Source organism: Dipteris shenzhenensis, chromosome 5 (genome assembly GCF_047967505.1).
Source record: "Dipteris shenzhenensis isolate YYH24624 ecotype China chromosome 5, Dip_SZ_1.0, whole genome shotgun sequence".
NCBI lineage: Eukaryota > Viridiplantae > Streptophyta > Polypodiopsida > Gleicheniales > Dipteridaceae > Dipteris > Dipteris shenzhenensis.
This window is the reverse complement of record NC_141600.1, coordinates 40,991,170-41,063,258: the sequence shown is the minus strand read 5'-3', so window position 1 is coordinate 41,063,258 and position 72,089 is coordinate 40,991,170. Positions and strand designations below refer to the sequence as shown.

The 72,089-nt window shown below is 42.9% G+C and overlaps 2 protein-coding genes across 2 annotated transcripts; one reads left to right on the top strand and one right to left on the bottom strand.

Moving 5' to 3' along the window:
* Positions 1-31,075: 31,075 nt before the first annotated feature.
* LOC147902029 (phospholipase A2 homolog 3-like) lies at positions 31,076-32,337 on the bottom strand. The gene is made up of 4 exons (XM_087375241.1): positions 32,240-32,337; positions 31,757-31,796; positions 31,557-31,588; positions 31,076-31,444 (listed from the first exon to the last, which is right to left on the bottom strand). The coding sequence occupies exons 1-4, from the start codon at positions 32,319-32,321 to the stop codon at positions 31,281-31,283; spliced, it is 318 nt and encodes a 105-aa protein (XP_087231367.1). The 5' UTR covers positions 32,322-32,337; the 3' UTR covers positions 31,076-31,280.
* A 19,656-nt stretch (positions 32,338-51,993) lies between these two features.
* On the top strand, positions 51,994-56,548 carry LOC147902028 (protein trichome birefringence-like 23). The gene is made up of 3 exons (XM_087375240.1): positions 51,994-52,501; positions 52,614-52,891; positions 55,385-56,548. Exons 1-3 carry the CDS (start codon positions 52,225-52,227, stop codon positions 56,153-56,155), a joined length of 1,326 nt encoding a protein of 441 aa, XP_087231366.1. The 5' UTR covers positions 51,994-52,224; the 3' UTR covers positions 56,156-56,548.
* The last annotated feature ends 15,541 nt before the right edge of the window (positions 56,549-72,089 follow it).

Genomic DNA, 72,089 nt, shown 5'->3' with positions numbered 1-72,089 from the left:
TTAGCATAGGGCCTCCAATGACACTTGGATGCAATTCATACCTCTTTTTTTTTTTTAATAGAGAAAGGATGCAATTCATACCTTCTGTGAGACACACGTCTTCAAGGTCTACCTTAGTAAAACCAAGGTCATGATCTTTAATACACCCCAAGAAGCCATGCAAAGAGAGCATTTCACGTTGACTCCCCAACTAGCAGGATCTCTTACTCAACTATTGCAACTTCCCAGACTCCTACCCCGTATGCAAAGACATATCAAAGGATGAAGACCATTTCAAATTTGGGCAACATTCAAAACTACCATTGAGTGTGTTAGCAAGATTATCTATGTACCTACACATGATAATGTGGTAGATATTTTCACCATGGCTTTGCCTTGTGAAAAGTTTGGAGGATTTTACATTCTTTTAAAGTTACTTCCTTTTGGTGATTGATGTCACATTCTCACCTTGTACTTGATCTCATTCCTTGAGGTTATAGAACAAGCAGTTCCGTGTCTCAGCACACAAACTTTGCATTGAGAGTGGGGTGGGACATACCTAGAGTGGTCACATCTATACTTTATGTGATCAGTAGGAGATTAAGATGGAGGAGCACTTCGCTTTCCACTGCTTTGCATACTAGGAGATCCGAGGCCGTTATCACTATTTCTTTAGGGATGGTTTCGGACCCCTATCCAATTTTTTGTCCTCCCCAGATTAGAGATGCCTGACTGCAACTTCATTCATGAGGTGTCCAACATAGGGAGCATTTGCTCAGGTTACATTGGCAAGCTGATATATACCTAGATGAATCCAAGAATATTCCCAAACTCATTCTCTAAAAACACAACATAGTGCAGTTTCACTCTCATGATAGTCATAAGGTTGAAAACCATAAACTCCATCATGCAAGGACTAGCTACTATGACATCCCAACTGACGTCATCACCGCCCAACAATGGGTGTAGATCGTAGTATAAAAATATGCTCTCACACATACAAATCCACACATCCACACATACTTGAGCATTCATTTATACAAAGTCTTCATACTGAGTTTCTGTCAGCACTCCAGAGGTGAAGGGTAGACTCAACCATGACAAATGCTAGCACTGAAGGAGATGGCTTATCAAAAAGTAGTCTAAAATCTCTTCATTCAAGCTACAACTGCTTGTGAAATCTAAACGATTTCATTTTAGTCTCTCCCAAACAGGCATCTAAACCTGAAGGTGTACAACCAAACTCGACTTAGAGCATGATCACCGAGTTTTTTGTTATCATGCAACAAAGGCCAGCAAGCCCCAGGGAGACGGTGGATCTAAGGACTAGAGCAAGAGACACCAGATTAGCTAGTGGGTTGAGCATAGATAAGCTTGGGGAAGCTTCCCTCCATGGCAGCAGATCAGGGGCGTCAACCGAGGGGGGTGACAATGGGACTTGTCCGACGCACGGCCATAGCTAGAAGACCACAGTGGGCCATGCAAACTGACCTTCGTTGGTGTTCTATCACAAGCTTTATGCTATTGCAGCCTTGTACATCATGGGGCTCCCTCTTAGGCTTAACTGCTCTGCCAACTTCCAAATGATCATTAGAGTGATGCCACATCACAACCTCCATCTCTCCATGGGATTAGAGATTGTTTTTATGTATGGTTGTTTATACGATTATGGCTATGTTGCATTTGTCTTGGGTATTGATGCCCTCATAGAGGCTCCACCTTTTAGCTCATTGTATCAAGTTATTTTAGTCTCATAGACTCTTCAGTCTTTTGAGGACTTTTAATAAAGTTTCTTTCTTTCTTTCTGTCTCTCCCTCCCCCCTATCCCCTACAACCCCCCCAATGTGTGTGTAAATAGAAGCATCATATACAGAAGACAATGTGGAAATAGAAGAAATGCAAGCATTTAGAACATAATACAAGGGTTTGATAGGACTCACTCTTTTTCTTTAAGGTCCTCTGTAAGGGTTTGAGATTGTTTTTGTAAGTTCTCTATTTCTTTTTTGCAATTCGCTTGCTCCAAGCATCTCTCATTTAGTTCTAGCTCCTCTCTTAGTCTTTTCACCCTTACAATGCTTTATGCACCAAAAATTATCATCTCATTTTGAAATTTATCATCCAATGTGCACAACTACATAAATTTGTTTAGGACAAGAAGAAGCATCAATTAAAATACCTATATAACATGAATGTACACAATGAAAACATCATGAAAAGTCATCAAAGTCCTTTGCAGCATATAAATATCAACCTATGGTAATGGTTATCATTTCTTGTAGCTCAAGATAGCTCTCCTTAAGTAAACATCCCAAACCCAATAAGCTAGAGACAAGGAGCTTTCATGACAAACATATTCCATGCTAGATCCACATATTATTGCATGGAATCACCAACAAAACTTCAACATATTGCCAAGAAAGCAAGCAACAACCCAATGAAAATTCAATAGTGTGGCCCATGAAGTCAATGAGTGGAAAACATGAATGTTGAGTTGCTATTAAGATGGCCACAAGCAATGAAATAGATTACCTACCTACTATTTGAATTAATCTCTATGAATCACATGCCCAATAACCACATGCCACCAAGGGAATGTTCATATATGCCTACAATAGCTCAAAAAAATGACAAAAATAGGGATTTACTTTTATCTTTTTTTTAATGTCTTATCTGAAGCAAACCCAAATAATGCACATCATCTAACCAAAGATAATTTGCCACTCTTGAAAGAGAATTTCAAGTGTTGATGGCAGTTCATTGTTTAGATTTGTATTAAGCAAGGACATCATAAAGAAAGATTCGTCATAGGTCACCCACTAGCACAAATGTGTTGACCAGTCAATGAATAGTGAGGTTCTAAAAGAGGATGTGCACAAATAGCAAGGATATGAAAGAGGATGTGCATAAACATCAAAGACAAGTGAAAAATGCATATAGACGAACAAAATTTCCCCCATTTGCAAGTCCATCCATTTAAATGGATCTTTGGACCATCCCAATGGAGTCATTAGCTGCAAACTTAAGTTAAAGGGGGATTTTTGAGTAGCGACAGCCATCAAAAACAGCCACATGGCATGAAAACTTAATTTACTCATGTGAAATGACATAATAAGAAAAACAATGCATGTTGGCAAGTAAAAGATAGAATTAGAATCTTTATTGACTAAACCTTTTGAACACAGGCAAGAAATCACTTTGTAAACAAATCTCTTTTAGTTGCTCATAGAATTTTATGCATTTCCACCAATAATACAATAATGTTTATTTCCACTCACAAGGAAAAGGATTCAAAGCTACTAGGTGCTTTGAGAAGGTGTAATAGATTGCAAAAATCAACAAGTTTGTAAGTAAAAGGCTTAAAGTTCCCTTGTGGTATCTTTTAGAAGTTAATTGAGATATGTAGAAGATCTACGCTTAGATATCAACGAGACCTTGGAGGTTCAAAATGAGAGCAATGTTGTGACATGAAAAATAGTCTTCTATTAGCCAATTGTTGCAAAACAAGTCTTAACCAAGCACTAACAATTACTCTATAGCTTTTAAGACAAGGAACCCTACAATGACATACATCTTGGAAAATCTTACAAAGCTTGTACCTAGCCTGAAAGATGTTTATCTAGGTGCAATGGGTGTTAACTAGGGTAATTAACCCTCAAGGCTTAAGGGACGAAATAATTGATGGCAACATGTAGTCTATTGATATATAAGTGGCTTTGGAGTTATAACTTAGACTTCAATATAACACCCTCAAGAGATGTCATGGTTGTGAAGGACACAATGGCTTCATGCTACCTGCTCTAGTCTAGAAGTAGTTCTTGGCGCAAGTTCCATAGTACACTCATGACAAATAAGGCAATGGCTTGGGAGCAAGCTGCCACCACTTTATAAGAAGAAGAAATTATGGAATTAGATCTTGGAATGCAAACCAATGTACTCGATCAAACATTGAATTCTAACAACCAAATCAAAACCAATTATGGCTCGATGTCAAGGTAAGTGTTCTTATTATCAGTTGAAGGTCATTTTGAATATGAGTGCAAAAGAAAATTGGCTGATTAAAAAAAACCAAAGTTAGGTCATGTCTTTGGCTACAAAACTGCTAGTAGTCAAGAAAAGGCATGAATGCATAGAGTGCAAGAAGCACAAGAGAAGTGTAGTGCTACAAACATAAAACTTGTGCATATTTTAATTTTGGATTCAGGCACTAGTCAGCATATGACCTATCAAACTCAAGAAAATGTGATTATTGCAAAAAGCCTAGATACCACATCAATGAGTACAAGAAAAGGTTGGAAAAAGAAAGGAAAAAGAAGGAAGATCAAATGATAGTGTCAAATTCCAATACATCAAATGCAAACAAAAGGTAGTGCTTTAGCAAACCTTATTACTAAAGATTGGTCCTTTTTGGTTTGAAGTTATGATGCCCGATGTGATTCATATGTGGTGCATGAATTTACAAGAGATTTTCAATAATTGAAAGGTCTATTGCAATAGGCAGCAAGATATGGTAGTAGATTAGCAGGCGTGTTATATGATAGGTTGTACATTTTAGCTTTGTGACTAGAGATGAGACAAATAGCTAAGTATGCTATGGCAACATGGGGCTAGTAGATAGATGGATAGCTAAGTATGCTATGGCAGCACGGGGCTAGATAGATGGAGAGCAATAAATGCCAACTTAATACATGAAGGACATAAATTCTCTATCAACTTGAGACTTTTCTAGTTCAAGTTGAATTTAAAGTTTAGAGCCGTGAAGCAAAAAATTCGTGCATATCGATGTCATTCCTTATGTTGAAATCTATAATGGTGTGGCATTCCCATCCTGGGTTGACCAACTATAACTCTGTGATATGATGGTGTGTCTCAATCAACATTCCTGTAAATACATCCTGCCTTCCCAAAACATTCCCAACCCCTGACAGCTACAAACCATAGAAGTAAATATTGCCATACATTTTTGTCATATGATGACAAGATTGTTGCCTTCACCTAGCTGGTATATTTCTATGGCATATGATGAAGTTTCTGATGATTGTCGGTCAAAATTTGCATCACACCTTCCCAAACGTTCCCAACTGGTTGACAGCCATGATAAGGTTAGGAGATGCAATCACAAACTTTGAATTAGATCAAGATTCCCTAAAATAGATGTGATTTGATCTTTTAGTGCATTTCAAGAAGAATCAATACACTGGAACAAAAACAGCCATTTGAACAGGGAGAAGGCACTTACAGAAGCTAAGTATCTCTGTTCCATTACTTTTGCTCACCTCTTATGATTCGCAAGTTGCTTTTGTTTCTCCTCAACGTAAGATTCGACAATTGCAATTCCATTGCTTTGAGCATTGCTTGCTTCTTGTCGTGCTCCTTCAAAATAACAAGACAGCAATTTCAACAATAAGTTATATCCTTGTATTATTATGGCCAAGTCTCTGTTTTGCATCAAAATTGTTTTTCCTCGCTATTGATCTAACAGCCATATGCACATCCCTTAAGAATAGCTTTGGTCATTCTATCTTGGTCACCATTATGGGCACTTTCAATTTTAGTACAATGAAAAAACAAGGTCGATGATCCACTGGAGTTGTTATAAGATCAGTGAAAGGTGTATGGATCAAGGTACATGGACGAAGGTATTGTTTGTTAGCACTGTCTTCCAGGTAGCACTATCATCACACTTTTCTTAAACTAGATCCGGGCAGGTAGCTGTATTGACTAGAGAATATATTTTATTTTATTTTATTTTCCAAGAAAGAGACTTCTATTAAGTAAGAGAAAAAACCTGCAAGAGCAAGCTCAAGGTGGAATATATCATGAAATCATGAGGATAAATAAAACCCCCTCAGAGTGAGGTGGAAAACAACCAAGGCTGAGGCTAAAAGTGCCACCTCAACCCTGTAGTAGTCTCAGAGAAGAAAGGAGAATCCTTCCATTCCCTAAAGAAAGAAGCCCTCCTAGCTGAGGCTACATAGGAGTCTCCCTGCATACTCATCCATACAGCCATCAAACTATGTACGCTTTCTATCTAGATACTAGCCAATGTGTGCGAGGGATGAACCTGAGTACCCTCCAAAGCCTCTGTGCATCTGGCTCTCCAGATATGCCAGGATGCTATGCTCGCTAGAATCTCCCAAGAAGTATCCACAGAGGCATGTATAGCTGTACAAGGAAGGTGTCGTACCACATCCAACGAACACGACTCAATATGATGACGTCGAGTCAAAATGGCCCGAGAGGAGTCAAATCTCTCATAGAATACCTGAGGCCCTACAAGAGAAAGCCAAGCCACTGAGCCCCATGTCATAAAGAATGGGGAGTGGGCAAAGTGACTAAAAATCCTAGCTAACCCCATCCAAATCATCCTCGCTTGTCTACAATCCCATAAGCAATGTTGAATAGTCTCCAAAGCAGAGAGGCAACGAGGGCAAGTAGGGTCCGGCTCCGAACCTAGATCTCCAAAGGCTCATTGCAATCCCACCACGGATAGAGAGCCAAAAGAAGATAGTGATCTTTCTATTCTTGTGGGATTTCCAGAGTCTCCTCTAGAAGCACCTCTGCAGATCCGCAGTGATATCAAATGTCTCCCAATGAGGGAGTCTGGAAGGTCTCCAACCTCTACTATTGAGCTGAAATCTCCTAGCATTACTGACCATGTAACAAAAGAAGGCGATGCTCTTCTCTTGATGCCCTGCGTCAATCCACTCCCACTCTCCGGGGTCCCACTGCAAATACCTGATGGGAACAATAGAGGAGCAACACCAATTAGCTTATCTCATAATTAACATGGCCTTGATGGCTGAGATTATAGAGACATTCAAGGAGACAACAAACTTGGAGGAGGCACTAGCAAATCCAAAATGGAAGGCGGCTATGCCGTCAGAACATGACAGCATAATGAAGAACAACACTTGGGAGCTTGTAAGTCGACCTGCAAAGAGAAAGTTAGTTGGTACAAAGTGGGTATGGAAAGCCAAATATAAAGCTGATGGTAGTCTAGAAAAGTATAAAGCTCATCTTCTTGCACAAGGCTTCTCATAGGTGGAAGGTTTTGATGTAAGTGAAACTTTTGCACCTACATCCATAATGACTACTATCCATACGGTACTTGTTGATGCTCATAACAGATGGGTAGTTTTTCAAATGGATGTTAAATCTGCATTCTTGAATGGTCATCTCAAGGAGGAGGTGTATGTAGCTTAGCCACTAGGTTTTGAGTTTCCCTAGTCAAAGAATAAAGTGTGTAGCTTAAAGAAGGCATTGTACGGGTTGAAACAGGCCCCACAAGCATGGTATTAAAGGATAGGTAATTTTTCCTAAGCTATGGTTTTCTGAGAAGTGCTTCTGATGCTAATCTCTATGTAATGAAGCAAGATGGAAAACAAGTGGTTATAGTCTTTTATGTGGATGGTCTTGTCATCACACAGGTAACCATGAGAAGATGATTTAGCAAACATGCTAGCTATTGAGCTCTGAATTTGAAACGACAGATTTGGGGCTCCTACACTATTGTTTTGGGATTGAGATTTGGCAAGAGCCGGGTAAAATCTTCATCTCTCAAAAAAAGTATGCTTGAGAGACTTTGAAGGCATTCAGCATGACTGAGTGCAAGTATGTGGTCACACCCATGGAGGTGAATGCAAGGCTTTCTACAGAGGATGCCTCACCATTGGTTGACATCAAGAAGTACAAAAGGCTGGTGGAAAGTTTGATTTTCCTTTGCAATACCAGGCCTGACATCAATGTTGTAGTTGGTGTCTTAAGCATCCCCAAGAGAACCATTGGGAATGTAGGCATGTGAGTTATTACATACCTCAAAGGAGCCCTTGACTCTGGCATCACTTATAGATTGGGAGATTCCTTAATAAGCTACTGCAACTCGGATTGGGCAGGTGACGTTGACTCCAAAAAGTCAGTTTTTGGATATTGCTTCTTACTTGGATCTGGGATTTGTTCTTGGGTAAGTAAGAAGCAACCCATAGTGGATCTCTCTTCTATAGAAGCAAAGTACAAGGCAGCTTGTTTCATAGCATGCAAGGGAGATGTGAGGTAGTTTGGCTTCGAACGATCTTGGCAAACATAGGAGTTCCAATGAGAGAGCCTACATCACTAAGGTGCGACAAACAAAGTTGCATGGCCATCTCTAAGAACCTTGTGTTTCATGCTTGGACAAAGCACATCGAGATTCAATACCACTATGTAGGGAGCGGATCCATCGTTGATCTGGAGTACTATTGCACTGAGAAGAACTGTGTTAATCTGGAGTACTACTGCATTGAGATTAACTATGCTAACACTTCACCAAAGCTCTGAGGAAGGAACATCTTATTCAACATCTTCATGAGCTTGGCATTGGGCCAAGAACCTAGTTTCACCTTCGGGTGGACATTGTGTTGGTATGTTTGCAATTCCCACCTCTCATATGTAGCCACCAATGTTCCATAGTGCCCTTTTGTAAGGCCCCCATTATGAGGAGAAGCCATGGTGTGAGCACTGGACATTTCGTTTTGACACTAGATGATGTCTCATGTTGATGGTTAGGAGATGGTAGAAGGAACAACATACTCCTTGCGGGTTTGGGGGGTGGGGGGTCTAGGGGCAACACCCCTAGCGATGGGGTTTGAGGTCTATCGGTAGGCATTAGCTCGTGTATGCCCTCCATTGCATGCGCATGAGCATTCATGTGTGAATTTGCTTACGCACGCATGGTCAATGGTGGTTGATGGTCAATGGTCTTTGGTCATTGGTGAAATTCAAGCAAGCATGTGCCATTGTCCTCACACTTAGTTGTGCAATTTGCTAAGTCAATATGCATGTGCCACCGCTAGCCCACCAGTGTGGTGGAATCGGTCTATTGTGAAGGGCTATATAAGGAGGCCACTTCTCAAGCCTCAACATTGAATGCTAATACCCCTACCTTAAGTTGTTCTCCATCCGGAGTTTATCTAGATCGCCATTGAAGCTCTACTGGAGAGTGCATAGGTGGATAGCACCATCAATTATATCTTATTTGGTGATATAGAATTTTTATTCTGCTCTATTGTGTCTATTCATTGGTTATTGTACTATTATTGTTGTCAAATGATCTCTCTCATGCATCATATTTCTATAGATTTGTAGGATGTTGAAGTATTTTGGGAGGAAAAATAAGATGCATCATTGGTCCAATGTGGCCAATACCTGTCATAGCCCCTTTTGTAATTTCCTACCTCACTCAAGTGGTAGGCTTCTTTCCTTATTTTGTATCTTTTCTTAAACACAAATTTTTTTCCCATGAAAAAGAAAAAGGTTTCAGGTACTATGTCTATACCCATTCATAATAGACAAGGACATGGCAAAGCCATCAATGATGTTATGGATGCTTTGGATCTGAGTTAAATTTTACCTTTGATAGAATAGATGGTGGAAAATGACTATGATGAGATCTGCAACAAAGAGGTATATTCTTCAAGGAATACCCACTCATGAAGACAACATAATTAGGGCATTATTCATGCAATCAACATTTTATGGCATAATAGATTCAGGCATTTAAATTAAAATAGCCTTGATTCGAGGAAGCTGAACAATGTAGTCACTAAACTACAAACATTATTATCAAGCCTACGAGACATGCTATATGAGCAAACATCTCAATTAGTTCATAAAGATAATTGGGTTACCAATTCTGATATTGGAAAGGAGGCTCACTTTTTTGCATGAGATTGGATATTCCCATGAGGGGATATTGGAAGGAGGCACACTTTTTGTCTCAATGTATCAGATGTTTTTGTCATGACATGGCATTTGAGTGTATGACAAGGGCATGTGAAATTATGCCAAGGGGAAACATTCCCCTCCCTACTTCATGGGTGCTTCCCTCTTCACATTAAATGCATCTTTCTATCTTGAATCCTTCTCATTTGTGTCCTCTCCCTAGTATGCATTCAATTCCTTTGACTAATTATTAATGGATTGGTTTTTAGTTTTTGTAAAGCTACTTTTTAGGATTAAAAGAAAAGATTTCAAAAAGGAAGCTCTTGTAACTTCCCACTCTTTGAAAAATAGGTATGAAATTGTTATAGCCTCACAATGATTTCATACTTCTACCATATATACCATTCTTTCAAAAAATGGCTTGATTACTTGACATTATTTGCCAATGGTGGGGGTTATGGTGGTTTTGCCACTATGATATTAATCCCCTCACTATTTGACATTGTTTTTAATGTAAGCTACTTGACGTTGTTTTTAGTTAAGCTACTTAACATCATTCCTATCTGGGATTATAGTGGCAAAATCTCCTTGCTTTATTGTGATAGGGTTCTTATGAATGGTACTCATTTAACTATCAAATGTCTAAGAGGCCAGGCCCCATATGATGGATAGTGGTGATGTATAATGACCTCACAAGAGGTTGCTAGATGGGGCCACTAAGTGTTGATGCCGTCCCCATTGGGTAACATTTGCTCACATGTACACCACCATGTCTACTACAACCTGTGCCTATGAGCTCATCTTGAGCATCTTCTCATGTTTATAGTTGCCATGTTTTCTCACATATTCGATAGGAGGTGTGGGGGGTACCCCAAGGAACTGCCAAACCATCTTTTGTGGAGGGTGTTCCAGATAGTGACATTGTGGGGGGGATGCATATGGGGACTATCCCCTAACTTCCAGACTGGCCTGTAAAGGTGGTCTGCGATTGATTATAGGGGTAGGCTCTAAGGGAGTGCATGGGGTCTATCCCCTCCCTAATTAATGAGCCTTTCCCCCTTACATTGATTGCTCCCCCTTTTTGCTCCCTCCTCTTCTCCATTTTCATGGCTATCCTTTCTCACTTGTCACACCTCTTGTCTCCTCTCTTTTTAAGCCTCTTCTCTCTCCCTTGTCACCTTCATGCTAATTTCTCTTGCTCCTCTGCCCACATTTTGAATTGGATTACTTTCTATTATCCCCTAAATAGATAGATCCCCCTAGTCCACCCAATTGAAAAGGGAGGAGGGGACGAGTGTAAAAGCAAGGGGAGAGGTAAAATGGAGAGTGATTAATGAAGACATCCCTCTATGAGAGGTGGCCCCCCCTCCCTCTTATTTATGAGGGTAGAAATTTAAAACCATACATATATTATTATATGTATATATAGACATTTTAACAACTACACTTACATTGAGAAATAAGAAATCCCATAACTAATCCACAAATATACAATTCCTAAGCAAATGTAATTGTAAAGCCATTCATCTTGTCTTGTAATAATAATAATAGAAACAACCACTATGTTGGTGGCAATTAATATCCTAGTGCACAACCAAAATCCGAGCTGCAACCAACCATAGCTATTATACTAGAAGCTATTATACTAGAATGAATCTCATTGCTGCAAAGTGTTATCCTAAAACAGATACATTGCCCAAGTAAACTCTTGAGAAAATTAATAATTCAATAGGTTACATACATATTACATAGATTGCATCTCAAAGACTCCTTTCCTTCAGATAGCATCTCAAAAACTCTTTTCCTTTAGGGGTTGGTTTAACATTGCTTTGAGAAGGTTGCCTTTTTGATTACAGGATCAACCCTCCTTGCTCCTTTCCTTTATCCTTTCCTGAAGGGGGCTGGTTCCTTCCTTCAGGGGCCCGGTCCCTCCCTTCATGTCACTTCCCCTTTCCTTGCTTTGATCTTCTTGGTTGGTTGTAGGCTTGGCCCTTTTTGCTCCTTTCCTAAAGGGGCTAGTTCCACCCTTCATGCTCCTTTTCCTCACAGTCAGTTAGCCTTCTTCAACTCAAGCTCCTTGTCTTTTGCATTTTTTTCCCAAATGGAAAATTGAGCTGCAACATCTACTTTCTCATCGTAGATAGTTGTATACCAGGCATGCACATTTGATATGTCCATGACCTAGTCAATGTCAAATGACATTCTCTACATAACAATCTTTCATGAACAAACACCCCAAAGCAAAAAACGTGTACAGGGTGGTAGCAAGCAGGCCATCAGATCATGTAATCATCTATGATGGGAGTATGGCAGACCATGCATTTCAGACCTTGTTGTTGCATAACAAGATAGGCATCCGATTTAATTCTTGCAGCCATCAATACAATAGTCTTTCTTTGTACATGATGCAGTTGACTCTTGATTGCTTTCTCCCTCATCCTAAGGCTGTGGATGTTCTCCTTCATCTCCTCCACTCTTGGCTCACTATGTGCAACAGCTTCATTTGATTCCCTCAACATCTCTTCTCATATCTTGAAGTTGCCTAAATTGCTCAAAAACATCCACATGGGAACTTTCGAAACCCACTACAAGCTCATGCACAACCCTATCATAATCTTGTTGCTTGGTCTTGTAGCTTACTATTGGAACTTCCACTAGTGCTTCTAGATAACGATCCCCACTATGGCTGCTGCAACTTACTCCATCGTGGCTATTCTCTGCATCCTTCTTGGCTTGGAGAGCTGCCTCATTGTCTTCTCCACCCCGGCTACCATCCTTCTTGGCCTTGAAGCTCTCTCGCAGCTCTTGTACCATCGCTATGGTTTCTACATCCTCCCTTTTCAGCTCCTTCATCATCTGGTATTTTTCAATGTTCAATGTGTTCTGCATGTTGTAGAACCATTTGTAAAGAGCCTTCTTTCCAGCTCTTTGATCTTCAAGCTCCTTTTGCATCATTGTTAGCCCTTGTTTGTCATGATGCCCCATCACTTCTAGCTTCTTCAAGCCTATCTCGGAGCTGCTTAATGTGCTTCTCTGCTTCTTCTCTTCTATGCCTTTCCATGTCAACCATTTTTATAGTAGCCTTAGCTTGCTCTCATGCCTAAATGACCCTCGCTTCTACCTCATCTACCTTGGCTTATGCGCCCTCCCTGAGAATTTTCTCAAGTTGTGCTACCTTTGCTGCATTGGTGGCTTTCTCTTGTTGAAAGTCACAAGTTCTGAGACATCTTCTTATCGTATTGCTAAAAAATCCCTTTGAGGGTAGATGTCATCAGGTGCATTGCAACTCCAATGGACTAAGATGATAATTTTGTTTTGCCATCCATGCAATTATTTAGGTGGGATATCATGCTCTTAGAGATCGCCCTTGAGAAGAGACATCACGTCCTTTCATTTGCTCTACTAATACTTGAACTTGCCAGAACTTCACGATTCCTCTCGTATTAGGAAAGAATTGCATTGTCTTCTTTAGCACATCTTGGAGGTCTATTGGAAAGCTAGAAAGCTTGACTCCACCATTTTTACTAACATGAGTGTTAGGGTATACATCTGGAATATCCTACCTCTTCCTTTGCTTCTCGAAGAAGTGTGCTTGCGAATTGCCCCCAAGAATTCCTAGCACATTTTCAATCATGCTTTCTGTGATGGTAATCTTTTGACCTTAACATACTATTTGTCCCTCCTTTATATTCACCTCCTATACCAACTTGGTGAAGCTGCTGAGAGCATCCAAATTCAGCTTTTGAAGAGCAAGTGAGGAGCTCCTAGATGTCACAATTTTAAGATCAGGGGAGGAGAGGCAATTGCACTACTGTGCTATAGAGGGGGAGGAGAGGTTCTTGCATTACTGCGCTATAGAGGGGGAGGAAAGATTGTGTGAGGATCTCTCAAATTGTGCAAGGGGGGAGGAAAGATCATGGAGGAGCTTTCAAACTATGTAGACACATTTTGGAGCTTGTTGTGTCCAGGGGAATCTATTATGAGAGGAGATATAAGTTTTAGGAAGAGTGCAAGGGAGAAAGAAATGGTCGAGAGGGAAAGAAGATGAAACAGTGAAAGAAATGCTTTATTTTAGAGAGCTTGTCTATCTTCTTCTTGCCTTTTGATTTCTCTCTATTCTTCATCTGTTTTTCCTTTTTCTTTGAGTGATCTTCTTCTTTGTTCTCTTCATCTAATGTATCATCACTATCCTCATCTTTTGCATCAGTGCCTTACAAAGTTTGTGTCAAAGTAGGAATACCTTTTCTGCTTTGTTTTTTAGACCTTGACTTTGTTCCTAGTCTTCTTTCTGCTCTTTGTGCTGTGTCAACCATGTTGTTGAAGTCTTTTGCTCCTCCAAGCTAGTCTCTAACAACTATTACTATCCTCAACTCCTTGTTTAGTCCTTTACAGAAATAATCTCCCAAGTGCTCATCAGTGGGTTGTTGATTGGCTATCAATCTTCTATTCAGATTTTTGAACATTTGAGCATAGTCTTCATTTAAGAGATGCTTTTGCTTCATATTCAGAAGCTTCTTAAGTATGTCTTTTAGAGTTTTTTCTTTATGAAAATGGATTAAAATGTAGTTTTCAATGCATCATAAGTTGCAAAATGAGCTACACCATATTGCATAAGCCAAGTCATTGCCTTACCCAAGTTGCTGCAAACTGTTCTTTCTTGGTGATGTCCAGAAGTTGCCCGAATCCGCTTGCAACCCACCTTATTTCAACTTGTTCAACATGGCTATTTGGATCTTGCCCTTTCTTGCCTGTGAATTTGGCTGACTTTACCAAGGGATTCTGCATTCTTGGCTAGCCTTGTAGTTATCTTTGAGCTTGATCTTGGAATTTCTTTTTTGGAGGTGGAGGCAATGGATTGAAGTCGAGTTTTGTTTGAGCTTGAACAAATAGGCGTGTTGTAAAATTTTTTGCAATACTCCTTTTGAGCAATTCTTCAGTAGGTGATTGCACCATCAATTTGCTAAGTTCAATTTGAACCTTGCTTATTTCAATGCTATGCACAGAATTATTGGAAGAGCTTGCTCCATTGGGTGTATAGTCGGGGTTGTTAAAAATGCGATCTTGATCTTCTGTTTGTGTGCTCACTTCCAATGTCGTCTTGATATTCTGTTTGTGTGCCCGCTTCCAATCTAGCATGGTTTCTTATAAAATAGGCATAGCCAATTCGGCGAGGTGACGATTTCTCCTTAAAGTTAATATTCTTTCAATAGAATGTGAATTATTTTAAAAGAGCATGATTGAATGACAATTAATATATTGCATGCTTGAACGTGTTTTTCAAAGAATATGTGTTGTCTTTTATAAAATGTGTATTGCAATATGTTTCTATTGTATAATCAAATTAGTTTTTTTCAATTTTGTTTTTGGCAACTTCAAAAGCATGGTGCGTGGCAAGATTTGGTCATACGTGACAGAGATACAAAAAGTACATGCCTCGGTTTCTTTCTTGCAATGTAAATATTGTGGACACAAGTTCACAAGTGATTCTACTCGCATCAAGCAATATTTTCTCGGAATAGGTAGTGACGTTGGAGCTTGCACATGCACTCCATCTAATGTTCTTCCGTTATGCAAATCGTACTTAGAGAAAGTGAAGAAAGTGGTTAATTTGACCCTAATAAGAAATTGTGCAAATTAACAAGATGTGAGCACTGAGGTTGATGAGACGGTTGAAGGAGAAGCACCAATAAATGCGACGAGTGTATCCATACATGAAGGTGATGTAGAGATGCTAGCAAGTGCGTCGCGGGTGAGTTTTGATGCGACTAATGTCTGTTAGGTAAAGAAGAGAAAAAAGGGAGAACAATCTTCTATGGAGGATGGATTTCTTCGACAACAAGTGCATGAAGAGCACTTAAGATGGACATAAGCATTTGTTAAAAATGGTATACCATTTTATGTCATGAGAGATGACATGTTTTGTAATGCCTTGAAATCATGTGCTAGACCAAGATTTATTTTGCCAGATTATAATAAAATGCACATGGATCATCTTGATAGAGTCAAACAAACTGTGGCAGATTGCTTGAAAAAGAAGATATTGGACTTTATTCCTACATATGGGTGCACTCTTGCATTTGATGGATGGACTAGCAAGTAGGCCAGACCCTTGATAAATGTAATGTGCATTACTCCCAAGGGAACTATGTTTTTGGAGAGTATTGATACATCTTTAAAAGAAAAAACTTCGGCATATATTGTAAAAATATATGAAAGAGCAATTCGCAAAGTTGGTGGCAGTGAGAATGTTACTGCATTAGTAATAGATAATGCATCGAATTACAAGACCGCAGGTGAGATGGTCATGGCAAAGTATCCCACTCTAACATGGGTGCCATGTGGTGCTCATACTCTCAACTTATTGTTGAAGGATATTGGACAATTGCCATTTGTGCAACTAGTATTGCCAGATGCTAACGCCATAGTGAGTTTTATAAAGAGTCATCAATACTTGCATGCAGTATTTAGAGAGCACTCTGTGAAGCAACTTAGGCAATTTTGTCAAACTAGATTTGCCACTTCATTTCTAGTTCTTGCTAGATTGTTGGAAGTGCGTCAAGCTTTAGTCGAGACTATTGCTGATAGACGATGGGTGAATTGGCTAGAGAAAAAGACACAGTATGTAATACTAGGCTCTAAATGTGTGCATCTTGTACAATCATCTCTATTCTGGAAGAATGTGGAAAGAATAAAAGAAGGTGTAGAACCATTTGTAACAGTATTGAGGATGGTTGATGCTGATGCCTTTCTTATGGGTGCTGATGCCTTTGTTATGGGTAAAGTATATTGGAAGATGTCAAAAGCAATATGACAAGTTAAAGAATTTGTGTGCTTTGCCCCTAGGGAGAAGCAACAAGTGGTATATTTGGCCGATGAGGGATGGAAGCAAATGCACACCCCTTTGCATGGAGCTATGTTTGCAGTACATCCACAATATGAAATGCATGCTCAATCACAGAATCCTAAAGTCATAAGTAACTTTCAAGAGGTTTGTAAAAACTTACTTCTGGGAGATCAAGGAAAACTGGCCTACCAGCAATGAGTGAGGTATACGAATCGCGAAGGCTCTTTTGGAGATCCTTGGAATCTTGATGCTATTAAGACGACTATTGCACCTACTTGGTGGAAGGAATATGGTGGAGAGACATTGGAGTTGCAACATGTTGCAACTCGTGTGCTCTCTGTTGCTACATCATCGAGTGCATGTGAGAGAAATTGGAGTGCATAGGATTTTATTCATTCTAAGAGACGCAATCGCTTAAAGCCATCAAGAGCTGTAGATTTGGTATTTTACTTTGGAAATCTACGATTATTAAAAGGATTTAATGTTGTGGCGGCTAGGGCAGCAAGTGAAGCCATTGTAATGAGAATTGATGGACAACGATTGACTATAGAATTAGTTGCTGAGGGTGCATTCAGCAAAGAGGAAGATGAGCTTGAGCTACTCACTAATGACAACAGCGAAGTCAAAGAGATAGACGATATTGTACCTGTGTTGAATGCAATATAGAGTGATATAAGAATATGATAGATGATAGAAGCAGTGGATGAAGCTCTAATTATATTGGAGATAATGTTGTATGCAAGGGGATGGATGGGAGAATATGTCAAGCGATGGAAGGGTGCATATGCTCGTATCCATCTCGTCTCCTTTTATACTTGAAAGCTAGAACCTTGTGGGCTACAAGCAATGTGTTGTAATTATTGAGATTGTGGATGATTTTGGTATACTTAATAGTTAGAGACAACCTTGTGACTTGCAAATACTTTCAAGGCAACATCAAAAAGTTGGAAATAATAATTGAATATGCACAATCGAAGTTTATACTTTCAAGTCTCAAGGGTTGATCTAGCTATTATGTGCACTAATTCACATCGATATATTTTAATATTTATGCATTAACTTTACAAGTCCACCTGATCCATAGAAAACCACTTAAATCACTTATACCACTTTGTTCACTTAGACTTTAATCACTTAGTCCACTTGAATCACTTAAGTCACTTAAATCACCTAGTCCACTTAGATCACTTATACCATTGAAATCACTTAGTCCACATAAATCATTTATACCACTTTATTCACTTACATCACTTAAATCACTTAGTCCACTTAAATCACTTAAGTCACTTAAATCACCTAGTCTACTTAGATCATCTTTTTCCAACCATCTATCATAGTTTGAGGCATCTTTGTGGACATGGAATATTAATTCTAGTCCAAATCCCGTAATATCGATGCTGTGGCCAAAGCTAGCTTGAGGGTGTCCGAGGATTTCTAACGCTCCTCGGTCCATTGAAGACTCTATCAGTAGCTTATACAATGGTGTTTGCATAGAATAGGATGAATCTTCAATAGTAACCTGTATGGATTGTAAAATGTTGCACCTCTTTGGTGTTCATGGGTGGGGCTAGCTCCAAAATGAGATTGATCTTATTGTAATTTGTGGAGATCCTGTTCTTGGACACTATGTGACCAAGAATCACTTTTGTGTTTGACCCAACATTGACACTTGAGAGGATTTATAATTATCCTATACAATCTACACCTCTCAAAGATTAAGTTTAGGAAATCAAGATGATCATCCCATTTGGAATTTATGCACAAGTCATCTAATAGAACTTCCACAAAGTCTCTCAAGTACTCCTTGAAAGCAATGAGCATTCATCAGCTGCCATTGGAATGTGGCAGGCATGTTGGTGAGCCCAAATAGCATCACCTTGGATGCAAACACACCCCATTTGGATGCAAAAGTGGTTTTGTGCTTATCTTCATGGCCGATGGATACCTGATTGTACCCTAAGAACCCATCCAAGAAGCTATAAGCCTCTTTCCTTGAATAACACTTATTTCATTAATTTTGGACTTGTTGATGTACAAATTTATTTTTACAGATGCTTTTGGACTAGTTTTTGGATAAAATTTAAGAAAAAACCCACTCTTCAAACAAAGATGAAAACATTAAAAAAAGTAAAATTTTAGAGTTTTTTAAAGGAAATCAAATCAAAATTATAAAATTTAACGTGACACAGTTTACATAAAAAACACTAGTAAACTCTTATTAATAGTTACATAAAAAGACTTAAATTTCTCTTAATTAATTAATTAATTAATTTTAATTAATAAAAATAATTTAAATGCATGAATAAATTATTTAATTAATAATTTTAATGCATGAATAATGTATGTATGTAAGACCCATGCATGGCATTAATTTACTATAAGAGTCCTCTAATGTATGTATATATGTATGTATGTATGGCCCATTTATGACATTAATATACCATAACAGTCCTCTAAAATCTTCAAGATATCAGAACGGTATCAATAAACACCTTTGAGAGTTTAAAAACTCTAAAATCTCATAGCTATGGTGTTAGACACGATGCTGCATATGCATGCATGGAATGTACATGTCCTTGGTTCATCGATGGAAGGCCATTGATACATATGGTGGGACCGGTGCAATGCACTTGTCCACATGGCATAAGCATGCCCGCAAGGCCTTTATTTGACTCGTGTCCGTGTGGGATTCACACTGAGACTATTGACGTAGGGGAGGGAGGGGGAAAGAGAGAAAGGGAGGGAGGTAAGAAAGAGAGGAAAAGTAAGGGGAAAGGGGAGGGGAGGGAGAAAGGAAGGGGAAGGGAAGAGAGAGAGAGAGAGAGAGAGAGAGAGAGAGAGAGAGAGAGAGAGAGAGAGAGAGAGAGAGAGAGCAAGGGGGCGGAAGGGGAGGGGAGGGGAGTTGAGGGGAAGGGAAGGGCGAGTGAGGAAGGGGGAAGGGGAAAGGAGGGGGAGGAAGGGGAGGGGAGGGGAGGGGAGGGGAGGGGAATGGGGATGGGGATGGGGAGGGGAGGGAAAGGGAGAGGGGTGAGGAAGGGAAGGGGAGGGGAAGGTGGATGGAGAGAGGAGGGGAAGGGGGAAGAGGGAAGGGGAGGGGAGGGGAGGGGATGGAAGGGGTAAGGGGAGGGTAGGGGGAAGGGGAGGGGAGGGGATGGAAGGGGTAAGAGGTGGGTAGGGGGAAGGGGAGGCGACTCCCTAATGCATGCTTTGATGGCTACAGCCACCAACAAGCCCCAAATGCATGCTCTTGAAAGAGGAGGAGAGGGGTGAGGAAAGGAAGGAGAGGGAAGGGGGCTCACAAATAGATGCTCTCAAAGTGATGGTTGCCAGAGCATGTGTTTGTGAGGCCCCTCCCCCTCTTCGTCCCTTCCTCACCCCTCCCCTCCCCTTCCCCCTTCCCTCCTCTCCAGTTTTCCTTTCCTTCTATTGTTTCTTTAGGCACTCAGAGGTTGCGGATGCAAGAGCATGGATTAGGGAGAGGGCCCCTCCCCACTCCTCCTTCCTCACCCCTCCCCTTCCCCTCTCCGCCGGCCCCCTGCCCGCGGCCCCTCCCCCTCTTCCCTCTTCCTCTCCCTCCCCTTCCCCATCCCCCTCCCCCGTCCCCTTCCCCTCCCCCTTCCCTCCCCTCCCTTTCCCCTTCCCATCCCCGTTCCCCTCCCCTTCCCTTCCTCACCCCTCTCCCTTTCCCTCCCCTCCCTCTCCCCATTCCCCTCCCCTCCCCTCCCCTTCATCCCTTCCCCCTTTCTCACCCCTCTCCCTTTACCTCCCCTTCCCTCCCCTCCTCTTCCTCCCTTCCCCTCCTCTCCCCTTCCCCCTTCCTTACCCTACCCTTCCCTTCCCTTCCCCTTCACGTCTCCTCCCTTTCCTCCTTCCTCCCCCCTCCCCCCCCCCTCTCTCTCTCTCCCTCCCTCCTCTTCCCTTCTCTTTCTCCTTCCCTTCCCTTCCCTTCTCCCTCTCCTTCCCTTCCCCCTTCCTTTTCCTCTCTTTCTTACCTCCCTCCCTTTCTCTCTTTCCCCCTCCCTCCCCTCCATCAATAGTCATCGTAGCGTGAATCCCACACCAACACGGTTCAACTAAAAGCCCTTACAGGCATGCCCATGCCACATGGATAAGTGCAATGTACAGGTCCCACCACATGTATCAATGAATGAACCAAGGACATGTACATTCCATGCATGCATGTGTAGCATGATGTGTGACTCCATATCTACCAGATTTTAGAGTTTTTAAACTCTCAAAAGGTGTTTGTTAATTCTGTTATGATATCTTGAAGATCTTAGAGGACTCTTATGGTAAATTAATGTCATGCATGGGCCATAAATACATACATACATACATGCATGCATACATCCATACATACATACATACATACATGCATGCATGAATGCATGCATGCATACATATAATTTTTTAATTCATTTAAATTACTTTTATTAATTTAAATGTAATTAAATAATTATTTTTTAATTACATTATTAATTTAAATTTTATTAAGTGCAACATTATAGAGAGAGATTCTGAAATTTATTATGTGGAAATGACAATGCCAAAAAGTAAACTTTTGATTCTCAAACAACATTTTCATAAAGTAAACTTTCCATTTGGGAAGGAGTTTTAAGATAAGTCCAAATGTAAACATATGATTCCAAAATTAATGAAATAAGTGTTGAATGGCAATGGGTAGTGATCGCACCTTATGGTAGCATTGAACCTTTTCAGGTCTACGCATACTCGAATTTTTTCGTTTTTCTTTAGGACTATCACAATGGGTGACACCCAGTCTATATGCTCTATCTCATAGATGAATCCAATGGACTTATGAGTTTTTGTATTTCCTCCCTCACTATGAGCGCATATTTGGCATTCATAGGATAGGGATGTTGCCATTGTGCCTAATATTGTCTACCATGGGTATAGTGTGTTGCACAACTTTGGAAGGCACACCCTTCATGTTTGTATACTTATAGGCCATGCAATCCTTGTACTCTTAAAGGAGAGAAATTAAGGCTTCCTTCTCAGTGGGGGTGAGGTTGTCTGCTATATATACTAGTTGTGGCCCCTCCCCTTCTAGTGTGAGGTTCACTTCCATAACTTTGGACGTGCTTTAGTATCCTTGGAAGAAACCTTCTTCTTGGGTTCTCTTGGCCTTCTGGCATAGGATTTTATGATCGTCTATCATGTCATTGAAAAGAAAGTGTAAGAATGAGAAAAATCTTCTTATACCTTTTAAAACTTTCAATTCGTACACTTTAAAACTCTTTGTATTCTTTTGCATTCTATTGAAAGAATATTACATATTCATTCAAAGAAAGTGTGAGAATACAAACACAAAATAAAATCATATTTCTCACATGAGATCTAGGGAACTCAATGAGGAGATCCTAGAATTCCCACATACAAAAATTCTCACAAGAGATCGAAGGAACTCAAAAAGGAGATCTTAGAACTCCCACAGAAAATTTTCATAATTTCATAGACACAAAGACAAGCCCATTTCTCACAAGAGATCTAAGGAACTCAACAAGGAGATCCTAGAACTCCCACATACAAAAATCCTCACAAGAGATCTAAGGAACTCGATAAGGAGATCCTAGAACTCCCACAAACAAATTTCAAAGACACAAAAACAAGCCCATTTATCACAAGAGATCTAAGGAACTCACCAAGGAGATCCTAGAACTCCCACGTACAAAAATCTATTCAATGAGATCTAAGAAACTCAACAAGGAGATCTTAGAACTCCCACAAACAAATATTCACATGAGATCTAAGAACTCAATAAGGAGATCTTAGAACTCCCACAAATAAATTTCATAGACACAAAAACAAGCATATTTCTCACAAGAGATCTAAGGAACTCAACAAGAAGATCCTCAACTCTCACAAATAAATTTATCTCACAAGAGATCTAAGGAACTCAACAAGGTGATCCTAGAACTCCCACAAACAAATTTCTAACACATAAATATCTACAATATTTTTATCACAAGACATTAAAGGAACTCAATAAAGAGAACCTAGAACTCCCACAAACAAAAGAACAAAGACCAAAACCAAATCCTCACGAGATCTTAGGAACTCAAAATGAGATCCTAAAGCTCCCTAACAAAAAATCCATCTTATTTCAGACCTTCTAGATTGCTTTCACAACCTTGACGACCTTTCTTCTTCTTTTCCTTTTTTGATATCTTATGCTCTCGGCTGGGGAACCAAGCGTGAGATAAGAGACATAGGCAAACATTGAGGTTATATGCAAAAATGTAGGAACGTATTCATCCTAATACAAGTATATTCATATGAATACTTTATTCGTATGAATACCTATTCATACAAATATGTGGGGATGATGTGGTGATTTATATAAAAAACGTGATGTGTCACCATTTTTTAAACTGATTTTTTCTTCCATTCGAATCATTTGAGTGATTTTCTCGATTTTTTCGAATCACCAATTTGAATTTTTCTACTTAGCTCGAAGCCATACAAGTCTCCTTCATCCTAGAGGTTATGCAACACTGGGTCTTCTTGGAACATCTTCTGCATCAGATCTAGAGCTTCTGACTGCTCCAAGTTAAGGTGTTCCTCTTCCTCCACCCTTTCCCGAACATTGAGCGATTTCGCCCCTCGGTGGCCCATAAGGTGGGCTGGATGAATAGTATCTAACCCCCTACTAGCCTTTATTCGATGCTCGAACTTATCTTAGCAATCCCATACCAAGTTCTAGGCATCCTTTACGTATTGCTTTTCTAAGACCGGGCCGGGATAGGTCTCCTTATAGGTGGGTGTAGGTGCCAGGCCTTGGGCCTGCACTGGTTTGTTCACCTCTGAGATTATGGGTACCTCAGGGTCACCCTGGGTGGAAGACTATTCAAAAGCAGAGGAGGTGGCAAGAGTAGCTATCTACTCATTAGAACCATCTTGGATGAGCACTTGGTTAGAGCTGTCACCTACTCAAATGGCCTTCTTGGATTGGGTTAGAGGATGTGGGGGAATCTCTGGGCTAGGAAACGGGATCCCTTTGTGAAGATAGTGGGAGAGAAGGAAGGAGTCTCACTTGCAGCTTTCTCACATACACAATGTGGGAATACACACAAAGGTGGAGGCTGAAAATAGTTTTCCTCTTCTTAGTTATGAAAGCCAAAAAGAACTCTAGTACAAAGAAATAGAAGAATCCCATATGTGGGTCTCAAACCAAACTCAGCTAATTAAGGTGGCATACTAACTGAGCCACAAACTACAGTACATAAGGATAGCTGTCATCCAGCTATTATTCATGGGTGGTGTACCAACCGCATCTGCAGCTTACAAGTTGCTACATAAATGCACAACAGTCACCCTGGCATATCACGAGTGGAGCTCGATATCTCAACACTCCCCCTCGAGCTCAATCCCAATTCCTGCAGTTTCCTTGCCTGTTTTCCAAATTGACAGGCTTCACGTATCTTATGCATTTCTGTAACCTTGAATTTAGGCAATCTTTCAATAATATTTTGGGCGTGCATTGATTTAAGTCATTGTACATTAACATGACCAATGCGTTTATGCTAGATATTAATATCTGCAAATACACCTGTGCAAACATTGCTGCACTCAATTCAGGCATGTCTGCATCCAACATAAACATCGTGCCCTTCTTCTTTCCTTTTGCTATCAAGCAACTGTTATTTTTCATATCCTCAACAAAGCATCCATGAGGATTAAATCTGACCTGCAAGCCCTGCTAATTCATTTGACCAACAGAAACCAAGTTCTTGGTGATATTCGGGACATGAAATACATCAGACAGGTATTTCTTTTTCCCATCCTGCATAGACAAAGGAATTTTACCAATCTGCACAATAGGATGTGCAGTATCATCACCAGTCTCCACAAATCCTGGTCTTTCCATTTTCCTTGCATCCTGCATTCATTCTGCATGACCTATCATGTGGTTTGATGCACCTGAGTCCACATACCACACATCATTTCTTTCTTTTGCACTTGTCACAGAATTGGTCATGTGCTGCACCATAAATAGATGCTCATTTCTATCATCACCCTGTCTACTAGAAGATGCATAATTGCCTTGCTGCAATTTTCCATTCATAATGTCATTCTGCTTTTTGTAGCAGTCTTTAGCCATATGACCCATTTTACCACAATAGTAGCATTCAACATTGCTGTTTGCATTTTGGCCTCTCTGAAACTAGATCATCATCTTCCACTGGTGACCCAATGGAAGCAAGTGCATCTGCAATTTTCTTCACTTTCATGTGGTAGTCATTGATGCTCATATTTTCTCTCTGCACATTGTGCAACTCCTACTTGAGCTGCATTTTCCTAGCTTGCATATTTGTGCTGTACATTTTTGCCAAAGTATCCCATGCCTCCTTTGGCGTACTTGCATCTTGAATATGCACAATCATAGAATCCGAAATACTGATAGACAGCCAGTACATAACTTTTCTGGCTCTCTCATGCCATCCTTTAAATGCCTGCATTTCCTGTTGATTGGGAACATTAGGAAGAACTGGTTCTTCTTCATTTCCTGTAATGAACTCCCAATAGCCTTTTCCCATAAGGAAATTCATCATTCTGAACTTCCATGCCTGGAAGTTGTTCTTGTCAAGCTTTTCAGTGACAATCTGTGAAAGAGAAGCAGACGCCATTACTGAACACTACAAAATATTCTGTCACTGCAAAAAACACAGCTTCTGCCTCACATGGGCAAATCTGCAAAACTGACGAAAGTGGTATTTGACCACACAGTCACTTCCTAGTGATGATTTTGCATCAACAGGTAATAAGGATGATTTTGTAACTCCCAGTATCTCTGTGCACAGGCATACGATGCAATTTCTGTGGCAACTTTTCACCGAGCTGTAGAGCAATGGTCGCATAGCAAAAACAGGGCCTTTTTCTCAATGCTTCAGAGAACTTCTGCATCCAAAACGGGCCCCCAAATGACCCGCAGCATATATTGCCCTCTCACTACACCATGAAGGGCATCTCAATCTGAGACAATGCACTCTTGCACTTTCCGGCTGTGCTACCTGTAGAGATTTGCTCCCAAACTCGAAAAAGGAAAGCAACACTGGTCCTCTTACCAGGACACCATGAACTTGGTTTGCTTTCTTAAGCTCCTTACCACGAACCAGGCTCTGATACCATGTGAAGATAGTGGGAGAGAAGGAAGGAGTCTCACTTGCGGCTTTCTCACATACACAATGTGGGAATACACACAAAGGTGGAGGCTGAAAATAGTTTTCCTCTTCTTAGTTGTGAAAGCCAAAAACTCTAGTACAAAGAAATAGAAGAAACCTATATGTGGGTCTCAAACCAAACTCAACTAACTAAGGTGGCATACTAACTGAGCCACAAACTAGAGTACATAAGGATAGCTGTCATCCAGCTATTATTCATGGGCAGTGTACCAACCGCATCTGCAGCTAACAAGTCGGTGACATAAATGCACAACGGTCACCCTGGCATATCACGAGTGGAGCTCGATATCTCAACACCCTTACCCTTCTTTTTGAGCTTCCTCATTGCCTTGCCCAATGCCTTGGCTTGCATCCTCGTAATGACTTGTAGTGGCACTACGGCCACATGGCCCTGTTCGATGCTAAGCAAATTGAGGTTGGTGCTCTTTGGCAGAATGGTTGGGGTGGTCGGTCTCCTCGTAGGACAGGATGCTCCATTCCGCATCCTACACACAAAGGGGTGGAGTTGGTCATGGTTGGGGCGGTGGGAGTACAATCCCTGTATGGACAGTCCTTCAAGAAGTGTGGGCCCTAGCATTTGAAATAGGACACCGGAGGGTTTGTACCTCGATAGGGGCATTCACTTGCTCTATGGAGACACTGGCAGGTGTAATATTGGAGCAAGGGTCTCCGAGCAATTGAGTTACGATCTCTCGCCCTTGCGTTTATGGGGCCAGTCTGGAATACAGGAACCTGTTGATCCTCTAGCGAGAGGTAGTGGATTAGGGTACCACTTCCCTCCTCGTTGGGGTAGTAATCATGAGGTCCATGATCACGATCCATTTCCTCCCAGTCGTTGGGCAATTCTTCAACCAACACTTGTTTGCAATTGGAACTCCTTTTGCAAGTTTTGATGCCTTTGCCTTTTCAGACTTCAAAGTCCTTCCTAGTAAACATCTAAAAAACCAGTCGAACATCTCATGCAATGCCTACGAGTGACACTACCTTTGAGTTCCTTTTGCAGGAAGATTCTGTGTTGCCCCATACATTTTCTTATCCTCCTTAAGTTTGACATGTCCTCCATGGAATCCCATCTTTGATAGCAACTTCTCAGCTTCTGCAATGCACCGTGTGGATACTTCTTGCGGAATTAAATTCCAAGCATAAACAAGATGCCAATACAACAACTTATCAAGTATGCATAGTTTCGTGTGTGAAGTACATATGTGTATTCTCTCAAGTGGGATGGGCAACACGGGATCCCACTTTGGATCCTTCTTGTTGTGATTGGGAGCTTGCGTTTGGCTCCAAGGTAGAAATTTGCCATTCTCCCATTGTAAGCCAGCCTTTTGCTTACATTGCGAACACATGCAATAAAGGCATGTGTTCATTGCATTTGCCCCTGTATCACAACCATGCAAGCATTTGAGGGTTTTCAAATCACTAGCAAGATGCCATTCAACTTGAAAGGTTCCATGGCCATCGACTGTCAATGTTTGCCCTTCCTCTTATCTTTGGATCGTTGATGGGATTCCTGTTCTACTATCTAGAACCCACTTCAATGTCTCATGGTACTCTTTCGGAGTTTCAATTGCTACAAGCCACCATATATCTTTCTCTGATTGCACTGAGAAATCTTGCTCTACTTCTTCGTTCCCTTGAACAAAGACTAAGGCTTTATTCATAATGCAGATGCTGACTCTCTCTAACTTGTGTTCTTTCACCAGTTGAGCTTCATCCATTTTGATGACAAATATGAGCTTTCCATTGCAATCTGTACAACAAAAGAGAGAAATCGTTAGGATAAATATGATATAGGAAATGAACTAAGTAAAGTGCAATACCATAATGGATTTCCTCTTACCATCTTCTCTCATGCCATAGAATTTGTAGTTTCTCAACATCTAAGTAGACATTGTTGAAAGCATTCATCTCAAAGGTTTGCAAGCTAGATCTCTTTTTACTCTTCCAAGTCATTGTGCCCCTTACGCAATGGTACCCTCCAAGCATTTCTCTTGCACATTGGTTTGTTTTTTGCCGTGCACATCTCACAGACCAAGGTGTGGGTAGGGGCACTGTAGACTTTATACTTTCCCAAAATAGCAGACTTGAAAATTTTGAAAACAGATGTATAAGCTTTACGACTTACGCCGGCAATATCACAAGCTGCAAGCATCTCGTTTGCATCCATAATATCCTTGAAGTCCATCACCTCTTTAGTAACTTGCACACATAGGCGCTTGTGTCTTGGGTCCCTTAGTATCCCAATGACATCGCTTGACTTGAATAAACTAGCTAGAGCATATGAACAATCAATATCATCCCCGTCTATTCTTCTCATTACATCTTCCATGAAGTTCCTAAAGAAGAAAACAATAAAAACTTAGTCACAAATAGTGTAGCACAAAAGAGTGTAATTTCATTGGAACATTTGATAACCAACCTTGTAGCCCGAACTCTCCTCTTTCTAGCACCACCAGTGGGTGCCAATGCACCCATGTTATGTAAGTACCCTTTTTTCCTCTCCTTTAATCCCAAAGGTGTTTCTTTCATCTTTTGCACTCGTTCTTATGCCTTCTCTTGTTCCTTCTCTCGGCTCGTCGAACTTGATTGTATATATCTTTCGAAGACTTTTTTGGACTCAGCTAGCTTACAGAGTGACTCTTCTAATTTATGTCACTCCAAGTTCAATGCATTTTGCTCCAAGTCCAATGCTTTGGCTTTATCATGAAGATCCTGGTTCTTCCTTTGAAGATCCTACATAGAGTTATGCATTGCAACATTGGTGCTATTTCCTAAATGTGCTAGCATCTCTGCTTGGGCTTTATGCATCTCGCTTGCTTGCATAGCCATTGACTGAGCATTGTATAACCGATTGTGATAACCAAGCAACCCTGCATGTCCATTTCCAAAAAACTGAACTAGCTCATGCATTATATGGAAAGGAGAGCTCTTTTGGTTGGCAGGATCTAAAGGATACAAGGATTCTTCTACCTAAAAGGTCAAGATGCTTCTTTCCTTGCGAACGAAGACTGTGGATTTTGAAAGCTCCCCTCAATCCTAGACTACGTGTGCTTGCATATTTAGCCTCCGACAATAAGTGAACTTGGTACTTGTTGGAGACATCCTCGAATGGTGCCATGACTAAAGGAGTGTAGAGAAGGAGAAGGTGTGGAGATGCAGGCTTGAAGGAGCAGCACGCAGGAAGAGGGAAGGCAAGGAGGAGGGATGGGGGAGGGCGGACCAGTAGTTGAAGAGGAGGAAAGGGGGGCAGACTAGCAGGTGTGGAGGGTGAGGAGGAGTAGGCGTGGAGGAGGAGGGAGGGAGGAGGGAGGGGGGAGGAGGGAGGAGGAGCAGCAATGGAGGAGGAGGGAGAGGGAGTGGGAGGGGAGAAGGAGCAGGCGTGGAGGAGGGAGGGAGGGGGAGGGCAGAAGAAGCAGGCGTGGAGGGAGGGAGGGAGGGGGGGGAGAGAGAGGGAGGGGGAGGAGGGAGTGAGGAGGGAGAGTGACGCAAGGGGAGGGAGGAGGGGAGGGAGGAGGGGAGGGAGGGAGGGAGGAGAGAGAAGGAGGGAGGAAATTCAAAATTCAAATTTTGAATATTGAATTTTCTGGTTTCCACCTAGGAGTAAGAGTTGTGTAAGAGGTATAAGAGGTGGGGTCACTTTTGGGCTTAACCCACCTAGGTGAGGGTGGGTTAGGACTTTTCGGGACCTACCTTGGCCCTTTCATTAAGACTAATCCATTTCTTAATCCATTCCTTATGAGGCCCTTTTGAGACCCCAATTCTCCCCTAATGAGACTAGTCACTGCAGCGTTCATCAGTTGCGGAGCCAGTTCACATTCGGCTTGTTGAATGGGAAAAGTATGCTAGAACTTGTGGTTGGTAGTTGCAAGGTAGTTGCCTTCCGTTTGCTTCATGAGTGGAATTGATTTGTGAGGAGGAGGATTAGTAATTTCCAGTCACTCCAAAGACAAATTTGTTACAAAAATTAATGCTGCGGAGAGGATTATGATGTGACTTTTGATGAACTTGTAACAGGTTGTTTGCAACAATGATTCGGTGCTTGATCATAAGTTGCAATTTGATCTTCTTCTCTACCTCCACCCTCTTCTGTTGGGGAGATCGACTCATTGAGCATCCTTTCGAGCATCTGCAGCACGAAACACTACAGCAGGGAGATGGTGCATCATTGCTGGGCTCAGAAGAACCACATGAATTCACAACTGGTTGACCGCCATCTCTCAAGCTGCTGTTTTTGCCATCTCCGACTGCAATGGCAAAAATCGTCCCAGTAACATGGACAAACCTGTTGTGGAATTGGTATCCCCTTCCTCCTCCTCCTCCTCTTCAAACACTGGTCCTCTCAAAACACCCCTCCTCACAAAGCTTCCTCTCACTCGCCACCAATTCTCCTTTTGATATCTGTACACTCACTTTTACTGGTGCTGCTTGGCCCCCTCCTCAGCATCCTCAGCCCTCTCATTCCTATTCGTAGCCTCGGCCTTTCTGCCTCCCCTTCCATATCCTCTCTAGCCATTTGCATTCGGAATGATAGTGTATACTTCCTAGGGTATAGCATCTTCGTGAACGTGCCATGTACTTCGAACTAGCACACAGTTTCCAAATATGCCACCTCCCGGAAGCTGCCTCAAACATATGTGAAAGTATTATGCCGCTGCTCAATTCTCATCGACCACCATCTGCAAAACAAATACCGACAACTCACCATGCGCGCTTGCAAGGAAGCCATTTCCAGTATTGTGGATTGCTTCCCAAGTTGATTTGTAAAGCTCGTGCCGACAACATGTAGCACTCGGCCCCAGTGGCATAATCAAGCCGATACCACTGTGCGGACAATGTAAGAAATTCATTCAGTAGAGTCTGATCTCACTGATTAAGACCCTTCCGATTGTCAGCGCTTGATGCTCGCTTCCAGTGCCCCATCAGAGAAAGGGCGGCCAGAAGAAAAGATGGTTTACAACAAAACAACATAAAAGGGCAGCCAAAAGAACAAGTCTGGTCCTAAACTATCTAGGCTTAACTATTTCACAGAGCAAGAAGATAAGTTGGTACGGCGGATTGGCCACCATAGTACCTTTTGCCAAATAGACAATCTCTGGCTCAAGATTCGCTTATGCACTCAACGTGTGCCTTTATTTGAGCCCTGGTCTGTTCGCATATCCAAAATTTTGGCAGAGAAGAAACACAAACGAAAACTTGACTTTCTCCACATAATTGAATTGGGCTCGTTATGAATGTCTACGGGAAGTTTTGCCACATGCACAACCAATGTCTATGAACAATGTCACAAAGAAAGCAATCTTGCATGACTTTATCAGACAGAAAATAGAACAATTAAGAATGCTTTGCCTCGTAGTGCTAGAACCTTGAAATTCTTTATATAGGTTTCTATAAAAAGTCGAATGCTTTTGACCTTGAAAAGCTTGCTTCAAAATCAAGTCTCAAAAGCTTCTTTTTATTTGCGGTTGAGATTAATTCACATCAACGTCTATATTTACGACAAGTGGCTCAAGGAGAGTTGAAAAACCCAGGCTGCCTGCCGTAACAAGGTGAGCTGGTTAAAGGTGTCCGACGAACAAGGCAAGCTTCATGACGGCCTCTATGGTGCACTCTACAGAGTTCACATGACAAGTATTGCCCAAAAATTGAGGATTCCCCGATGATCTGTACGCTACCACACAGTCCAATAGATTCCTATTGCATGTCTCATTGAGATAATTGCCTGACGAATCAGTTCAGCTGTATTAGTTTCTCAAGCCATCATTCATTTCTCGCAATACGAATCCCATAAAAACAGTACGCGTATATGCCCTGGAAATGGTTGCGTAGCTTACTTAGATCATCGCCAATGCAGTCGTCGTGCGTCCTGCAACATGCATTTGTCACAAGGGGCCTGTCCTATGCAGCCTGTGTAGCCAATCCCGCAGAATTTGCCGTACCGCAAAAGGGGTGCCACTACAGAGAGAACTGCCCTCATAAGTCATTGATAGAAAAGACTTCGGATGTAGAGTCGACGGGTGAACATTGTTCTTACCTGAACAGAACTCCGATTCGCAGGTGCTGCTGCAAGGCAACTGCGCAAATCAAGACAGAATGTTGTAGCGTAGAGCTGGGCTAAAAGACCAAAACAAAAGACTGAATACAGTGATCAGAAGGCGTTGTGACGCATCTTTGATTTGTTCGTGGGCAGGACATCAGATTTGCATCAGAGTTATTTTTTAACGCCTGTTAGATTCATGGGCATCGACATCTTTACGACTGGTGCACACATTATCTCTACACCTATGCAACGATCAAGATTTTCCAACCGCTGACTCAACATCGGAACGCAAAATATCTCATTAGATGCAAGAAGACATGCTAAAGAGTGTATAGCAGTTTACAGACGTGAGAATTCCACAGCATAATAGTTACGCTTTTCTCTCTGATCTCTCTCTCTCTCTCTCTCTCACACACACACACACACATAAATAGATTACAATCGCACACCTAAAAGTGAAGAGAGAAAGAGAGAGACCAAGTCGGAAGTGTTGACGATGAGGGCGTCGCAGGAGTGAAGCAGTGAAATACATGTTAGAAGCAGCGGTAGAACCGAACATCCCATATCGTTAGATGAATCTACGGGGCGTAAGAGAGCACCAAGTCGACGAGGGCGTCGCAGGAGCGAAGCAGTTGAGATGAGCCAGAAACTCGAAATTGATTCACGTCTGTGAAGGAGAAGACGTAGGAAAATTTTAAAGCGATGTCACGGCAACAAAGATCAACATTTTCCATTTTTTTTATTTCGCAAGAAGAAAAGGTAAATCTAATCAACAAGACCTTTGCTAGACCTTAATATGAATTCATTTATATAGGACAATATAGACCTAACCCAAAGATAGCCACCATTGATGTTCAAACCATTGCACAACTGTAAGCGATTATTAAAAGGACTGAGGTTGATGGTTTCAATTCCACCACAACCTACAATTTTATGAGATCCAAAAGAGAGAGTGGGCCAAGCCAAGTATGAGTTTCTAGGTAACACCCTCATGTGCTATACCAACCCTTGTTAATGATAGAGTGGTCCTTAAAAAAAGTTATTGGGCACATACTATTAATATCATGATGGCTCTTCTTGGTTTGATTGGTTTAGTAAGAGGCTCCCTTTTGGCTTGGCCTCGTCTTTATCTAGACAAATTCTTCGAGTTGTCAAACCAACCTTAACTTGTCCTTAAAGTGCTTTATGAGCACAAAACGTAAATCCTTCAAGGAAACTAAAATGAGGACCTTGTGATCTTGCAATAATAACTTATAGTACATATTTCTCTAGTCTAGATTTTCTTGGCAATATTAGCTTAGATTTTGTTTTATGAAGCAACTAGTCTAGGGTCATATTGCACAACGATATATAACTAAAGTGGTGATAGCCTATCAAGTCAGGTTGGTAGAATGAATTGAAGTTAATTTGGAACCCAAAGAGGATTTGGATGACTCCAAACTAAAAAGGTACCCTAAAACTAATTTTTTCCCGCCTCCCATAAAATCCCTGCTTCCTCCTCGTTTTCAAATCTTCCTCCTTCTCCATCACTCTCGACCTCCTCTTCCTCTCCTTTCCCTCGTATCCCTCCTCCTTCTCCATCCCCCTTTCACCCTCGGGGGATTAATCTCATAAAATTTTAGTATACCATGTGCATTCAAAAGGAGGGGTATTTTAATTTAACTTTTAGAAAAAATTTAACAGGTTTACAGTAATAGGAGGGGTTTTTTAATTTAACTTTTGAAAAAAATCCGCTAGGTCATAAGTAAAGAGGGGTGGTTTTATTGGGTAGAAAATTCTAGTTGAGGGATTTTTTAAATACCCCTTGAACGCACATGATATATAGGGTTTCTTAGTAGTGCACCCCTCGAGCTTTCACCTCTCTCTCTCTCTCTCTCTCTCTCTCTCTCTCATACATGCATATGTCGTTCCTCTCCCTCCCTCATCTCCTCTTCCCTCCTCTCTCTCCCTCCCACCTCTCTCTCTATCTCTCTCTCACCTCTCTGGCTCTCTCTGTCCTCTCCTCTCCTCTCTCTCTCCATCCCTCCTCTCTCTCTCTCTCTCTCTCTCTCTCTCTCTCTCTCTCTCTCTCTCTCTCTCTCTCTCTCTCTCACACACACACACACACACGCACACGCGTGTGCACGAATGCATGCACACACACACACACATGGTGTTTTCGATTGTCAGGAGGTAGAGATTAGGAGGTGGAGGGTCCAAGGCAGTGGAGAGGGAGAGGAGGGTAAGGGGAGCATGTAATGGTCAGGAGGTAGAGATAGAGGAGATCGATGATGGAGGTAGGGAGGTGGGGAAGGGGAGGAAGGGGGGAGGTGGTGGAGGGGGGGAGCATGGGAAGGGAAGGAGGGAGAAACTAGGAGGTAGAGGGGAGAAGAAGTGGAGAGCCAAAGGAGGGGGAGGGGGGGAGGTTGAGGTTAGGAGGTGTCCCCTCCCAACGTATTGTGTACACAATAGGTTGGGGGGCAGAGAGAGAGAGACAGATAATACTCCCCCCCTCCCCCCAACTTATCAAATATGCAATAGGTTGGATAGAGAGAGAAAGAGAGAGGGAGAGAGAGAGAGAGAGAGAGAGAGAGAGAATACCCCCTCCCCTGCCCGCAAGCCGTTGCACTTGCAATAGGTTGGGGATTGGGGGGGGGGCAACCTGTTGCAAGCGTAACAAGTCCGAGGGGAGGGAGAGAGAGAGAGAGAGAGAGAGAGAGAGAGAGAGAGAGAGAGAGAGAGAGAGAGAGAGTACCCCCTCCCCCGCAAGATGTTGCACGTGCAACAACTTGGGGATGGGGGGGGGGGGGGGGGGCAACCTATTGCAAGTGCAATGAGTTGCGGGGGGAGGGGGGGCAAAAATGCAAAATGAGGATTAGAACCCATGATCTCTTTGTTGGCATAATCCATCTGTACCACTAGGCTATTAAATATTAATTGTAAGAAAATGGGGAAACATTAAATTTAAAGGCTACTAGCACAACATGTTTTTTTTGGGGGGGGAAGCCGGGGGCGCACCCCTCTAGTCGCCTCCTCGAACCATGCCTGCCCCTAGCCTCCTCCTCTGGCCTAGCCTCTTCCACCCTCCCTAGCCTCTCTCAGCCTCACTTATGCCGGTCTTTGCCCACGCCAATTCCTCCATTCGATGTGGCTTTGCCCACCTCCCCCTTCCACCCGGCCTAGCCTCCTCCTGCCTCCCATCCTCACCTGCCTGATGTCTTCCTGCCCCAACCTTGACTTCCATCCATCCCAATAAATAAATTAATGTTTATAATTTAAAGAGTAATTAAATTAATTTTTAAAAAATAATTCTATTTATATTTACTTTCATTTTTAAATTTATTTAGAAATATATTAATTTGAATTATATTTAAAAGTATATTTTTAATTTGAATTATATTTAAAAAATAATTAAATTTATTTTCTAGAAAATATCAATTGATTTTTAATTTAAAATATTATAATTTAGTTTTATTTTTCTTTAGAAAAATATTTTTATTTTTATCAAAGTCACAACAACGTCAAGAAACTTGAATTAATTTGCAAGTTTTGAAACCTTTAAAGATATTGAATGTTTGAAAAAATATAAATTATAGTAAATTATAACTTAAGTTAATTTAAAATTATTAGTATAACATTTATTTTCATTAAAATATTTTTAAAAACTCAAAGAAAAGAGAATAAATGTTTTTTCTTCAAAAAATTAAAGAGTATTAGTGAATCATAAACTAAAATGTACGTAGATTTCCAAAATTAATTTGAAAATTAGTGAATGAATTTGTAAGCTTGGTAGGAAATTTGCATTGATGTGCTTTTATCCTACGTGTGTATCTCTGATGGGTGTGATACTTTGAAGAGGCCTTAAAGTTTCTTAGTTTGAGGCCTCTATAATGTATCATACCCCCATCAGATATCATTTGCATAGTATTTCCTTGTTTCACACACGCATCATGCATGAGTGTAGAAACATTTGCATCGATGTGCTTCTAGCCTATGTGCTTGTATCCAATGGTTATGATACTTTGTTTATGAAATAAATAGATGTAAATGCTTTACAAAGTACCATACCATTGAATATCATTTTAATGGTCAGGAATGGTTATTATTGAATCCTTGTTTCTTACCATGCATCATACTTAGGTGTTGAAAAATATCCTGTATTGTGCTTGCAGGATATATGTTGGGCTCCGATGGGTATGATACTTTGTAAAAGCTTTAAAATCACTTAGTTGAAGGCCTCTGTAAAGTATCATGCCCATAATATACCATGTGCATGGTTTGAAGTGCATATTTCCTTATTTCTTATCATACATCATGCATGAGTGTTGAAAACTATGCATCGGTGTGCTTTTGGCCTATATGCTTGTCCCTAACAGGTATGATACTTTGCACATGTCTTAAAACCAAGGATGATTTTTTCGTGTTAGTTTCATTAATAGGTGAAAGTTTTATATGGCTTGTGAAATTTTATATGCTCTTATAAAAATACAAGCTCAGTTTATTTGCCATAATTTAAAACTATTGTTTAAAAGAGAGATTTAGCCTTTAATATTATAAAATTATAAATAAATTTCATCAAAATCGCCAAAGTTTCATATAATCAATATATATATATTTGGAAAATTTCTCCTGCATATTAAATGTAAAATTTAAAAATTTGGCTAGATCTATAGAATTAAGCACTAAAAGAAGACATACAATCAAGTACAATCTAGTGTTAACATTTTATGTTTGCTAGAATAATAATAATGTGAAGGTTTGACCTATTTGAACATGAAGCTGTTCGATATTGCATAAAATGTAAATTTTTAGAATAAACCCTTTAACAAAGGCTTTAGATGAATGCTTTCATTCATAGAAGAGAGGGGAGTATAAAACCTTATGAGAATTCTACCTTGACATGATCATGGGCAGCAGAGGTTTGATTGGTCAATGACAATCCTTGGAGGCTATGTAGTACGAGAAATCCACTTGATATTAGAGCTAATTTGGCCCTCCTGCTAATTTTTCCCCACCCGCAGATGACGTGATGTGAAGATCTGCAAAGTAACTAGGAATAGGCACAAAATAACTCTTGCCTTGCAACTACAAGCGTACAATTGCTATTGCCCCTACAAAAATGGAAAATTGTTGTTTCCCCTACAAAACACTAGAAAACAATACGTTGCACAATTAGCTATAGGTTGGAACATCCTCATTAGGCAAATCTTATAGGAGACCACAGGTTGAGTTGTAGGGAGCTTATGCTGCTACTAGGTGACCAATACACAAGTCGAATGTTGTTCAATACTCATCCCCTTGCGACTACAACCACGAATTGAAGTGATCATTAGAACTTCCAAGGAGATCAATGGGTAGCAAAATGTTGTTCTCGTCGACCACATGGCAAGACCTATCCCTCCGGTCGATCGTCACAATATATCTATCCCACTGCCCATGGTTATTCTTATTCTACCACCATCGCTATATGCTTACGTTGCTAACCACTGCTAAACCCGTATTCCACCACCCAGTGTGATATAGGATCCCACTAACCGTCGCTATAGAGCTATCCTGCCTATCGGTGTGATACCTTTGGGGTAGCCAAAGAATTAAAAGAAAATTCCAAAACCTCAGCTCAGAGACTGAGTGTGCCTAGCCATAGGATCCCACCACCCGTCACTATAGAGCTATCCCATCGACCGGCGTGGTACCTCTAGGATAGCCAAAGAATTAAAAGAAAATTCCAAAACCTGAGTTTAGGCTGAGTGTGCCCAGCCAGAGGCATCCCACATTCACTTGAGGTCCGAAAGGATTTTGCCAAAGGATCTTGTGCTAGAAGTAAGCGCTTTTCAGTCCACCCTCCGTCCTAGCTCGGAATCCAGAAGCTCACTCCCGAGACTCCACTCGTTAGTAGGTCCCCAACCAAAAACTCTATCTAGTTCTAACAAAACAGAGAGTTTGGAAGAAGTAATGCAAGACCCCTCGGGTCCAAGGGCATCGAAAGCTCCAATTCTGTAGGCAAGACCCAAGCTGAGGGGATACCAGGAACTTCCAAGGTGGAGTGACTTATGAACCTCTACGAGCCCCGACGCCACCAGCCTTCGTCAACTATGGGGCACCATAGTTTCCACCCTATCGCCCATTGCATGGAACTAATGTTACCATGCCCAAGGACCCACCACCTCCAGGGGTCCGTCCCTTCCCATCTATACTAGTTGCACCAATGAATGCAGGCCTTGGTATTTTCGTCCCAATGCCGGCATTAGCAACTACATGGGGACCACCACTTGGGCCAGGCCTACAACCAGCCCTGCATCCCATCAAGCCCATAGCGACACCACCCTTGCTAGCCGCTCAAACGATATTGGCTGATGAGGCAATGCGTATTTTGGTGAATGCCCTAGGAAGGGGGGCAACACCACCTCCACCTGCCCCAATGTTTCCTACAAAGTATAGTGAATCCATCGAGACTGTGCCTCAGAACACTCGAGTTTTCTTGGTAGAACTCTTCATGGAAGTTGGAGTAATAAACTGTCTTTTTGGATCTTTGTTCTTTGACTACAAGAGAATAACTTCAATAGTATTGGCCAATGGTGTGTTTTGGAGTCGCGAAGTAGGGGCATGTTGGGGGAGTAAAGTGGAAATTTACACATTGCTTCTAGCATAAAGTCATGGAACCAAAAGTACACAATAAGAGCGATTCTAATTTCTGAAGGGAACAAGGCCACCCAACCAATGAAAGCATACACTAAGGCCGAGGAGAAGCTAGAGAGATTTTGGAAAACAAACCACAACAAGTGATCTAACCAAATAATGGAGGCTGAGCAGCATGAATTATGGTCAGTTCTTTTACATTGGCACTTGAGAAAGGGACGAAAAGTATTCGAGCAATTTTTCAAAAATTTCTTAGGGTCAGAAACTTTGTCTTGATTAAAGGGCCCTTTAGTTCTGGCAATTAGGGTAGAGCTTGAGCACTTAGATGAGTCAACATCCGAGAGCTTAATTTGGGACAGATCGAAGAAAAAATCATTGGCTAATAGATGCTTAGCTTGTAAAGCAAGGGTTTTGCAATGGTTCACCACTTCGGGAGCAAAACTACAAAAGAGTGCTAAAGAGGTAATTAAAAACAGGGCCCTATGGTTAATAACCTCAAAATCCCAAAGTTTGTATTCTAACCTAATGGAATCAAGCTCAAGTTGGCATGGAGGGAGGAGAGAAATAGCTCCAGAGAAAAATCAAAACAAAAACTTTTGAGGGGACATAGAAGTTGCAGAAGGTTAGGAGCTTAATGCGGAAAGGGCTTCTTTTTCAATATGATTAAGGAGGTCAAAGTCTAAGAGAGGGTTGACAATTTCTGTAGAGTCACTTGACATCACGAGGGATAGCAGGGAGACCATTAAGGGAAAAAAGCTTATTCACTATCAAGGTTAGGGTAGAGAAATAGAAGTTAAGATCCAATACATCTTGACAGTCAATGAGGGGTAAAGACACAAGAAGTTTATTGAAGGCTTCTAAGAAGTCAAGTTGATCTTTCTTTGATTTGACTAGGAGGGAGATCCAATCATTTAGAGAGGCAATAGTGAAAGCTGACGGAGTTTTCTTCTAGGAAACTTGTATCTCGAAGTCAAGAAGCTTCTTGTGGAAATTTGGTCCTTTTAAACATGAGAGGATGATAGAGGAAGTTGCTGCATAACCCAACTTAATCAAAGATGGTATCCAGTAGTTCAGCAAGCATGATTAAATAACTATTAGTCATATTAGATCCCAATACTATTAAAGGAAAATATTATACTAACAACAATATCCATTGAATGCCAAATAATTGTATGACACTAGCCTAACCAAAGGCTAGTTGGGAAACCAATGTGTGTTTAAATTTAAAAAGTCCCATCATTGACTGAGTCATACAATTAAATCCATCCATAGGATAATTTGTTAAAAATAAAACCATGATAAACAAGAATTATATAGTGAGACATGGAGCATTAAAGACACAATAGAAATATCCAAAAATATTTTTATTAAAAATTCCTAATTCCTTTGAGAAACTAATATAAGAATAACTTAAAGTGCCGAATCTTTCAAAGTTCCAGGTATCTTGGTTAGGGGTCACTTACCTACCACCATCCATAGAAAACCATTTGTTAGAACAAATTTGGCATCATGTAGGAAGAAAGGTAATGCTTGTGTTCCCTAGCTTGTTATCGCTTATACCAAAGAAACTTTAGAACAACAAAAAGATTATAAGTGTATACCCAAAAAAACCAAAATGGATGCCATAAGTTATCTATTGTTTCTCGCATTTTGCTTTTCGATATAAAAATGGTCCAATTCTATTTTTTTGTCCAATAGTTTATATTTCCCTTCATGCATCCTCCAACTTTTGAGAAATATAGGCCATTTTGGTAGGGTCTATGATTGCGGCCATCCTAGTGGTCCTACGAAGTTCATTTGAGTTCTTCACCGGAATTTCCTATCAAATTCAATTATCAACCAAATCATGGGGTTGTCCATCACAAGGTAAAACAATATAAAAAAGAGGGTTTTAATTCACAATCAAGACTAAGAGACCAAAGGAAAGAGTAAGAGTGTGTGTAAAGTGGGGGGTTTTTTAAAAATTAAATGAATTCGATTATGGGGGGTCATCCACAACCATGTGAAGAAAAGAAGTCACTAAACATTTTCCCTTTATAAATAAGTGCAGTAATGAAAATGAAGCATAATTAATGGGGGGTAATTTGTGTCAATGTAAAAAACAATCTTAAGGGGGGTACTTCCCTCCCAAAAATCAAAAAATATTCCTTTGAACTTGGGGGGTAATCCACACCCATGTGAGGAAAGTGAACAGTTAAAGGGAAGTAGACAATACACTGAAGGTATTAGCTTCAAGTAGTATGATGAAATATTTTGCTTGCATTACTTGATAGTATTAAGAGGGAATTCTATTTTATGACATCAAAAATTGCAAAAATTAGATACTAGGGGTGATCCACACGCATAAAGAACATAACCATAGGGGTACTCCACACCCATGGTTAACCTTTTAAGCAATTGAAAGCTACTTACGGGGATTGCAAGAGAAGAAATTAATTTTCTTTGGAACAAGGATTAGGGGATTATTATACATCCTCGTCAAGCATAGTGAAAATGTATTTAATTAATATCATCACATCATCAATAATCTCCTACACTGATACAAGGTGATTAAGGTCCTTGGCAGAGGGAAAGATAATCAAAAAAAAAATTCAACATTTTCATTTAAAAAGGAAAAACGAAACAAGAGTTTATAAAATTATAAAATTATAAAGAAAATGTGTACATTAATTTTTTAAAATTTTTTTATTAACTAGGGAAAAAAATGATGCTAATGGGAAATGTAAAGACACTTAATATTGTGTACTAAGTAAGAGCTCCCAATGGTGAAGAAACAATCACCAGGAAAGCTACGCAAACTAGAAGAAACAAGAGCACATAATAGCTAGCAATATAGGAAAGTAAAAGATTGATGAGAAAAGGCAATATAATACTACTAGTAAAACAAATTAATGCGGGGGGGGTTGATGCAACTGAGGCCAGTGCCGAGCTAGCTGGTAGCATCGACATGTGGTAGCGACAACGGTGGGTCAGAGGGCGGCGGCTAGACGTTGACAACGGCACAGGCTAAGGGGGATGCGATACAGAGGATATAGGGGTCGGGTTCTAAGGATTGCCGTGCCATGCGACGACTGCAAGGGCTGCAAGGCAACTTAAAGGGTGGCTTCTAAGTGTGGACCAAGGTGTGATTTGCGGCACCGCATGCCATGCGCCACACGACCTGCGTACAAGGCCTTGGGCTTATATAAGGCTCCTCAAAGTCCCCACGTCCAGGACTACACCTAGCGGGGGTAATTAATGCAGGTCACAGACTGCACAGGGGCCCTGAAGGCCCACGATTGGTGACGCGGGGCCGTTTCCCACAAAAAAATTTGCCCTATCAACTTTACCAATGAAATTGCCTATCGCACCACAGAAAGTGACTTTCAGAGAGGGAAAAGGAGGCCCCCTGGTGATTTCTTGATGGGTGAATCTTGATTCTCTTTGATGACTTCACGCTGATGTCAACGACTGTTGCAACTTCCACATGGCAGGTTCTTAGAGTCAAAGGATCTTGGCTCTGATACCACTTGACACATACTGGTTGTAGGATGCACATGTGTGGAAGAATGATGCATAAGTTGAGAAGCATTGGCCCTCCAAATGGGGTGGAAGGAGTGCCCACGTGAGTGTACTTTTGCTATTGACCACTCTACTATGCTCATGCAATCCACAAACCACATATGAATGCCTAATGTCTCATGCACACATTCCATGCATATGAGATGTCACAACCTCTCATGCCTCTTGGGATCCATCCCTTGGGCATACCCCATTATTCTACCCTTAGCCTATGACTCTTTTATGTCTACCATTTATTAATGCACCCATGCATGCCTACCCATTCCTATCCTAGGTCCTACATGTGTGAGTGCACCATTTATTCCATATCAATTAACATATCCAATACATTATCCATATGGCATTTAGGCATCTAAACCTACCTAGCCTACCTACTAATTATTACATTTGATCATGCTAGCCTAATACATTCTAGACTACAAAATCATGTCGTGATAGTTAGTGAAGGCTAAGGGTTGAGTAAGCTCCTAAAGAAGCAAGTAAACGGCAAAGAGTAAGAAAGTACGAGTGTGCAGATAATCTCGTTTTGGATGAAAGAGGAACTGTAAAAGGTAAACTAGCAAACAAAAGAGAAAAGCAAACTATCACGCACTAAAACCAAGCGCCAATTGTAGCTATGGAGGTAAGTTAACATCACGAAACTAGCACCGATGCTGTCAATCAATGCAAGGTTACCAAAGGTGGTCCAAATAGTAATAAGAAACGCAGCAAGGTAGCTATTGCGACAACTAGAAGTCGATACAATACCCCAGACGAAGACTGTCCAAATGCCAAAAGAAGCTACTAAAAATACAAGCAAGGTTGGCGAAAACCACAACATCAGGCTTGAGAGTGTAGACCCAATAACTTGGTCAAGTCTTACATCCAAGTAAGCAGAATCCCATAATGGAGCAAGGAGAAGGGGAGGTGCTTAAAAGAGCCAATGCAACGGCTACAGCTGTGATGGGTGAACCAAAGAGGCAAGCCATCCAAACTAGGAACATGTAAAGAGCTACTTAGAAAGTGGAAGAGGTGAACCCATCAAGAGACATGAAGTAAAGCAAGGTACCTGAGCATTAAGGTTCGCCATTGGCCAAGACAGTGAGGCAGGGTGATAACTTAGCACACTATCCTATAGTCAAAGGCTTGGAGTGTGAAGGAACTATGATAAAAACTTTTTCTCCTTCCTTAAATTCCCTAACGGATTTGTTTTCATCCCCATACACCTTGGCTCTATCTATAGCCTAGCGGATGTTAGCTCTCACAAGTGCTAGCATCTTTTGCATCTCCTAACCACAAAGTTCGCGGCACTAGGCAATTTTTGAGGTATTCCAACTGTAGTTGGATATGCTGCTCTATACCTATAGTTTAGCTCGAATGGACTAATCCCTGTAGAGGAATGTTTTCTATCATTGTAGGCAAATTCTAACAGTGGAAACCATTTGTCCCACACATGTTGCCTCAATGAAACATATGCTCTAAGCATATCCTCTAAAATCTACCGCCAGACCATCCGTTTCTGGATGATCCCCACTACTCATTCCCAACTCAGTCCTTAGTGTCTCAAACAGTGCAGTCCAAAAATGACTAGTAAATTTAACATCCCTGTCTGACACTATGGATCTAGGTAATCCATGCAGACAAAATATATGTTTAATAAACAAATCGGCCACTTGTGGGACACTAATAGACTCGTCATAAGAGCATAATTGGTGGTTTCAATCCGAATTGATTTTCCTTTCTGAGCATATGTCAATGTGGCTGTGGCCTGCTTTCCCTAGTAGACCATCTAAGTTGATGTTTTGCTAGTGGATTCTCTGGAAATTCTCGCTCTTCTTCATCAACCTTTTCAGTATGTGACTGAGTAATCGATGTGATCATCTCCTATGTATTTGATGTTTCCCATTCCGATTCTTCATCAAATATTACATCTCTAGAGATTATGACCTTTCGATTGATCAGATCATACAATTTGTTTGCTTTCCTTTTAGCAGGGATGTTTTTATCGAAGCTATACTTATATATCAATATAAAAAGTTTATCGAGCTAGTTTTTTTAGTTTTACAATATTTGTAGAACATATTACACTTTTGTATATTGTCTTTGGAATTTTAAAGAAAAAGTTGTAAATCATGGCCAAACTTTAATTTTTTTCTCATAAGAGTTTCAAATCTTTGCAAATTTTTCAAACCTTGATTTTTATCAAGGCGGCACAAGAGATATGGATATGTCAATTTCAAAAGCTTGATACAGCTAAGAAATTAGAATATGGCAATTGGAATTCCAAAACTACAATTTCTTGGAAAAGCTTGTGACCTTCAGTAAACAAAAGAGAAAAAATTTTGGCAAAAGCACCTCTTAAGCAAGGGGCATTCTTGATTTGATACATACAAATGTATGGGGTTATGGCTAGATCTGCAGCATCAATGGTTCCTTGTACTACTTGACTTTCATCGACGACTACAGCATATATTATTGGGCCTACTTTCTTTCACCAATTTTTTTGAACCAGTGAAATTGTTCATAGGGACAATGCCTTTCCCTTGAACTGGATTTGATGTGCATGTAGATAATGTTCTTCGGTCCTTCTAATGGTTTGCAATTTAATCTGCATGTAGATAACGTTCTTTGGTTCTTCTAATGTTTTCATCTCTATGAACCATTCGTGATACTTTGTAATGTGCGATGATGCACCGTTATCAATGTACCAGGGATCTTGATATGCTTCATTAACTTAATAGCTACATTCCCCTTTTGAATTGCAATCAATATCAGTATTTAGCATATTATCACTTACAAGATACATATTCTAAGGTTCATTGGCATAATGACTGTGACTTGAAATTCCACCACGATGATTTTCTCTTCAGTGAAAATTCCCTTGATCAATCTCTTTCATAGTGTCCAAACTTATGACAGTAGTTGCATTGAAAGTTTGACATGTTGGTGGATGCATTCCGTCTTCCTTGAAATCTTGGATGTCGATGCTGATGCTGCTACAAATGCTAATGTTGATGTTGATTTTGATGATGACCACTTCCCTGAGATGCTCTACCTCTGTCTATGCTTCTGCCTTTACCTCTGTCTGAAGTTGTGAATGCTTGATCATTGGAATGACCTTTGCATGCTGGAATGGCTCGAGTCCTTAATTCTTCACCAACAAGTAACACTGACTGCAACTCTTCTAGTGATGAATTTGCCGTTGAATGGAAATACTTTGGACTAGATTCTTGAATCCCTCTCCTAGTCCATTCACGATGACTTGAACCATTTCTATGAGATTCATAGTCTCTCCTACTGCTAGCGAGTTCATTGTAAATCCTTGATCCTGAGTACATAAGCATGACCTATTTCATTGCTTTTGCAAAAACTCTGGTTGATTTGGTTTCTCAGTGTGAGCATCTTGGAAGTGTTCTTAGACTCATAAAGAGTTGCAAACACATCCCATGCTTCTTTGGATGTCTTCACTGTGTTGAGTTGTCCTAGCATGACATCTTGCACATTCTATTTAATCAAATGATATGCATATTTCTCTTTCTTGTCCCATTCTTCCTGTGATCTGGCAATGGTAGGATCTATTGCAGGTGTAGACCCTTCTCCTTGTGCTACGGAAATGGTGGGAGTTGTTGTTGAACTGTCAGATGGTCTAGGTGTAGACCCATCAACAAACTCCCATTTGTCTTGAAGTACAAGAATAGCCAATTGATGTATGTGTCCCCTTGTTCACTTTATTGTCAAGATAGGCATATTAGGGGCCCATTTCCTACAACAATGGAGTTAATAATGAGGTACGGACATCAATTAGAACACATCAAGGGAGACAACAAAGAAAACTTCAAAACAAGAGTGCACAAGTGTGCATTGGCACTGCATCCTAGTATAGTGGTAAAAGCAAGCACTTGTGGATGAAAAAGAGAAACCACTTGATTTTTTAAGGGAGTTGGGCTATTAAAAGGCAACTTTTGTTAAATGGCAATTTGAAAAACAACCCAAAATTTATACATGAAAATTCACAAAAGGAGCTCCAATGATCTTGAGTGGTGATGATGTGGTAGACTAATCTTTTGTGGGATGCCTACGAAATAGTTTAGATTCCATTAATGTGGTCAGATTTTTGTTGATGTTTACATGTAGAAGCTGTTGAGCTAGGTGTTGTTTCGAGTGAGTTGTGGATGTTGAAGCTGGCACTACGTTGATGGTGAGGTGCTGTGGCCTTGCGTTGGCGTCATTGGAGGCTTTCTGGCTATTGCTTGTTGTTGGCCATCGGTGCTGCTAGAGGAGCCACCTTTGCAATTCGTGCTCTGGTCGTAGAAGATGCCTCGGTTGTGGATAGTCGTCGTCGTTGCCTTAGGAGCCGATTGGCCTTGCTTTGTTGTGAGCCTTGTCTCACATGGAGTAGAGAAACCATCAACTATTCCATCTTGTGAGAAGCCATTACTAAGTCAGGCGCTTGTGGTTGTAGAGCTGCTGAGGCCGATCTGGCTGTTGGAGCCATCCTTTCGTCTGCAATCGTTGGAAGGTGCCTTGGTTGAAGGGTCACTTTGAGCTTGTGCTTGCAGAGGTCGTAGATGGTCGTCGACAAGTTATTGTCACTTTGGTCACTCTAGCTTTAGATAGGTGTTATTGTAGGCTTTGCTCATTGGCGCTGGTCGTAGCAGGACATAGAGGCTTTGATGCTTCGCTGTTTGCTTTGGGAAATTGTGGAAGGCCACTGCTGGTCGTTGTTGCTTCTGGCTAGGCCTTTGAATTGTTGAAGCTTCTGTCCCATGTTGTGAGGTTGTTTTGATCATGGCTCGTGGTTGGAGCCTTGTGGGAGATAAGCTACTCTGCTGCGCGTGTTGTGGTTACTAGTTGATGAAGGAGCTCGACTTGGTGCTATCTTGCCTTTAATCCTGGCGAGAGTCTCAATATGAGACAGTCTCCAACAATGTGATTCTTGAAAGTAATGAGGAGATACAAATCACACATGTAAGAGAGGAAGAGAGGGAAATAAAAAAATTATATAATGTAGTACAAGGCGCTGGAAGCAATTGAATCGAGACGTGTCTTCTCTAATCATGCCTTTTCATGCCTCCCCACAAGCGCAATTGATGCTCTAAGACTTCTATGCAGCAAGTTGTCTTTACAATTTTGACCACACGATATTGCTTGTATCTTCTATCTTCTCACTTGTTGGATAAGAAAGACGAGGGAAAGATGCAAGACTAGTTTCTTCGTGGATGTAGCCCACACTAGGTAAACTACTATATCAGTGTCTCTTTTTCTCTTCCATTCTGTGCACTTTTTGTATAGTGTATTTTATGCATTTGGCTCCTTGCATTGTTGCTCCATTATCACATTGCTCCTAATAACTGGTATCATAGCATTTTTTTGACCAATGTCCATTGACTCATTTGGAAGGAGGTTCCTGGTTTGAGTGGGAGTAATGACAGAAGAAGGTAAGCTAAAAATCAAGAAGTTCAATGGCAAGAACTACTAGCATTGGAAGATGCAAATTGAGGATTATCTGTACTAGCATAACCTTTTCTTTCCATTAGGTGGGATTGCAAAGAATCTTGCGAGTATGTCAGCTAAGATTGGGAGGTTTTTTATTGAAAAGAGCTAGGAATGATATAGTCCCGACCTCCCACAGCGAACAAGGAGGAGTCCCATTCCGCCTGCTCCACCTCAACTATACCGAGGAACTTTGGGCCCCGTCCCTACTGATTCTCTAAAGCCTCAAGGTTATTGAAATCCCCTCCTACAATCCAAGAATCCATCTCTGGCAATAAGTCTGTCAAAGAGCTCCAGAAAGCGGCTCTTCGTCTAAGGTCGGTCGAGGCATAGATATTGAGGATGACGATGCGGGATCCCTCAATATTCAAGCCCACCCAAAGCGCTCGTCCTAGGATCAAGGTGCCAAAACCACACACATGCTGAACTAGAGAAGCATCGATGGAGGTACAGACACCCCCCCTCCTCCCCTGCTCGCCAATCGAAGGTTCCCAGTAGGTGTGGGAGTGTCCTATGAGGACCTTCCCACACTTACTGGTCTGAGAAGCCGAAAGCTTGTGTTCCTGCAATTGGAGCACATCTACCCTTCCCACCAAAGCTAGCTGGAGCTCCTGTCTGAGCACCATCTTCCTTGGGCCGCGGGTTCCTTATGAGTGGAACCCGTTGATGTTCCAAGAGATAATGCATATCCTCATGAAGAGGAGAGATGGGCCACAAACAGCTGTCTGCTTGCGGTCGATGTCGAAGTGGTCGGAGGATGTCCAGTGTGCAGACGAAGGCACTTCTGTGAAGGTTTCGAAGGAGAGGTCGGATCATCGGACCCATCCTCTAAAACCTTCAGCAGAGGGGAAAGGCCCTTCGTCCCATGGTGGTAAGCTCTCTCTAACCAACTCGAAGCCTCCACCAGGGAAATACTGTAGAAGCCCACTACCTCTAAGGTCCTCCAAGGGCGGAGCCCTTCTGCGTAGATCCACTCCAGAGGCGGTCGAATGATGACCAAAAGGCGGAATCGTTTGGCGCTGTGGCACCATCTCAAACGAACGTCACCCTCCTTCCACTGCTACTGCTGAAGCTCCGCTACTCTGCTACCGATCCAATCCTGTACCTGCTCCTAGGACTGATCACGAATCGTCTCCCAAACATTTTCATTCGTCCATTGCTCATTCCCGTCACTGGTGATAGTGAAGGAATAGCTAGGACCATCATGGGGGGCAAGGACGGACACCTTACCCTCCGCCCCCTTTCGGAGGAAGAAGATGCTGATGTCTAGGCATGCAGGGAAGGAGCCAATACCAGCTGCATCCAAGTAATCCCAAGGTCCTGCTCGGTAAAACTCCAAAGGTAGAGCTCTAGGAGCTGCCCTTGGGTGGGGGGACGAAGATGAGGAGTCAGAACCAGAAAGAGGGGTGCTGGCTGTCGAAAGAGTTGGAGTGGTGCTGGCCATCTGCGGGGAAGGGCCTCTCCCCTCCACCGGGCCAGGGGGGATAGGCGCGGAGGAGGTCTGTGCTGGCTTCCGGGCCACAGGCGGCGCAGGCAGATGGGGGGGTTCCCGCGGGATCATGCTCGAGGGAGAGGGGGGGGTGAAACCAAAGGTGCTGAGGGGGGTCCCAGAGGGGGGGGGAGGTAGGGGAACCGAGGAGGAGGGGGGGCGGGGTGAAGGATGAGGAGGAGGCTGGCTGACCTTCTCCTTCCCTTTCTCCTTCCCCTTATCGGGGCTGCTGCTGACTGGTGACCACAGGGGTCTCTTGCTGGAGAGGGGGGGCTTTTTTGTTACTGTTTTGTTTCCTTTCTGTTTCCTTTTGACCTCAGTCCAGCCTTCCCCTTCTGGAGGGGGTGTCGATGCCTGGCGGGGGGGATCCTGAGTTGCCTGGATGGGGGCCATCTGAGGATCTGTCCTCGTGAAGCGAGGGCAAGAGCGCACCTGGTGCTCGAAGCCGTGGCATCTCAGACACTGATCTGGGCGACTAGTGACCATAATGCGCTGCGTCACCACACTTGTGTCTGTCTCAATCTCGAACTCCGAGGGGATACTCTGCGGATCTAGGACTACCTTTGACACGTGGCACCCCTTGGGCTGCCGCTGCATCAACGAAGGTGTCCTGCATGAGCCAGCTAAAGCGCACCCCCAAGTCCTTGATGATCGGGCGAAGATCTGCTGCGAGGCCTGGGAAGATGAGGGTAACTGGATGGCGGGGAATGCGGAAGCAGGCATCGAAGTCCGCTACACTGAAACCCCTATACCATGGGACCATAAGGATGATCTTCCCACCCACAGAGGTAGGGGACCGTCTGACCATATCGCTCGTAGCCTGTGCTGAGGAGAGCTTGAGCCAGAAGATACCACGTCCCATGAGTGCGACCTCCTCAATGTAGCTGTCCTCAAGGTAAAGGTTGGACTGCAACCAATCCCTGATGTCTGCTCGTGAAGGGGCGTAGCCAATGACTCTCCCATAAATGGAAGTCTGGGAAAAGTCAGTGGCGGCCTGCTTCACCAATGAGACCTGATGCTCTGTCAATGTTATGTGGTAGGCTGAAGGAGGGGGGGGGGGTCCGTCTGGGCCACCGGTTCTGGACTTACGGCCGCCATACCGCACCGACAAACTGCGAAAGCTCCAAAAGGCGGGGGAAAGGAAGTGGCAGAGGCGAGGGAGGGAGGAATGGGGCGGAGGCGGGGGAGGAAAGAGGGAGGGATGGAGATGTACGAGGAAGCGGGGGGAGGAGAGGCGGTATTTGGAGAGAGAATGGCGAGGGAGGGGAGGAAAGGATGAGGGAGGGGGGGTGGTAGCGCGGTGCAGGGCCGGGAAGGGGAGGGAGGAGAGGCGAGGGTGTGGTAGCGCGGCGCGAGGGTGGGCGGGGAAGCAAGGAGGAGAGGAGGGAGGGGACAGGGGGGTGGCAGCATGGCGCAGAGGTGGGGAAGGGGGGCGGGGGTGTGGTAGCGCAATGCGAGGGGGGGGAGGCGAGGAAGGATGGAGGGGCGGAGAAGGAAGGAGGGGGGGGCGGATGGTGGGCGGAGGAGGAGAGGGGGATGGAGGGAGGTGCGGCGGGAGCGTGCAGAGAGGCGGCGGAGAGGGAGGAGGGGAAGGGGGGAGGGGGCCACGCGGCGCGGGGGCATTCGCAGGAGCTCTATGCAAATCTGGAAAGAAGAACTAGTCCCGCTCTTGATTTATCATTTGTCAACTGTCTAGAGTGTAATACCGAAAAATTTACTGCTTAAAAGAAAGGCTAGGCAAAAAAACCCAACCGGTTTTTGCCAATTCAAGCCAGGAAAAAAGACATAAAATGCTGGTGGTAATCTTTTTGACAAGAGAACCATCGGTCGTAATCTAATCATGCATATGAAAAAAGTCCCCCATTAATGTAATGAGGGGTATGGGTAAGAAGCAAGAATCAAAGCGATATGATAAACTACTGAAAAAACCGTGTACGTTTTGGGGAACTGGGTGAGGTGTCATATCAGGCGAAACTAGTTTAAAGAGGTGCTACAATATTGTGTTTGGTGGATGGGCCAATGGATTCACGTACACAGGAGCTGTCCTGAACCGGCAGGCGAGCTCACATTTGTTAAATAATAAGATAATGGGTAGAGAGAGGCCCAGCTGGATGCAGAGTACTCTCATCTTCTGCAGCTCACACCCCTGCACGTTGGAAATCTGTCTGACATCACCTTCTCCTAACATATCTAGCAATACTACCACACAAGTTTTCATCTGCTCCCAACATCACCCCTCACTGCAAATTGTAGACCCAGTACTTTTCGGTAAAGGCTTCATAAATTTAGAAGAAATTACAGCGTCGTGAAGAAGGCTCTCATCTAAGCAGTGCCGTCCCTACAGATCATTCTCCTCCCAGCTTCACAGAGATCAGATCAGAGGGTTGCATGGAAATAGATAGTCAATTGTCTAAGGGATGCTTTGCTTGTTATTGCAGAGGGGGTGAAAGATGATGCAGCATGCCATACAAGAAACAAGACCCTTTGCATTTATGGAAGACAGAAGCTCTGCAATAGAGACACCAAAACTAAAATGCATAAGCATCTTTGTCCTTCCATTCCATTTGCTAATCTTGTTTGTATGTAATTTTTTGAGGGAAATTTGTCACTGTTAAGTCTTGCTATAACCATCCGCACTAATCCATCCGTGCTTCCTGTCAATCTCCTGCTAAGGCCAATGCTCCTCCTCACCTTCTCTCAATCAAATCTTCTGCGTAGCTTTTCCAAGCGAGTGCTTGTGATTCGTGCTAAGGAATCTTCTATCCTGCTTATGCAAAGTAATCTGTAATTTCCTGTCAATCTCCTGCTACTGTGCGATTAGTGTTTCTGCTAAGGGAAATGTTGTTGATTGCAATGTTTGAATGATGGAAGCGACATGACAGGGGAGCTTATCTTTCCTCACTAGCTTTTGATGGTCTGCAAAGATGAGCGAATGAGTCCATGATTTGGGTGCCTCTTTTCTCTGTTTCTTTTCTCTTCTTCCTGCTCTTCTGAGTCCGACCTTCCTCCTGTCCCCTCCTCCTCCACTCACTCTCCATCGCCATTCACGCATCAACCCCCACCTTACCTCTCACCTCTTTGCCACCCACCTCCTCTTCATTCATCTCCAATCTTAGAATTTGAGCACCCCCCCCCCCCTTCCGCTCATTTGCTTACCTCCTCCTTGCTCAGAGTTTGGATCACCCAGCTGCATTGCTTCTAGACCCATGTGCTCCAGCGCGTAGGTCTCAGCTCAAACTCTCTCTTTCTTCGGAATGTGCCTCCTCTGATCACTTGCCGAGTTGCGTTCCAGTGTCGAGCGCTCGTTGCCCGCTCCATCTCGGAGATGTCTAAGACAACGGCAGCCCACAAGTATCCAGGCAACTACGCACCCGTAGGCCACGATGGGCGTCCCGATTCGGAGTTCTGGAAGTTCCTTAAGCAAAGGAAGTTCGTATTTGTGTCGCTCGTAGTGTTCCTTCTGCCATTTGTATTGGCGAGCCTTTACTCCTCTCGCACGTCAACTTACTACGCTGAGGACTATCCTGAAACTTCTCCTGACGTGAACGAACAGCCTGTACAAGAAAAGCCGGACGTAACAAAGCTTATCGACTTCTCTGTAGGTGATAAAGCACTGCACTTTTGGCCTGCTTATACTCTTTGTGGCTATCTGATCCGATTTATCGATGGAGGTATGAGTGTAGCGTTTCATCTGACGGTAGTTATGAATGTCAGGAGGTTGCAACATTTGGAAGGGAGACTGGATTCCGGACCCCTCAGGACCTCAATACACCAACAAGACTTGCCGGTTCATCCAAGAACATCAGAATTGCATGAAGAATGGCAGGCCAGACAGCGGCTACTTGTACTGGAAATGGAAGCCTGCGGATTGCGAATTGCCCTTGTTTGATGCTAAAACCTATTTAAAGCTGGTCTCGGGAAAGGCTTGGGCTTTTATTGGAGACTCAATAGCGCGGAATCACTTCCAGTCTTTTCTGTGCTCTCTTGCACAGGTAATATCATAACCAGTAGGCTGTCTGGACTTGCACTGTGGAACCCGTAGTACAATGTACCGTGTATTTCTTGTCGCCGTCAGCTAGGTTGCAGTTTTCAATTTGCTGTTACCCTTTGTGCACCTTAGAACAGTTTTTGGATTCGCATTCCCCTGCTTGAAGGTTTTCCCCCATTGTCAACATGTTGTTTGGTCAAAGCATCGCTGCTTGTATGAATTGCCAGGGAGCTTTCCGATTGTTGATGCTCATTATTATATTTGTTTGAACGGGCTTATTTGTTTGCCGATTTATTCTATCTTTAATGCTCGGTAGCTGGTAGTCTAGGATCTGTATTGCAGACCTGAACTTTTGAATAGGTGTGTGTGAAAGCAAACTCAGTTATATTTTATTGGTTGATAGCAGCGATCCTTTGATGCACTCCACGTCTAGAGACGTCATTCTGTACTTTTTGATGCTCTTAGATTCATGTGGCTTGCTTGCGGACTTTGTATTGCTATACGTTCACTTAATGCTGCCTTGGGTGTTCCAGGATCACAGAAAAGTTTCGGAATCTGCCTCATATTCTTTCCCCCTTGAAGATCCTTCTATTATCTAAGTGTGGAAATAAATCCTTTTGTTGTGCAAAATTGCAAATCACCAAAGCCAACGCAATCGAAAGACATTAACAGAGATTGAAGAAGTTTCGGAATCTGCCTCATATTCTTTTCCCCCTGAAGATTCTTCAATTATCTAAGTGTGGAAATAAATCCTTTTGTTGTGCAAAATTGCAAATCACCTAAGCCAACGCAATCGAAAGACATTAAGAGAGATTGAAGAAGCCCTAAAACTGAAATGTATGATGGTTGCATGGAATCTCGACCAAGATGCTGAAAGCAGCCTATGACTGTGATCAACCAGATAGGGAAAAGTACTCCAAATAGGTAGGAAAATAACATCCTGGAGAAGAATAATGGCAAGTGAAGCCTGAATGTTGTTGAAGAAGATAAAGTCATAGCTCCAAGTATTTGTTGAAAGGCATCACAGTGATCTTGAGCCACATGTGAGTTTGTACAGTCCAGATAGACGAAAGAATGGAGTTGGTGAGCCATCACCTGGAGACAATGAGCCCTCCCGGGGTATTTTTATTCATAGCTCATAGAAATCCTGATTTGCCTTGCATGCTGCATCCCTTTGTCTTTCATAAGGATTGAATCTAATGTGTATCTGCAATTTTTGGTTTAACAATTAGCACTTCTCTGCTATGGTGACATGCTCAACCCGAACCATTCCTGTTGGGGTTTGTGACAGACGTTTGGTTGGGATATTTGTCTCTCTCTGGCTCTTACCTTCAATTGTCATAGGGTCTACAGATTTGATGGTGATGGGCACAAGTGACGAGGCATGACCTGCATGGCCGATTTGTGGCACTGCTGAGACAGACAGACACAGACAAACACACACACACACACACACACACAACAACAATAATAACAAAAACTCTCCACCTATGGGACATCCTTTCTTTTCAACGACTGACTGTCTAGGTCGTGAATTTTATGTACATATGGAGATCTTGAGGGGACTTGGTTTCCATAAGTAAACATCACAAAATGCATTTGAGATGGTTCAGTGCACTTTGATATAAATTCTGATGGGACATGTTGCAGATTGTCTCATCACTCAGTTTTGATGAAAATGAAATGAAAGTTCACTCATGTTTACAGTGATGCAAAATATATGTTTGGGTTCTCAATAGGGCTGCAAAAGCACGGAAATCTTCCAAGCTTGCAGAGCTTTGTGTTTTTCTTTGTGATGACTGGAATTATATGCAAGTGAAGAGTGGATTTTGAAATTGTTTTTTTTTTTCATAATCGTGGATTTTGAAATTGTTCAGTGCGTGCTTTTGAAGGAACGCCTTTCTCTACATGCTTTATATTTCAGACTCTTTCTTTATTTCCTCTGCAATTTCAATGCTTGTTTTGTTGGTGTCAAGTTTGCAAAATGTGGGTATGTGCAATGCTGAAAATGTCGAGGATTCTTTTATCTTGGTGGTGCTTGGGAGGTGAAATGTGGCAGTTACCTGGGTCCGTTCGATTGCCCAAAATCACCTGGTCATAGGCCTGTAATAGGTGGAAGTTCAGATTTGAGCAGCTAATTTCCAACAAAAATCTTGCGTTTTGACATATCTGCTGTCTGAAAACGCAAGAAATCTCTAGACCATTTTCCTGGTTGTGACTTATTCTTTCGTCCTGCTGCCAAGAATGCTGGTGAACTTCAGTCTGTGTGACAGGCACACTAGCTTCCTTGTATTATAGTTGCATTTTCCTGGCTCCGTACATCTGCGGCTACCTGCACTGTCAATCAAGGTAACCGAGTATGTCAGCAGTTGGTCCTAAGCATGGGTCATCGCTGTTCTGACTAAATTGTTCTGTCAAGGTGGCGTTCGTTTGTGGAGTTACTATTTACATAATCTGCTGCCCGAAATCTAACGTCTTGTGTAATGGTGCACTGCAGGTTGAAACTCCTACAAACCTTTATCGAGATGACATGGATCACTTCGTGCATTGGTTTTTTCCTACGTACAACTTCACATTAGCTGTCTTGTGGTCACCGTTTTTGGTCGATGAGACGGTGGATGAAGTTGATGGCAAGTGGAAAGACGTTCAAAAGCTGTATGTGGACACTGTAGATAAGAATTGGGCACCTTCCCTTAACAAATACGATTATATAGTATTGTCTTCAGGACAATGGTACTTAAGAACTACCATCTACTACATAGAGAATAAGGTTGTCGGATGCCATTATTGTCCAGGAATGAACGTCACTGAAGTGGGCTTTTACTATGCCTACAGAGTGGCATTAAGGACTGTGTTTGATTTTCTCATCTCCTCCAACTATAAAGGGACAGTATTTTTCCGGACTTTCACCCCTGACCACTTCGAAAATGGCCGATGGGATAACGGAGGTAATTGCACCAGAAAAGCTCCTTTCCGCAGCAACATGACTGCCTTAGAAGGAATGACAGCAGAGATGTACAAAATACAGCTCGAGGAGTTTGGGAAAACTCTATTAAACAGTTCTGTTCTCAGTTTCAAACTGAAGCTTGCAGATACAATACATGCTTCCTTACTAAGGCCCGATGCTCATCCAGGGCCTTACCGAAACTTCCAGCCTTTTGCAGACGACAAGCATGCAAAGGTCCAAAATGACTGCTTGCATTGGTGTCTACCTGGTGCCATTGACACTTGGAGTGCAATGCTCTTGGAGATGCTGAAGCATGTATAGGTGGGTGTATCCATGCAAGCTTTGCACAGAGGAATCCTTCCTGAAGGATTTTAGTTTATCAATGCAAAGCTCAATGGAATACTTCCTGAAGGATTGAATATCAGGAACAAAACTTCACTGCTAATGGCTATTGATCTGGTCATGGCCTTTCTAAGCTTTCTGCTTGGAGTAATCCATTTTTAAAGCTCATGCCTTCCTGAAAGGCAATCATGTAATATCTGTGCTCTTATTTTCTGCTATTGTTTCACTTTCCTGTGAGCTGCCAAAGGCAGCTCGAGTCTGAGGACTAGTTACTGCTAGTTGTAGGCTCTGTGAAGCATAAATCCCCGTAATAAGGGTCTCAACCATAAAGACAGGTGGTGTGCATGAGCATTCATGGTATCTCTTGTTTGGTGGGCGTTTTGTTTCTGTGAGCATGTCAAGGAAGGGTGGAGGTTTTGAATTGGTGAAATTTGATAATCCAACCTCTTAGTTTCTGGTTAAACAACGCAGGGAATCCTCCCTGATAAGTGATATATTCAGAACAGGAATGTGTCTCCTCCATTTCCGGCTAGACAATTTCTTCGATGCAACATGCTTCTTTAATACACTTTCATACGATTGTCCATTAATGCCCTTGGATGTAAGAGAGATCCAAGGGCTTTCCTTAGCATTGAGATCCATTGGATCTCTTTCAATCCAACGTCCACCCATGGCTCTGCCCTCGCCCACCTCTCATAGCGTGACACACTGCCTATCAAAATAGGCACTTTTTTTCCCACCGTTAGATCTTCACTCCACATCGTATGGTCCAGAATGAGCACGAGTTGCAAGTATCCTCCCCACGGCCCTCCATGTGGGGGAATGGGTTGTAGTCGATCTTTCCCGTTCAGAAAGTGGCTCGGCCACTCACCACTTTTAGGACACTTTCCTTCTCAGAAAGCCCTCCCTTGTGCATTCCCCAATACTTCAAAAGACTTAGGTCAAAGGAATCCAAATTTGGATCGTCCAATCCAACTATCTTTCTAATGGTAGAGATGTCTTAGTAGCACCCCTTCACTTGGCACCTCCTTTGCGAGTGGCACTAGCTCCCCTTGTGGCTCATCGACTGGCATGGCGTCGATGGGCGGTTCTAGTGATAATGTAGCCTCAAGCTTTGGTGTCGATCTTTCCTGAGGTTCTGGTGTAGATGTTGCCTCGGGCTCTGGTTGTTGCTGTTGTTGGGAATATATTGATTGTAGTTATGTACCAAGTTGTAGCATCTCGTTAGGCAATTTCTTAATCCCGACCTCTAGAGTAGGTAATCCTTCTAAAGCATCTGCACTTATCAATGTGATAGTAGGAGATGTTGGTGACGGCTCCCATACTGGTGAGAAGGGTATGTCCAACTCCTCAATTGGTTTTGGTGACTAGGGCAAAGTCATTTCTCTTTCTTGTAGTTCTTTTTTTATGATTATAGCCAATAAGTGTGGAATTTTACATTTTTGGCTTGAAGAACCATCTAATTTCTTTATAAAGAAGTTGACAAAGTGTTGGACCCAGTCTTGTTTTAGCTTCCTACTTAGCAAGACAAATGTGCAAAGTGGAAGGGATTGATTCTTGCTGCACTTAACCCCCAGGATTGTGGATAGGAATTATGCTGCTTCCTTGAGGCGATGGTCAATCTCTATGGATCAGTGTGCCCTTGGTAAGGAGAGACTGTACTTTGAGAAACTTTGCATCGGCAGGCCATTTAGAGTATTTGGCACCTTGTGTTGGCAGCGAGAAAGCCCTTTGAATGACTATACTGTCGAGGATAATATTTAGTGGGCTCTGATGTATAGTGATTGTACCGTACTCGTCAACCTTTGCATTGCTGGAGAGGTAAGAATGGAGAAAGTTCTTGATGTATGTGGTAATTGTATGACTATCCTCCAAGGATTTTAGGCTTTTATGCAAACTGCCTAGATCCCTTTGCTTTAAGTAAGATGTTGCTTCTTGGGAAAGAGCATAAGTCGATGTGGGTGGGGTCAAACAAGTTTCAATAACTAGGCCCCGTCAATGGTTAGGTAGGTCGGTGGTGATTGGGGTGGCATTTATTCATCTTGGTCATGCATTAAATCCTCTTCGGAGCTATCGTTCTGGAGCACGAATGGCTTTAGGACATCTGGTTAATCTTCTTGTTGTACATGGACGGTTTAAAAGATAAAGCAATGCTTGATGGTCGGTATAGAAGCCAAAATCATTTGCTAGTAGATAGTGCCGAAATTTCTTTACACTACACACCATTGCTAGGGCTTCTCTTTCTGTGGTAGGATAGTTGATCTCTGCATCATTGAGTTGTCAACTGGCGAAGTAGAATGGGTAGTCTTTCTTATGGTCACGAGGTTGACAAAGCACACTCCCAATTGCATACTTGGATCCATCAGTATGAACATGAAAATCAATATCCCAATTGGGAGATATAAGGATGGGTGCTGTGATTAGGTGACACTTTAAAAGCTCAAACGCTTAGTTACACTCTTCGGTCCATAAGAATTCCACTAATAATTTGTGAAGTGGTTTAGCTATCATGGCATACCATAATATAAATCTTCTATAATAGTCGGCATGTCCTCATAAATACTTGTATACCTTTTGAATTTGAAGGAGGAGGCAATTCCATGATGATTTTGATTTTGTCCATGTCAGTTGCAATCCCATGCTGGGAGACAATATGTCCCAGAACAACTCCGTGGATGACCATGAACTGGCATTTTGTTGGATTTAGGGAGATGCCATACTCCCTGCATTTCGTTAGTATTGCTTCAAGACATTTGGAGTGGTCTTATTTGTTTGAATGGATGCACAAATCATCCAAGAATACCTATAAAAACTTATTTAAAAATGACTTGTAAGCTGTGAACATGACTCGCTGGAATGTGACCAAGGCATTACAAAGGCCGAATGGCATGACTCTATATGCAAAAATACCCCATTTTGTAGCAAATGTTGTTTTTGATTGGTCTTTAGGCGCAATTTGCACTCGTTTATAGCCACTGAAGCCATCCAAGAAGCTATATATTTCTGAACCTGCCACCTTTTCCAACATTGTTTCTGGTAAGGGTAGGGGATAGTAATCCCTAATTGTGGCGGCATTCACATTTTTTAAGTTTACGCATATTCTGAGCTTCTTGTTGCGTTTAGGCACATTGACAATGGGTGAAACCTAATCAATGTGCTCTATCTCGTAGATAAATCTAGCATCTAGGAGTTTTTCCAGCTCATCATAAACCATGGTGCCATATTTGGGATTTGTACGATAAGGTCCACATACCTTAGGGTGAGCACCTTCCCTTATAGGTATCATGTGTACTGCCACATCTGATGAAATTCCTTTTAGCTCTTTGTATGACCATGCTAGGCAGTCACGGTATTCCATTAGGAGTGCTTTGAGTTTGGTTTCATCTTCTTGACGAAGCTCTTTTCCAATGATAACCAAATTTTCTTCCTCCCCTTCAAGGGCGAGGTTTATTGTGCATGTTTTTGCCAATCCCTCATAGATTGGAGTTTCTCCGATGCTATCAGTTTCTTAAACTTCAGATTCTCTTAGTGGTCTTGGCATTGCTATTGGCACACTGCCACTTGTGTAATTCTTGAAGTATTCCGGCACTTCTCGAAGATCAGCCTCTGATGGTGTTGAACTAGCTTGACATGTGTCATGTGTACTAGGTGGCATAGTTACATTTACTAATTTGTTAGGCTCTTCTTGACTTTCTTTTTCTGAAGTCTCTTGATCGAGCTTCATCCGTACATGTGGCTTATATTTCCGAAACTTCTTACGTTGGAAACTGTAGGATAACTTTTCCACTAGTAAGGTGTTTTCAAGTAAGGGTTCATTTGCTGTGTATACTCCTTCCAGTCCCTTAGGGGACCATTCAAGAGGCGGTGATTCTGATTTTGAGGGAGCTAGCTTTGCAAGGTACAATTCAACGATCCTTGATTGGACTCGTTCAAATTCATTGAAGTGCTCGACCTTAGCATTTCTGCGATTTCCTCCAGCTTTGTTGCAAGATCTTTTGCTGTTATTCAACTTTGGAGGTTCAACTTTTAGGAGCTCGACTGCCATTAGGGCATGCAGAGTGGCTAAGTCATTATCAAAGATTTGATCTTCAATTTCAGCATTCTCAGCCTATGTTTCAAGGTCCCAAGGAAAATTTGAGTCATCATTGGTATGGGTACCTTCTTCCGGTTTATTATCCCACTCGAGGTTAGCCATAAAGAATGGCATCTCTAGATCGATTGGTTCTTCATGTGGGAGTAGAGGATCTACCTGTAGCGCATTAGCATCTATTTGTGAGAAGATGGGGTCTAATGAGTGGCAGTTGTCGATGGTTGCCAATGTTTGTATCCAGTTATTGACATTGCTTTATGAGTCACCTTCTATGGCATGCTATTGCAAGGGAGCTGATTTTCTTGAGATTGTTGTTGAAGATGTGTCATCCAATGCTCTAGGAACAATTGGTTTAATAGCTCCTGTTCCCACATTCACCCTGACTGTGGTGTCGCAATTCTGGATTATCAGTCTATCAATTCCCCAATCATGGAGGACTAATGCTTCCCGTAACCAATGACGTCCCAGTAAGATTTGATAGGATTTTTTGGGGAGATCCAAGATTGTGAATTGAAGGGAAAAGCGGACTCTTGCAATCTTTGTGGACATGCCATTCACTATTCCCAAGGGTTTAGCCTGGGAATCATTGGCAAGGTGTATGTTGAAATTAACCTTTTGCATTGGTGGGAGACCCCATTCTTCGTAGAGCTCCTTTGATAGGACATTTACACCTGGTCCACCATCCACTATGGCTTGGACTTCATTATATGCCTTGTGGATCAAAGGCACAGTAATGTTGCGTATGTCATCTCTCTCACCCATCCGCACAGGGATATCTTCGATGTCGTTCATAGGTGGAGGGGGATTTGCAAGTTCAATCCATCCTTTGAAACTCTCCTAGAGATTGGGACAATTCCGTAGGAGGATTCCGATGGGGATTGATACAGGGCAACTCAGGATGCTAGAGAGTGCGGCTCCTTCAAGTTGACGTCGTGGTACATTATGTTGTGGAGTCTATTGTTGGAACAAAGGCTCGAGTACATTATCAATACTTTCTGGGGCCAAGTCATGGATTGGGTCTTGAGCTTGTTTCTCAGCCTCAAATTGAGCTTGTTCCTTTTATACCCATTGTGCCTGAAAACGACCCTTCTTCACCTCTGCAGTTGGGTATGGAGCTTCTTTTATTTGAGGCTCGGGAGTTCATGTGGATGAGCTCAGCTGCTCATTGCTTGGCGGAGGCACTTGTGCTTTCTTTTTAAGAAGTTGCTTTGGTTGGATTGGAATGTTAGGGTCCTTGGTGGCCTCTTTCTATTGGCGTGTAATTACATTTACAGGTTGTGATATTACACTTGCTAGACCCAGACTTTGATGGTCCACCCCAATGATGCCGATTGGGATGTCAGGCTTAACCTCTGATTGTTCTAGGACCTTATTTTTCATGGGACAATCCATACATGCATGTCCTATGCCACAATCTCTGCAGAGTGGTTGGAAAGTAGCTGGGCTACCACAATGAGGGCACTCTGCGATCCGGTGATTTTTGCCACAACCGTAGCACTTGATTGGTGCTCGATATGTGTTGGGACGTACTTGATTTGCATAAACTGGTATTAGACCCTCTGCACTTTTTACATAGTACATTGGGTACTTTGTTTCATACTCAAACGATGAGTCTACTTCCTCGGCTTGTAACTGATGTATTGGAACTTCTTGAGGAGCTGGGTTTGGTGCTCTTGGATATGGTCGTGGATTCGGATTCCTAAGTAGTTGTGGGACTTGTGTCCAAACGGGAACAGGATTTAGCCTCAGAGCTAGGGGCGCTTGTGCAAGTGCCGGTTGCCTATACACTGGCATGGATGCCGCTTGGTATTGTTGAGGTCGAGGCGGGTTGTTGTGCATGTTGAAGATGCAATTGTTTTCATCATAACTGCTGACAACACAAATATGGCACCACAACCTTAGTGGTGGATTTGCTTATGCAGTGATCCTGGCTCTTAGGACTGGGCACTCATTTGTTGTATGATTGGCCATGCAGTGTGGACACCAGACATTTTCTCGTCGTAGATAAGTCTGAGTTGGTGGCTGAAACAAGTGAAGTTTTTGTTCCATGGCCTACATCATGTCTTCTTTCAACTTCATGGTCATGGCCTCTGGGCGATCTTCATTTGATGTTTTGGCAGTGGACTTGGATTTACCTTTTTTCGAGCGCTTATCTCATGTACTAGATCTGCAGTCATCGCTGCTAGTGTCTGAGTCGGTCATGACATCCTCGATGTCAATGCTGCCGCATGAGCACCACTGAACGTTTCATAGCTGCTTATCTTTTTCATATCCTTTTAGATTTTCTTTCTTAGTCCTGCAAAATGAACCATGCTGTGAGGTACTCTGCATCTAGGCGTGGGTCACATTTGGCGATTAATCGTTTCATCTTACCCAGGTATGTGCGTACATCTTCTCGGTGGCCTTGTTCAATCTTACTTAGTTGGAGAGCGGGATCATCTTGTAGCCTCTCCGTTTGGAAGCATCGTTTGAATTCTGTTTGAAGTAGGTTCCATGTGGCATGCTCTTCCACTAGAAGGACTAGGTACCATTCAGATGCTTCAACAGTTAAGGCCATGGGAAATCAAGCCACCTTGGTTTCATGGGATTGATCTCCACTTGCTCGGCATGTGGCATCAAAATGCTGGAGGGATTGGGTTGGATCTCCCCTACCATTATATTTGGGAAGTTTCAGTTTTCCCAAGGGGCATCTGCCTTGATTGTTATTCTTTCTTCGATTAAAGAAATTGTCAGCCTCTGCATCGAGGTTAATATTCCCATCATTGTCACGACGGCGTCCAACCATGTCAAGGCGTGGAGGAGTTAAAGCGAATAATTGAATGTCACGGGGGGATTCGGGATAGAGGATTGTCGAGGGTGGTGGTTGTATTAGAGTTGTATGCAGATTTGGCAAGCATTGGAGTCAAAGGCATTGGCCGAAATGTGGCTGCATGCAGATTGGGCGAGATTTGCAAAGGGTGTCTGTGCCGCAAGTGCGGGTATGAATGTAGTTCTGTTGGGAGGGTTAGAGTGGTGTTAGTTTGTGTAGGGACCGTCATGTTAATAGTGTGTCTAAGATTGTCCTACGTGTGTAGGGAAATGTGCCGGTGCAGACGGATCGTTAATCGGAGGTCACAATGTGAAGATATGAGCGAATTTGTGCGAAACGAGGCCCACACGGGGGCGCAAATGAGCAAGCGCTAGGGATACCGAAATGGTGTGCAATGGGTTGGGAAAATACCCCATAGTGTGGTGTTTTTGTGTGTGAAATTTGGGTTTAAATGGGGTCTAGTTTGGGTCCCAAATGGATGAGTTACGGGGGGTTAAAGTAGGGGGTAAATTTTTCTTTTTTTGGGGGGGGGTCCTAAGGGTGGTGTGAATGGACTTAAGTCTAACTGAGGGATTTGAACCAAGTTAATCTAGTTAGATTAACTAACCTATATCCTCCCAGTTACTATAACTGGGAGGTTAACTTAACTAAGTTTACTAACTACAGTTAGTTATTAATTAAAGGAAGGTTAGACTAACCTAACTGTCAGTAACTAACTTAGGATAAACTTAACCTTAGTTAGAACAAACTAACCTAAATTAAACTAACCTAACGTAGGTTAAACTAACCTAGGGTTCATTTTAGTTTTTTTTTTGGGACTGTGGTTGGGGGGGGAAAGCTATCAGGGCAGCGGTGTAGGGGGGGTTTGTCCGTTTGGCGATGGCAGGGGGGGTTTTGCGAGCAAGTGAGTGGGGGGGGGGGGAGGACGGAGGGGCGGGTGAGGGGTGAGTGGGGGGGTGAGGGTCAAGGGGAGGGGAAGGGGGCAGAGGGAGAGGGTCGAGGGGAGGGGGGTGGGACGGAGGAGGCACTGTAGAGCAGGGCGGCGCAGGCGGGGCTTCACAGAGCTGTGGGCCGACAGGGCAGGTGGGGCGCGGGCGGACAGGCAAGTAGGGTGGAGGTGGGGCCGGGGGCAAGCGAGGCTGTGCGGCGCAACGGGCGGGGCGGCGCAGGGTGGACCGTGCAACGCCTGCAAACCGGTTTAGGGTTTAGGGTTTAGGGTTTAGGGTTTAGGGAAAGAGAGAGATAGAGAGAGAGAGAGAGAGAGAGAGAGGGGGGGGGGGAGGGAAATAGAGAGGTGGTGGAAATAGGAGGGGTGGTGGAGATGGAGGGGGGAAGATGGGGGCGGAGGGGGGAAGTGGTGGTGGTGGAGATGGAGGGGGGGAGGAGGTGGTGGTGGAGGGGGGGGGGGGAAAAGGGGGAGGGGATAGTGGTGGGATGGGGGGTTGGTGGTGGTGGAAGGGGGAGGGGGTGGTGGAGATGGAGATGGAGGGGGGTGGGGGGAGGGAAGAAAGAGGTGGTGGAAATGGGAGGGGTGGTGAAGATGGAGGGGGAGAGGGAGGAGGGGGTGGTGGTGGAGGGGGGACGGGGGGGGGGAAGAGAGAAGAAAAAAAAACTTGATGGACAGAAACTTTGACGGAAATCCAAAGGGAGAAAGGGGTGGTCACCTGAATGCTCTCTAAGTCTTTCTCGATGTAACGGGATTATCGAGGACCAATGGACGATGGGTGGATGGCTAGGTTATCACTGCGAGATGGGCTCAAAGTCACTTACCATGTGAGAATGGGAGTAGGGTGGTGGTCGATGGAGAGGGAGGAGTGTCTTGCGTAGGGCTCGGAATGAGGAAGAGGATGGAGGCAAGATGTGAAAGATGAAGAATGAGAGGTGGAGTGGGTTTTTATAGGAAATGGGTTTAGGTTTAGGTTTAACCCTAAACTCTTTCCGAGCCGTAACTTGTTATGGGATAGCTTGGTTCGCTCTTTTGCAAAAAGGTGAAATGATAGAAATTGCAAGCTCTACACATTCATGTCCACTACCTAGTCTGATTGTTTATCAAGTGGCTTCTTTTTAAGAAATAAAGAAAATTTCTTAAGGTAGTAACCCAAGGTTGATGCTTGGGGTTGATATGTTTGGCTAGAAATGGAAAAAATTTTACTCTCCTTGCCCTTAAGTGTTATGTTCGTGAAAGTTCAAAGTAGTTTGTTTTTTTTACATATATTTGCATATGTTTACTCATTACTTGAGACGCTAGTCTCTCCAACAGCGGTGGATGGCTAGGTTATCATTGCGAGATGGGCTCAAAGTCACTTACCATGTGAGAATGGGAGTAGGGTGGTGGTCGATGGAGAGGGAGGAGTGTCTTGCGTAGGGCTCGGAATGAGGAAGAGGATGGAGGCAAGATGTGAAAGATGAAGAATGAGGGGTGGAGTGGGTTTTTATAGGAAATGGGTTTAGGTTTAGGTTTAACCCTAAACTCTTTCCGAGCCGTAACTTGTTATGGGATAGCTTGGTTTGCTCTTTTGCAAAAAGGTGAAATGATAGAAATTGCAAGCTCTACACATTCATGTCCACTACCTAGTCTGATTGTTTATCAAGTGGCTTCTTTTTAAGAAATAAAGAAAATTTCTTAAGGTAGTAACCCAAGGTTGATGCTTGGGGTTGATATGTTTGGCTAGAAATGGAAAAAATTTTACTCTCCTTGCCCTTAAGTGTTATGTTCGTGAAAGTTCAAAGTAGTTTGTTTTTTTTACATATATCTGCATATGTTTACTCATTACTTGAGACGCTAGTCTCTCCGACAGCGGTGCCAAATGTTGGCTCTTTCCTATGGCTTCCGTCAGAAGAGCAAGGTATTCTCAGTATGCAGGGTTCCGAGGCTTTTTGTCACCTATAGATATATTGGGGTTGTTGTTTGTACTATACGTGTAGCTTGGGACCTCGAGTCGTGTTCTGGTGAGAGACGTAGGCTTAAGTGTGGTAAGCAAACATAGTGCATGCATGTGTAAAAGGAATAATAATAAGTCGCGATGTGGTCTTCTCAGAATAGCCGCATCAATTGGAGTAGGATGTTTCCTTCCCAGACAACTAGGACTAGGATATCCATCCAGTACAACCACCAACAGTAGACCGAACTCCCCCAACGGTGCTTGGGAGGATTCAAGATAAAGAAGAGGAAGAAGAGCCTGCAGAACCACAATAGCAATGGCCATTCTTGAAATGGATAAAGTAGCTTTTGGACGACAGAGAACCTCCAGCCATTGAGGAGGAACCATCTGAACACTGCTGGCCCAAGAGATTAGAGGAACAAAGAAGGGCACAGGAACACTTGGTCAACTACGCTTTGATGACAAAGGTGATCCGTGTTGAAGAACCCAAGTGTCTTGAAGAGGCACAAGGTGATGATAGGTGTATGGAGGCTATGCAGTCAGAGTATGGCTCCATAATGAAGAACAACACCTGGGACCTTGTGGATCGACCACCAAAATGCAAGGTAATCGGTAATAAGTGGGTGTACAAAACCAAGTACAAGTTCGACGGCAGGTTGGATAAGTACAAGGCTCGGCTCATAGCAAAAGGATTCGCACAAGTACATGGTTTTGATTATCAAGATACTTTTGCTCCCACAGCTCGACTAACCACAATTCGTAGTGTTTTGGCCTTAACAGCACAGGACAGTTGGCTCGTGCTTCAGATGGATGTAAAATCTGCATTTCTAAATGGAGATCTCAAGGAGGAGGTATACGTGGAACAACCACCAGGATTTGTAATCCCTAATTCAAAAGGTAAAGTCTGTAAACTAAAGAAGGCACTTTATGGGCTAAAACAGGTCCCATGAGCGTGGTACCAGTGGATTGATGCCTACTTTCTGCAAAATGGGTTCAGGAGGAGCCCATCTGATGCAAGTTTGTATATCTACAGAGAAGGAGGCAAGTGTATGATCGTGGTCCTTTATGTGGACGACTTTGTCATAACAGGGAACCATGAAGAAAAGATCTCGCAGACAAAGCAGTTGCTAGGAAGAGAGTTTGAAATGATAGACCTCAGACTGATGCATTTCTGTTTGGGATTGAAGTTTGGCAAGAGCCAAAACAGATCTTCATCTCACAGCTGAAGTATGTTAGAGAGATACTGAAGGCATTTGGCATGGCTGAGTGCAAGACAGTCGGCACCCCTATGGAGGTTGACTTGAAGCTCTCAAATGAGGATTCATCACCACTAGTGGATGAAGCGAAGTACAAAAGGCTTGTGGGTAGTTTTATTTACTTGTGCAACACGCGGTCGGACATCAGCTTTGTGACTGATGTACTAAGTAGGTTTTCCAATAAGCCCTGGGAGAACCATTGGAGGGCAGGGATGCGAGTGCTAAAATACATCAAAGGTACACTTGATTACGGCATCACCTATACTAAGGGCAACACCTTGACTGGATTCTATGACTCAAATTGGGCAGGAGATGTGGACAGCAGGAGATTAGTGACAGGTTACTATTTCTCACTTGGATCTGGAGCTGTATCATGGGTCAACAAGAAGCAACCCACAGTTGCTCTTTCTTCTACCGAGGCTGAGTACAAAATCAGCATGTTTTGCTTCTTGTGAGGCAGTGTGGTTGAGGAGGATTTTAGGGGACATGGGTGTAGCACAGAACAAGCCTATGCAGTTATCATGTGACAATCAGAGTTGCATGGCAATGGCAAAGAACCCTGTGTTCCATGCTCGCACAAAACACATTGAGATTCAATATCACTTTGTACACGAGCTCATCATGGATGGAGAGTTCGACTTGGTATACTGTCGGACTATAGAGAATGCTGTGGACATCTTCACGAAGGCTCTTGGAAGAGACTTGCTGGAGAGGCATCTTCATCGACTTAGCAGTGGGTCGAAAAAGTAAGTTCACTTCTGGGTGGACATTGAGGGGGGGTGTTAGATATCAATGCTCCACTCTCTGTAACTACGCACGAACCAGCTAACTCTACTTGTAAGCCCCCCATATGAGGAGAAGGCATTTGAGTAGCTCGATTATCCGGTCCTAGTTTGGACACCAGATGGGGGCCATGTATGGCCTGATGGCTAGGCGACTTCACATAGAGTTGGCACACTACCAACTAGGCTACATGCAAGTGCGGGAAGGCATCCCATGACTGACCGCACTGAGGGTAGATGGAGCATTTCCCAGGGCAGCCCACTCTTGGGTTGCGGGGCCCGTTTGGAGCCGTAGATGATCTTGGATGCTCTATTCTGTGCCACAGTTCTAACGTGTGGTCGGTGGCCTATTTCTAGTCAGCTGTTTTTGGCCGACTGGGTCGGTCTCCCAATTGGGTCTAACCAACTATGACTGGTGGCTATATAAGAGCAAGCTCGTGAAGCCCATATTCATCACTAGCTATAGCAACCCTGATTCCTTAACATCTAGCCTCCATCCTCTACTGTTTCCAGCATGCCATCGAAGCTTCTCACACAGGAGCGCACGGCTGGGAGGTAACGCCATCCATTGTATCAATTTAGAGTAATCAATTTTTGGATTCTCCATACTATCAGCTTTTCTCTCTTGCATATGAGATCCTATTATCTGTTGAGCACAGACGTCGTATTATTTTCTTACAGTGATAAGTATGCCAGTGCAATATTCAACTTCATACTTCGGCAAATTCGTTTGAGAAGCGTGTCAACTCACCTGCATCTGTCCACATAAAAGGTAAGTTACAACTAGATCCTCTTAGATGTGGGACTGTAGGCATCCATGCTAACACACAATTGTTATCCTTGTCCCTCAAACCAATCTACAACACATCATCTTTTGGCACTTAACCAGTCCAACTGTATTAAATCAAGAATAACTGTAAAATATTACAGTGTAAACCAACCAAAAATTCAAAGTGGTGGGAGTTAATGTGTTAATATTATACTTCCCTTGTAGTTCTTGGAGGAACTACATTGGGGTTCTTGTAACTCTATTCCTCCTACGAGATTGTATGCATAGGTATGAAATATTCCTATCTCCTCAAGGTCACCGGGTAAAGCCAGACGCATATTATGGGGATCATACTAATGGTTGGGTGCGAGTAGGGTGACGAAGAAACATGGTCACGCATCTGAATGGGTAGTTAAGCGATTACGTCGATGACTGAGGACTATGACCCGAGCCCTCATTGAGGAGAGAATACATGTGGCTCTCTATGAGGCTCGTATGAAGGTAACACCACGGATATGTATAGCCAGTCCTGACACTCACCCTGTTGGATGGCGGGTAGGTAGGAGATGACTGAATCTCCTTGCAGGTAAGCTCCATGCAATACTACCTCTCGTTCTATTTACCATATGGTGGGGAACTTCTCGTAAGGCTCTTCGAAGTCCCTCCCAATTCACACTAGGGGTCGTGGATCGTAGTTCTCCTCTACATGGATATCTCCCGTATCCACGCCTCTCCTCCTATTGTTCATGGGGATCATAGTTTGTGGAAAACCATAGTGGGTGGTAAAGAGCATCACGTGCTTCTCACATATTCACAACACTAAACGTAGAGGCACATCCATCATACTGTCAAGTTCCACAAAATACTTAGTCGCATTATTAGTGTAAGAAAATAGTACGCAGCGGAAGATAACAACAAAACGCAAGTACACGATGGAAAGCTGGAGAGAATACAAAAATTCTGATATACCAAACTGCTGATACAACTGATGGTTGGCTGTCCACCCGTGCGCTCTATAGACAGAGCTTCGATGGTGATCTAGACAGATGCTGGACGGAGGACTATGAGCGTGAAGAACTGGTGATCTGATGATAGGGGGTGGCTACTTATATAGTGTAAGTGGTTGACGGTCGGCCCTGTAATAGGCAGTCGGCCTAATAGACAGTCGGCCTGGAAGACCACCGACCCTTCAGAAAACATGCCGTCGGGCAGATGAAGGATCGCGCATAGGTCATACCGTCAGGCCTGGGGCTACCGGCAGCCCCCGGACCCTGCCGCTGGGGGCTTTGCCCCCAGACCCCCACCGCCCCCCCGAACCCCCCCTTTGTGCAGACGGGTATCTACTCTTGGCTCCTAAGCCGTCTCATAACCATCTGGTCTACTCTAAGACCCCTTCCAGTGTCTAAACTGGGGATCCCTCCCAATATCTGATACCCATCATGGCTTCTCCTCATATGGGGGCCTTACAACATTGGGTACACAGAATATTGGTGGGTTACATGAGAGGTGGACATTTGAGCTAACTCTAACACCCCCCCTCAATGTTCACCCGAAGATGAACTACGTGTTCGGACCAATGCCGAGTCGATGTAGATGCCGCAACAATAAATCACTCCCAAGAGCCTTCGTGAAGATGTCTGCGCAATTGTCCTCTGTGGGACAATACTCCAGCTCTATGACTCCATCCTCGATGAGCTCTCGTACGTAGTGATACTGGATCTCTATGTGCTTTGTACGAGCATGGAACACAGGATTCTTTGCAATGGCCATGCAACTCTGATTGTCGCATTTTAGAACCGTCGCATCTTCGATTGGAACTCCTATGTCTTGCAAGATCCTCCTTAGCCAAACTGCTTCACAAGCAGCAATGCATGCTGCCTTGTACTTAGCTTCCGTCGAAGATAGTGCCACTGTTGGTTGCTTCTTGCTAATCCAAGAGAACACTCCTGAACCAAGTGAGAAACAATATCCAGAAACTGACTTTCTAGAATCACAATCTCCCGCCCAATCTGAGTCACAGTAACCCGCCAAGGTCTTCCCTGCTCTGTAGGTAATGCCATACTCTAGTGTACCTTTCACGTACTTTAGCACACGCATCCCTGCTTTCCAATGGTTCTCTCGAGGTTGATTTGAGAAACTACTAAGTACACCAACTGCAAAGCTGATATCAGGTCTAGTGTTGCACAGAAAAATGAGACTCCCCACAAGTTTCCTATACTCCTTGATGTCGACAAGTGGTGATGCATCCTCCACTGAGAGCTTACCATTCACCTCCATGGGAGAGACCACGTCCTTACACTCGGTCATACCGAATGCCTTCAAGATCTCGCGAGCATATCTCTGCTGAGAGATGAAAATCCTGCCAGGTTTTTGCCAAACCTCAATGCCGAGGCAAAAGTGCATGAGCCCCAAATCTGTCATCTCAAACTCGGAACTCAACGACTCCCTCAACTGTTGCAGCATCTTCTCATGATCTCCTGTGATGATCAAGTCATCCACGTAAAGGACTATTACCACATACTTGCCATCCTGCTTACAAACATACAGGTTAGCATCAGAAGCACTTTTTGAGAAACCAATTGATATGAGAAAGCTATCAATCCGTTGGTACCATGCCCTTGGGGCCTGTTTCAGCCCGTACAATGCCTTCTTTAGTTTGCAAACCGTGTTCTCTGAATTGGGCACCTCAAATCCTGGTGGCTGGAACACATATACCTCCTCCTTGAGATGTCCATTCAAGAACGCAGATTTCACGTCCATTTGAAACACCGGCCACTGCTTATGAGCAGCCAAGGCAAGTACCACCCGAATAGTTATCATCCTTGCTGTAGGAGCAAAGGAATCCTCAAAATCAAAGCCTTCAACTTGAGAGTATCCTTGTGCAACAAGCCTAGCCTTGTACTTTTCCAAAGACCCATCAGATTTGTACTTGGCCTTCCATACCCATTTGGTACCAATGATCTTCCTTTTTACTGGACAATCAACCAAGTCCCAAGTCTGATTCTTCATGATGCTGTCATACTCCTCTTGCATGGCAGCTTTCCAATTTGGATCGCCCATTGCCTCATCCAAATTCGTAGGCTCTTGAACTTTCATAATCTCAGCCATCAAGGCCATATTGACTATGTGTTCAGAAGCCCTTTTCTGCTCCTCTATCCTCTTTGATCGTCGAAGTCCATCTGCAGATGACTCCGCCAAGTCTGGAACCGGATTCTTCTCATCAAAGAGCTGCCTTGCCCACTTTGGAAGTGGCTTACCTTGTGGAGCCAAGGCATGTTGTGGTGTTGGTGGAGTTTGTTCCTCGAAGTACTCCTCCTCATTCTGC

What these genes read in the sequence shown, in the direction of transcription:
- LOC147902028 (XM_087375240.1), top strand. Translation starts at nt 52,225, where the DNA reads ATGTCTAAGACAACGGCAGCCCACAAGTATCCAGGCAACTACGCACCC. An exon ending in GCTTATCGACTTCTCTGTAG is followed by an intron (nt 52,502 to 52,613) that starts GTGATAAAGCAC and finishes TATGAATGTCAG; the next exon opens with GAGGTTGCAACATTTGGAAG. An exon ending in TTCTGTGCTCTCTTGCACAG is followed by an intron (nt 52,892 to 55,384) that starts GTAATATCATAA and finishes GGTGCACTGCAG; the next exon opens with GTTGAAACTCCTACAAACCT.
- LOC147902029 (XM_087375241.1), bottom strand. Translation starts at nt 32,321, where the DNA reads ATGTTCGGTTCTACCGCTGCTTCTAACATGTATTTCACTGCTTCACTC. An exon ending in CGAATCGGAGTTCTGTTCAG is followed by an intron (nt 31,589 to 31,756) that starts GTAAGAACAATG and finishes TGCATGTTGCAG; the next exon opens with GACGCACGACGACTGCATTG. An exon ending in CTGCATTGGCGATGATCTAA is followed by an intron (nt 31,445 to 31,556) that starts GTAAGCTACGCA and finishes CTGATTCGTCAG; the next exon opens with GCAATTATCTCAATGAGACA.